The 72089-nt window shown below is 40.2% G+C and overlaps 2 protein-coding genes and 1 non-coding gene across 3 annotated transcripts; 1 reads left to right on the top strand and 2 right to left on the bottom strand.

Moving 5' to 3' along the window:
* Positions 1 to 32344: 32344 nt before the first annotated feature.
* Positions 32345 to 32904, bottom strand: LOC120090586 (uncharacterized). Its single transcript, XM_090306926.1, has 2 exons — positions 32657 to 32904; positions 32345 to 32576 (listed from the first exon to the last, which is right to left on the bottom strand). Exons 1-2 carry the CDS (start codon positions 32902 to 32904, stop codon positions 32345 to 32347), a joined length of 480 nt encoding a protein of 159 aa, XP_090163052.1.
* A 13650-nt stretch (positions 32905 to 46554) lies between these two features.
* On the bottom strand, positions 46555 to 59860 carry LOC120090587 (uncharacterized). Its single transcript, XM_090306925.1, has 2 exons — positions 59033 to 59860; positions 46555 to 46629 (listed from the first exon to the last, which is right to left on the bottom strand). Exons 1-2 carry the CDS (start codon positions 59858 to 59860, stop codon positions 46555 to 46557), a joined length of 903 nt encoding a protein of 300 aa, XP_090163051.1.
* Positions 59861 to 61143: 1283 nt separating this feature from the next.
* On the top strand, positions 61144 to 61249 carry LOC120092316 (small nucleolar RNA R71). The gene has a single exon (XR_005486022.2). It is a non-coding gene; the product is annotated as a small nucleolar RNA R71 (small nucleolar RNA).
* Positions 61250 to 72089: the final 10840 nt, after the last annotated feature.

The following is a 72089-nucleotide window of genomic DNA, read 5'->3' as shown; positions in this document are numbered from 1 at the left end:
AGCTTAGTCAGGGAGATAGCGTGAAGCCAATAGACATCGTCCTCCTCTAATGATACCTGTTGACCCTGCTGAAATGTTGAACCTGATAAACATACTAATCTTAGATATAAAATACATTACATGTAACACAACACAGCGAAACCCCTGAAAACTTTTAAACACACATGTAGTGCAATCCTGACATAACTCGGTTTGAAAAATAACCTGATAGAAATATCACAACTAAAAACATATCTAACTGGGGTTTACACAACCACGACATCTAGTGTTTACACAACCATAAACTATCCAATTCTTACAAAGACATTTACAATACAAACAGACACAATGTACAACTCCATCCACGTATGGAGCTTGATCTGGAAACTTTTAGCAGAAAACAGACATTGGCAGTTATCAGGCACTGGGAGCTCGATCTCTACCTGAAAAGTGGGAAAACATTTTGAAAGAGTGAGCTATGAAGCCCATTGAGTGACTCAATTTAAAACTGTAAATCCGCAAATCAGAACATGTGATAAACCTTTAAACGTATGAATCTGTTCAATGAAAGCATTAAACATAAATGTGTAATGGTTAAAGCTTTCTCAAATATTCCGCAAGTATGTCATTAAAATCTAGCAAGGCATATCAAGTATATAAAACATTTTAACTAACATGAAAAATCAACATTGTGTAGGGCACGCCCAGTACAACCAACATTTACTAGCTCTACGATGTAGTGGGGCCTGCCCAGCACTCCCATCGTCTTTTTCGAAGTGGGGCCTGCCCAACACTCACGACAGCACTGTTGTCACGGACTACACTCAACGTCAACAACAGAATATAACCTGTGTGCACACGGTACCATATAGCCTCGGGCTCAATAACTCAGTCATGTAGTCAATAAAAGTCTCAAAAAACCACATGAAAATACTAAAGCATGCCTGCTTATCTTTATCTTTCGTAAAACTCAAGCTTACTCAGCTTGCTCGTGAAGAACTGAAAATCTTTTAACAATACTCGCTAATACATACTTTACTTTAAATGATATCGTTTCAACTACTTTTCAGGAACTCAATAATCACGTGCTCGTATATAAACCTCATTAGAAAATCTAAGCTAAAAAATTATGCTTGAAACCATTCATAGAAATCATGTATCATTCATAAGTTCATATTCAAGCATGTAAACCATTTAAGCATCAATTACAGTTTAGAAATCATTTTCGAAATTCGTTTTGTCACTCACAGTCTTGGCTAGTTCCCTTTTCTGTAGACTCGGCCTATTTCCTCTTGGCCTGTCAAACAAACCAAAACTGAGCATCAGAATTATAAATCGTCTTTTCTTTCCATGCTCATGAATTCTAAATTCTAGCAATAAAATCATACTTCACACTTTTTTTCCAGATTTTCCAGATTCAATACCCTAAATTCCAAAACTCATAACGTCCTCAATACTTGACCAAAATTAATGTACTATATATCAAACTCTTCATTTTGGAATCCTCTACAACTTACCTGAAGGAATAAAAACGAGATTTCCAACGGATTTCTTTAGAAATCCCCCGAACACAGAAAATACAGATTCGTGCTTCTCTGCTACCCTCTACATTTCTCCTGAAATTAAACCTACTCATATTTGTTTTTGGCTCACAAACTCTTCATGTAAGTTATAGGAAATTTAATAAGCTTTCCAACCATACCAAATTGAGCTTCTAATTCAACCTGTACACCCCAGAATGTTCGAAAAACAAGAGAAAACCCTAGATCCTTCTGATTTGCATGAAAAATCTGTTCTCTGTTTTCCTTTTCAAAAACCATTAACTTATCATCAGATTTAGCTCAAGCTTCCTTCATGAAATTTGTTATAAAATGGGATAAATTTCATGGAAGTTAGGTCTCACCTCTTAGTTCTTCTTGTGTAGCTCAAACCGACTTAAAAACAAAAGATACGCAGGTTGAACCCAGATTCTTCCATGGTTGCACTTGCATGAACTTTTTCCTTCCTTCTTCAACCTCCAACCTGCAGAAAGCTTCTTCTTCCTCTTCTTTCACTCTCTCTCTCTCGAAATGCTCTGAAAACATGATGGGAAAATGATGGAGAAATGGGCTGAAATGAGTTAGGCGGTGGTGCCGAATGGGTTTACATTTCCTTTCATTTTCTTTTTTTTTTTTCCTTTTTCCTTTTTCCTTTCCTTTTCTTTTCTTTTCTTTTCTTTTCTTTTCTTTTCTTTATTAATAAATTCCAAAATTATCAAAGACAACTTCAACCAAAAGCTTTGCCATTTTTCTTCAACAATGGAACAACAATAACTTAAATCCAACATCCTACAATATGTGACAAGAGCAAATAATCCAAGGAAAGTCTCGGGTTTAAAAATTGTGATTTGTTGTTGAATGTGTTAATGAAAAATAAACAAATGTGGCAAATTTGAGAAAAGTCAGTTGTGTGATGGATACACTGAGTATGTGGATAAACGGGTTGAGGAGATCTTTAGCTAACATTATTGGGGAATGGGTCAGACTATGCGATCATGCTACAATCATGCACAGTAAGTGTTGAATGCAAAATTGTCCATAGAGCTTATCCTTAAGTCTCTACTTTTTTTCCTATGTGATGATGCAAAATGCATAAAGGCAAGGTGACCGCATACAATCATATCCTATCTCTAGGTTGCATGCGATGCGTTGATAACAAATAGTGCTTATTACTAAGCTTCTATCTCTTGATTATGCATTCTAATCTGACTCTTCCGAGCCTAGATTCTAACCTGACCTTCCCAAGCCTAGATCCTGTCCTTAGACTACCCTCCTGAGTATCTCTAATGGATGAATGAAGCATACATAATACAAGACAATCGCATAGAAGATTCCCTAGTTGAGCTAGCTAAATGCTTATCAATCTATTCAACAGATTTAGCTACTCATGTGTAAATAACAGAGAGTGAACAGATATAGTGAAGGTAATACCATTTTTGTAAATGAGTTTGAGTACAAAATAACAATGGAAGATAAAGGTAGAGAGCTTGGTAGCAATTCCTTGCTGACCGAGTCTTTTACAGTGTCAATCTCTATTCGGTTCCAAAGATATTCCTGCTTCCGCAGGCGTCGGCCCTCTCTCTGTCCTTGAAGCTTTTGGCACTCTCCCAAACTGACCGAAAAGATTTGTGTACACAACCTCCTCTCTTGTGTCCGCCTTAAAAAAAAAGGAAAACTATGAACAATGACAGGTGAACTGAAGTGAGAAATTTCGATCTACTGAACCGATTATCTGATCAACCCCTTTTCTGAAGGTCGCCCTTGGTATATATAGAACATCCAGGGTGAACGACGGCTTCTCTCTTATAATTGCACGGATGGGACGACTTTAATTCCCCTGACTGATACGCCGAATATTTGTCACTGAAAAGCTGAATGTACTTGTTATCGTTAGCAGTTGTCAACTTAATTTGGATTCGATTGTCATCAGCTTTCTGTCCCATCGCGATTAATTATCCTTTCACCCAGATGCACCCACCATGTTGCACTGAACAAGTTGCGGTGATGCTTCTCGGGCGAATATTTGCGAACACGATCACCGTAAAGCCCTGTCGTAATGCTGCGCTCGACCAATGATTTCCTATGATCGCAATTTTTGCCTTGCGTCATTGCATATTCTGCACAAAAATACAAAAATCGACTGTTCTAATGCGATGAATGCATGCAACTGCAATATTATGAAATTAATGCTTAATGGATGCAATTTAACATGTTTTCTCAATGCAACCCAGCATTTTTTAAGAACTTAGCATTATGATGATGTGCATTTCTGTCTGTTATCACACCCCCAAATTTAAACAATGCTTGTCCTCAAGCATAAGCTATAGACTTCCCTTAGCAATTTACCGCAATGTCCTTCTCCTAGATTTCTCAATGATACTTCGTTCAAATCCTATGTACCAAAGTTTCCTTAAGTCTTATTCATGTCTCTTCTTAAAATATTTCTAAGACTTAGAGACTACAAGCTTAACCTTCAAAAGGACTTCATTAATTTTCGGAACATCGCATGATTTATTTCAAAAATAAAAATTTCCACCGGGGTGTCAAATGATTTTATCCTTGCATATTTCTTGACATTAGTATTTTTTTCTAACCTTACACTGATCCAAGTGTCTTGCCTTCGTTTTCGCTTGCCCTCATGTGTGTCATGTGGACATCCAACTACGAGCAATGTATTCTTCCTCAGACTAAACTCATACCTTTTGGCAGCGGAGTTGCGGTCATTTATTTATGCATTGATCCTGGTGACTTTCTTTCATGTGGACATCCAACTACGAGTAGGTGCCTTTCACAACTTAACTCTTATCAACATGAGTTTTCCCATTGCGTTGACAGTGGAGTTGTTATTCTCAAAACTTTTTCTCTTTTTTTTTTTTTTAGAAAAATAGTAAGGTTGAAAATAAATACCTCACCCCCAAATTTAAAATGCAGCAATGTCCTCATTGCCAAAAGATTGAAATATGTCATGCGATGTTCGTAGAAAGCTTCGTAAAGAGAGTTTGAAAGAAAGCTAGCAAACCCCTAACTTCTAGAAATATTTCATGAGGTGGCTATCTTAAAGTTAAGATGACTCTAGTATATACGGAAGAAATAGAAGCATGTTTTTCATCATTGAAATCATACTTGGTAAAGAAACAACATGCGGTAACGTACTAAATTTAACCATGTCAAATGATTGCGGTAATCAAAGAGGATGCGGTGATAAAACTTTTAAAACTAACATGCGATGCGATAGTGCAAAATTTGAAATAAAGATAAGGAAGAATACACCCCCAAATTTGCGCTGTCGCCTGCATTGTGTATTGACGCATCCATCTTTGCGGCGATCTCACTACTTTGGATTGCAGTGACAGAGTGAGATAAGTTGCTCCTTCATGTAACACCTCCACAATCTTGTGCCTTAATCGTTGCAAGAAAAACAGAGTGAGGGTCAAATTATTTTAAACAAAAAAAAAATCGTTATTGCAATCTCCCCCCTCCCCCTTTTTTTTTTTAGAAGTAATAATAAGGAAAATGCGGATAGATAAATGATAATTAAAGTGACGAAGGAATGAGAGTTAAAGAATCAAACAAAGGGTATTTCAGGTTCTTTCAGCTTTACGGATGCTTTTTTTGGCTGGAAATCACCTCCACAATATGCCTTCACTCGCTGTCCATTAACCTTAAATGTACGGCTTCCATCTTCAGTGATTAGCTCCACCGCACCATGTTGGAATATTTCTTTAATGATGAAGGGTCCGGACTTGCGTAATTTTAATTTTCTCAGGAAGAGCCGTAGACGTGAGTTGAAGAGTAATACTTTTTGCCCGACTTGGAGGTTCTTACTGCATATGCGTTTGTCGTGCCAGCGCTTGGTGTGCTCTTTGTAAATCTTCGCGTTTTCATATGCGTTAATCCTCCATTCTTCTAGCTCGACCAGTTGTATTTTTCACGCTTCTCCTGCTTTCTTCAAATCAAAGTTCAGCTTCTTTACCGCCCACAGTGTCTTATATTCCAACTCCAAAGGAAAATGACACGCCTTACCAAATACCAATGCATATGGGTACATACCTATAGGTGTTTTAAATGCAGTTCAGTATGCCCATAACGCATCGTCAAGCTTTTTTGCCCAATCCGTCCGTGAAGGCCTTACTAACTTCTCAAGTATCAACTTAATTTCTCGATTGGACACCTCGGCTTGACCATTCGTTTGCAGGTGGTATGCGGTGGCCACTTTGTGAAGAATGTTGTATTTGCGCAGCAGCTCCTTAACAGTATGATTGACAAAGTGTGACCCCTCATCACTTATGATGGCACATGGAGTGCCAAAACGAGTGACAATGTTCTTCTTCAGGATTTGAGAGACTACTGCAGCATCGTTTGCGACGCACGCCACTACCTCTACCCACTTAGATACATAATTGATGGTTAATAAAATATAATGTTTACTATTTGAGGGACGAAATGACTCCATGAATTCAATCACCCACATGTCATGCGGTGAAAAGCAAAGGTCCCATATGGGCAGGTGAATGTGGTCTTGTCCTGGTCTTCTCGAGCTATCATAATCTGGTTGTACCCGGCATAACCATCCAAAAAGCAGTAAAGGTCATTTCTAGCTAGACGGTCTAGCATTTGATCAACGAATGGCAGAGGGAAATGATCTTTCTTTGTGGCTGCGTTCCACTTGCGATAATCCATGCAAATACGCCACCCAGTGACAGCCCTTTGCGGTATTCATTCAACTTGCATTCAACTTGCGGAAATGATCTTTCATTGGCACACACTGCACGGGGCTGACCCACGTGCTATCCGCTATAGGATAGATAATGCCCGCATCTAACCATTTAATGATCTCCTTTTTAATAACCTCTTTGATCGTAGGGTTGAGTCTGCGTTGATGTTCGATCGTTGCTTTGTGGTCCTCATCAAGACGAATGTGGTGCATATAGTACGCTGGGCTAATTCCTCTAATGTCGGCTAACGTCCAGCCAATTGCTCGCACATGCTTCCTTAGAATGCCCATCAACGCATTCTCTTGGTCTTCGTTGAGCTCAGAGGAAATGATAACTGGCAGCTTCTCATTCTACCCCAAAAATGTGTACTTTAAATGGGTCGGTAGGTTCTTTAATTCCAGTGTTGGTGGTTATATTAAGGATGGTTGCGTTGTTTTTCTTTCTTCTTTTTCTTTTGGCTCTTCTTCTTGGTTTGCGATCGTCTCTTCTTCCTTGCTTGTTTTTGTTATGATCGCATTACAAGTAGCAACGGATGCACTGGCATCCTCCTCTTCATTCTCTTCATCAAACTTTTCTTCTTCAATCAAATTCTGGTCATCATCTGAGTCATGCAGGTCTTCTTCATTCGGAAACTTAATGGCACGAATTATGTTAAACTTGAGCTTCTATCTATTAATGCTCAAAGTGATCTCCCCTTTATGCACATCAATCTGAGCACGGCCTGTTGATAAAAATGGTCGCCCCAGAATGATGGACACATCTTTGTCAGCCTCATAGTCTAAAATGATGAAGTCGGCTGGTAGGATAAATTTGTCAATGGTAATCAGCATGTCCTTCACTTTTCCCTCTGGATGCACTAGAGATCTATCGGCCAGTTAGAGAGTCACCGTTATGGGTACAAGTTGCCCCACATTCAGCTGCCTAAACATTGACAGAGGCATCAAATTTATGCTGCCTCCAAGGTCACATAGAGCTTGCCCAATGTACAGTCCTTCTATGGAGCAGGGAATAGTAAAGCTCCCAGGATCGCTCATCTTTGGTGGAATGATTTATTTTGAACTCTGAGTTAGCGCCACCGTGGAAAACTTACCAGCTCCCCTCTTCTTGGTTACCATATCCTTCAGAAACTTTGCGTAGGCAGGCATTTTCTCAATCACTTCACTGAAAGGAATATTAATATGTAATTGTTTTAACATAGACAGAAAACGTTGGTACTGTACCTCTTCGTTCTTTTTCTTCCTTAGTCTCAGTGGGAAATGGGGTAATTGTACTTCCACGGTTCTCGTCTCAGTTGGCTTCAAGGTCGACGCAACCTCTAGCTCTACTACTTTTTTTTCTCTTTTTTCTTCTTGCATCACCGCAATTTCAGGTTCAGCCACAATGGGAGCTGTCTGAGTAAGCTCCTTCCTTTCTCCCTCCACAGTCTTCCCATTTTTCAATGTCACAACTTGACATTACTCTTTACCTGATCCCCCCGGGATGCGTGGGAGTTCTGTTGAACTCGGCAAGGCCCCTTGCGGTCTACTCTTCAACCTAACTTTGAAGCACCGTTTCATTTTTCTCTATGTATTGCTTCCATAGGCTTTCCAACGAAAAGGATTGCGGTGGTTGTGAGCTACTTGCTTGGTTGCTTGTTTGACCGTTGTTGCATGGGAAGAATCCTGGTGGCCCTTCTTTTTGCGCCATGGGTTGGAAATTTTGTTGCTGATTCTTCTAAGCAAAATTAGGGTGGTTTCTCCACCCGGGGTTGTAGGTATTCGAAAAGGGATTATTTTTTTACAAAGTAAACGGATTGTGGATTTTGCGGGCAATCTTCCATCGCGTGCCCATTATCACAAGTCGCACACCTTACGGTGTTTTGACTGATTGCATTGATTTGCCCATTTTGCGGTGTTGGGCTGCTGATCACAATTCTCTGGATTAAGTTCATCATTACGGTCATCTGATTTTGTAGTGAAGCAATAGGACCATTACTTGCATTATTGTCTTTGAGTCTCAATCTTTGTTCACTCTCTCTCCAATCTTCATAGTTTTTGGAGATGCAATCCAATATATTCTTCGCCTTATCATACGTTTTATCAAGCAGACCACCAGCGGCTGCTGCATTGACAGTGGTCTGCAAAGCAAGATTCAAACAATGATAAAAAGTTTCCATTTGAAGGAAGTCTGGCATACCATTGTGTGGACAATCCCTTACCAACCTTTTAAAACTCGCCCAGGCATCGCTGAGCGATTCGTCCATGTCTTGTTCAAAATTTGTAATGAGTTTCCTTCGTCTGGCATTCTTAGTAGGTGGAAAGTATTTCTTCATATGCTTCTCCACGACCTATTCCTAAGAAGTGATCTCTCCCGGCTTGAGAGAATATGCCAATTTTCTAGCCTGATCACAGAGAGAAAATGGGAACAAAGTTAGTTGAACATCTTCGGAAGAGATGTTCGGAACACAAAACTATTGCAGATTTCAATAAAGCTTTGGAGGTGGGTGTGCGGGTCCTCGCCACGCCTTCCTCCGAATTGTCCTGCAGTCTGGATCATCTGCAGCATCACCGGCTTTATTTTGAATCAGCTTCCGTTAAGGGCAGGCCTTATGATTAGAGGTTTGGCGATGCATAGTTGATGGGCGGAAATTAGAAGTCAATTTTACACGACAACCAAGATCTACTGGATGCACTATGCGATGCATGTTCCTAAAATATGCGTTGATAGCCATGCGTCGATGGTCATGCATTGGAATGAAAATATGCCAACAATGTATGAGATGACCATGCATCCTGCCACAAGTTTTCTTGCGTTCATGCCAAGTATAACATGAATGCAAGTTTTTCAGGTAATTTGAGGTCGAACACAAGGAGTAGAAGATGTAAAGATACTAAGAAAGCAATGTAAAGATAGAGTAGAAGATGTCCACGGAAAAATAAGAGTGTTGTCACCACAAGGAGTCTTCCATACAGGAGATTGCTCTCAACTGCTTGGATCAAGTTACCTTGATCATTGGAACTTCCAACAATTGTTGGGCGCATGCGGTCGTCATGTGCTTAGAATAACCTTCAGCTCTTTTGAGACTGATTGCCCTCCTACCTTGAGGTCAACATTGGCTTTCAGTGCATCGCCTACACTTCAATGTTTTTTGCGACCTGGTCGCACAAGCTGCAATACACCCAAGATAAAAAGTTTGCTCACGGAGACACAAAACTTAAAAACATTTAGTTGGCAAGTCCCCGGCAACGGTGCCAAAAACTTAATGCACGAAAATTAGAAGTCAATTTTACTCGAAAACATAGATCCACTGGATGCACTATGCGATGCATGTTCCTAAAATATGCATTGATAGCCATGCGTCGATGGTCATGCATTGGAATGAAAATGTGCCAACAATGTATGCAATGACCATGCATCCTACCACAAGTTTTCTTGCGTTCACGGCAAGTATAACATGAACGCAAGTTTCTCGAGTAATCTAAGGTCGAACACAGGGACTTGTACTATATGTTTGCGGTGATTGTGCATGCGGCAGTATAAATAAAAGAATGGAGGGGTTGTTGCTATGTTAATCCTACTCCTACTCCTATCTATTAGACAACGCAATGAGAGCATGCATGAGATGTAGAGATGCGACAAACCTTGACATGAAGTAAATGAATGGGAAAATTGATAAAATGCAGAGATGTTTTCATTGCAACCCTTAAGACTGACCACAAGGGAACCTTAGTTAGCATCAGACTATGCGATCATGTTACAACCATACACGGCAAGTCATTTTCCAATGGAAATGCGGAGCTCCTAATTCTAGGACGCATGCGTTGAACGCAAAAGTGTGCATAGAGCTTATTCCTAAGTCTCTACTCTTGTACTATGCGTTGATGCAAAATGCATGAAAGCAAGGTGACCGCATACAATCATATCCTATCTCTAGGATGCATGCGATGCGTTATTAACAAATAGTGCTCATTCCTAAGCGCCTATCTCTCATATTATGTGATCTAATCTAACTCTCCCAAGTCTAGATTCTGTCCTGACCTTCCTAAGCCTAGATTCTGTCCTTAGACTACCCTCTTGAGTATCCCTTATGGACGAATGAAGTATACATAATACAAGAAAATCGCATGAACTTTGCTGACCTACGGTTGCTACTATCCCTAGTGAACAATGCATGCTTTGCTTAATGCGTCCAACCACTTACCCTCCCGGGTAGTTGATTGTTGCTGACTTTACTCATAGACAAGCAATGCGTTAGCCCATAGATAGGCGTTGTAGCAGCTTCACACTATGCAAATAAGATTACTCACATACTCGCGCAACGCACACCTCTCAGTGGTTTGCTCATGCTTCATATCCCTAATCCACATGACTAAGCATGCAATACCCAAGCACTCCCACTAAGTGTTGCAATGAAAGTAAAGATGCTAAGTAAGAAGATGGAAATGAAGTCAAAGAAATAGAGAAATGCATTGAAAACACATTGTATTAATTTCTTAATTCAAAATGTCATACAATATAATTTAGGAAAAGAAAGGAAAAAGGAATGATCGATTGGAAGCAAAACTTTGCTTCCAGCGGATGCGCGTCAAGGCTACCTGTGGTGCCATTATGGGTGGAGGAGCTAACTCTATCGAGATCTAGCTCAAGTCGAAGGCTCCGGTCGTCATTTGAAATGGATAAAGGAGGTGAAGAACTCTCAACGTCTTCTCACGCATTTTGTCTGGATCGCGGGGAAAGTCCCCGGTTCACAAGGATCCTCCCCTGGATGATTGGAATTATGCTCATCGACTTCTATTTATAGAGTTTGGATCACCGACAACATTAATTGGACTACTCTGGGTTTGATGTTCGGCGCGTTTGTTGTAACGCAGAAATTGATAGGAATGATTGATGATGTTCTATGCTCGAAATGATGCAATACTACTGCTAGGTATGCATTAATTATGGATGTTCATGTAGTATGCCATGCATTGTCACAAGTTTCCTTATGATGGAATCAAGTGTAATTCCACCGCAAGTTTCTCGATGTGATCCGAGGTCGAACTCAGGGACTGCTTTAGGTTATTGTGATATGTTCATGATATATGCGACCAGGTTGTCAATCTTTAAAAATGTGTTTATACAGGTATATAAATTACGATAAAATGAAGTAAAATAGTAAAGATGTGATAATAAAATGAAATACAATAACCTAAGCTAGATGATACAAGATACAGGCTTCATGTTACAAGATGCTGGGGTCAAGGCTGGCTGTGAAAGTTGTGCAAAGACGTGGAATGCGGTGGCAAGTCTTATGAATAGAATAGAAAGAGAAAGATAAATAATATAAACAACACAAGTTCTCAATTGCGTTGAAGCTAGAAATACTGTTATGCTCTTCTCTCGGCTTACACCTTTCAATGATCGGCGACGCTCCCACATGTCTGTGATGAAACAGAGAATAACGTAATGAACGCAAGGTTGCTTCCATGTCTGGAAGTACTGCTCGCTTTAGTTAACGCATTCTTCTAACCCTCTCTCGATAGATCAGAATGGCATCTTCACTTTTGCTCTCACAGGTGAAGATGCCGTCTAGCATGCTTTAGCTAAACGCATTTTATACCTTTAACACAGATTAAGTACTTGTTTGATTCATATTAACTATCAAGGGATTAAGAAGACATCATGGAGAAAATGATTAATGGAGAAACGGAAATAGACAGAGACTGGTATATGAAAGCTATCGAAACATTTAATATATCTATTAAGCGTTTGATACATGATGTGTGAATAAAAAGATAATGAGAAAATGAAATATAACAATGAAATAGATAGAACAAATACAAACAAGTTCCAATGTCTTGGCACTGGTTCGATGGAGATCTACTTGCCGGATAGGATGGATTGGATGGTAGGAAGAGCTTCCCTCTCAGGCTTGCTCCACCGGTAGTAGAGATCTATGCACAGAGCTTCTGATCGGGTATTTAGCAGGTTAGATCTGAGATTCACCTCTCGGCCTTATCTCATCTCCTTCCCGGATTTCTTCACTTAAGCACTCAGCTCAGCCTTTTCTCTCAACAGTTTAGCAGCACTTAGCCCTGGTATCTAGTAGCATATGTTTTCTCTAAAATCTATGGGGTATTTATAGGTGCAGGTCTTTGACACCGGCCTTATGGTCCCCACTGATGGTTATGGTAATTCTGAAGATTGAGGGATATTATTCCTTCTGTTATGCAATTAGACCGTAAATTCTGCACAACCGTTAGTTGTACACGTGTCTCAATCCTCCGCTTTTGCGTTGCCCAGTTGCATCTTTTGATCATGAATTCACATGCGGTGTTGTTTTTATTACCGCATGCGGTTGAAAGTTAGCTCTGGATCGACTATCACATTGCGATGCCATTGCGGTAATCGTCTCTTCATTGTTGATTAACGGGTGCAATGTGACAGAGATGCGTTGATCAGTTTCTCGTGAGCCTTGAGCGCAAGCGGTGACTTGGTTTCCTGCAAAACAGAGTAAAATTCGGCTTGTCTTCCATCTTTGTGGTATTAGTCGGTGTAATTACGATCATTTATAATTATTGTAATTCTAAGCTAATTTTCATACAATCGGTGCATATTCACTAACTTTTGGCTGCAATATCTAGATAAGGTGGCATAAATAACTTATATTTCTACAAGTTATCACACCTCAAAATTTAGATATATGCTTGTCCTCAAGCATATCTTCTACTAAGACAATCATGCTCAATTCCTATCTTCTATTTTTGCGATGATTGGTTGCTCCGAATGTTACACTTAGGCACATTTCTTGACATCGCACTTTCCTTCTATCCTTGCTAATTCTTTGCAAGCCTTACTTTATTCTTCTATATGACAAAATTCTGCTCAAAGATGCTTTTCTAGTTTTTCAAAATAGAATGTTTTTCTTTTCTTGTCAAAACAACTCGATGTATCTATATGCGGTGGTCAAAACTTTGCAGCATTTATTTTTTTAGAGACTGCTGATCATGGTTACACCCTTCATTTTGGCTTATCCCCACAGGTGTCATGCGAACATCCAACTACGGTTGTGTGCCAATTTTAACTTTAACTCATGAATTTCAGAGGAGATGTCTCTTTCATTCTTCTTTTCTTTTTTTTTTATTTCATATTGCGTTGTTCTTGAAAACCCACATTCGTTTTGACTTGCTCCTACGGGTGTCATACGAACATCCAACTATGAACAGGCTCCTTTCACAATTAAACTCTTATCACGTTGGGAATATTTTTAAGGTTTTCCCTTGCACTGACATTGGAGCTTTGTATGAATTTTTTTTTTTTTGGAACTAGACGCATTTTCTTAATCATCTGCTCAGTCTTTCCCCACCCCCAAATTTAAAGAAGAGCAATGTCCTCATTGCGTTGTTTGGAGAGATCAGACAAACACTTAGAAGAAAATTTCAAAAAGAAGGGTTGAGCAGAACTTTGAATGATAAAAGGTAAAGTACTGCTAAACTAAGAATTAACTAAGTGTTAGTCAGAAATTACTAAGTTTGGGAAATGTTTCTAAGTATAAACATGTAATACATCATAGCAACGCAATGAGGATCATAAAAACAAAAGATTAAGAACATTACAAAAACTGACAAAGGAAGATAAAGAAAAAGGCACAGGCAAAAAGTAGAGTGAATCATGTACTCTAATTGTATTGAATATTAACAACGTATACAAATAACTATAAATGAATGCATTAAAAAATTTTCTATTGCCTGTACAAGAGTAAAAGAATTTGATTATCTTACAAATTTGATTCAGAAGGGTGCATGATTTAAAATTCACACCATGCTTCCAATAAACGCAGATACATTTTTGGCGAGGACGGGCAACATGCATACATCCTCGCAACACATGAGAGCCCTCATCGTTGATTAAGGCATGTGGCATCCCATATCGAGCAAAAATGTTCGTCCTCAGAAACTTCACCACAGTGGCCGCGTCATCCTTGGCACATGCGATGGCCTCAACCCATTTCGATACATAATCAACCACAACCAGAATATATTGATGACCTTCGGATGGTGGAAACGAGCCCATGAAGTCAAGTCCCCAAACATTAAATAATTCAACCTCTAAGATTGACGTCAATGGCATTTCATTTCTTTTAGACATATTCCACATCCTTTGACACATGTCGCATTGCACAACATGGGCATAGGCATCCTTAAACAGTATTGGCTAAAAGTAGCCGCTCTGTATGCTGCGGTCCTTTGCCCCCCAAAATGTCCTCTATATGTGGACTCATGACAGAGCTATCAAATGTGCTTGGCTTCATGCTCAGGAACACACCGATGTATTTATGATCAGGTCCTTGTCGATATAGGAATTGATCATCCCAGAAATAAAATTTGGCATCATGTCTTAGCTTCTTCTTCTGTTGGTAAGTATAGTCATCCGGTAATTGACCGCAAACTATGAAGTTTACTATGTCCGCATACCAGGGAACATTAATATCTACTACCATCAGCAGCTCATCAGGGAATCTTTCGTCAATATCCTTTTCTGTCCTTTGAACCTCGCAATTTTCCAATCTTGACAAATGATCCACGACTTAGTTCTCGGTGCCCTTCCGGTCTTTAATTTCTAGGTCAAACTCTTGCAGGAGCAACACCCACCATATAAGCCTCGGCTTTGCATCCTTTTTCGTCATTAAGTACTTTATCGTAGAGTGATCCGTATACACCACCACGTTGTTCCGATTAAGTACTGTTGGAACTTCTCTAGTGCAAATACCATTGCGAGAATTTTCTTTTCTATGGTCGTATAGTTCTCCTGCGCGTCGTTCAGGGTTTTGCTCGCATAATAAATAGAATGCAATACCTTATCCCTGCGCTGACTCAAAACTGAACCCATAGCATATCGCTGGCATCGCACATCAACGCAAATGGTTGCGTCCAATCTGGTGCAATCAAAATGGGTGTGGAGATGAGCACATCTTTCAATGTATTAAATGTTTGGGTGTAGGCGTTATCAAAATTATACTCACGGTCAGATTCGAGAAGTGCACTTAGGGGTCTTGTGATCTGGGAGAAGTTGCGAATAAATCTTCTATAAAACCCCGCGTGTCCCAGAAAGTTCCTAAGTGTTTTTACATTCACAAGTGGGGGTAATTTGGAAATTGCGTCGATTTTTGCTTGATCAACTTCCAATCCTGCCTTGGAGATTTTGTGACCCAGGGGTTTTGCGATCTGGGAGAAGTTGTGAATAAATCTTCTATAAAACCCCACGTGTCCCAGAAAGCTCCTAAGTGTTTTTATATTCACAGGTGGGGGTAATTTGGAAATTGCGTCGATTTTTGCTTGATCAACTTCCAATCCTGCCTTGGAGATTTTGTGACCCAGAACTATTCCTTCTTCCACTATAAAGTGGCATTTTTCCCAGTTTAAAACAAGATGTGTTGCCACACATCTCTTCAAGACTTTTTCAAGGTTAGATAAACAAAAGTCATAATTACTGCCGAAGACTGAGAAATCATTCATGAATACCTCAACTGACTCCTCCAAGTAATCTGAGAATATTGCCATCATGCATCGTTGAAAAGTGCCTGGTGCATTACCCAGTCCAAATGGCATGCGTCGGAATGCGAACGTACAAAATGGGCCCGTGAAGGTTGTCTTGTCTTGGTCCTCTGGTGGAATTGCTATTTGGTTATACCCTGAATAGCCATCAAGAAAGCAGAAAAATTCATTCCCCACAAGTTTGTCTAACATCTGGTCAATGAACGGGAGTGGAAAGTGGTCCTTTTTAGTGGCTAAATTCAGCTTGCGATAATCCATGCAGATTCTCCACCCCGTAGTTGTCCTTGTAGGAACCAATTCATTCCTGTCATTAGTGATGACTGTCATCCCTCTTTTCATCGGAACATATTACACTGGGCTCACCCAACTGCTATCAGATATCGTGTAGATGACACCTGCGTCCAGCCATTTTACTATTTCCTTCTTTATAACCTCCTTCATGGCAGGGTTCAAGCGGCGTTGCTTTTCTACTAATCCATTCTTTCCTTCTTTCAGACGAATCTTGTGCATACAATACGAGGGACTGATTCCTCAAATGTCTACCAAGGTCCATCCTAAGGCTTTTGCGTTATTTCTTAGGATCCGTATGAGAGCATCTTCTTTCTTCTTACTCAGTGATGCAGAAATGATAACCGGTAATTTGTCGTTACTTCCTAAGTAAGCATACTTTATGTGCACTGGCAACGGCTTTAACTCTAACATAGGTGGCTCTTCTAAAGATGGCTTAATGTGCTGCGATGTCCGTTCAGATAACTTTAGTGGTTCTAAATTAGATTCAGCATGAATTGCGGCGCAGTCCTCCTTCAACATTGCGCCGACTTCGAAATCCTCCTCCTCCATTTCCTTCAGGGGTTCGTGCCACTATTATCCCTGTAGCTCCTCAATATATTGGCAGTTCTCTATATCTTCTGGGTACTTCAATGCATTGAGTACGTTGAATTTTACTTCTTGATCATCGACCCAGATGGACAACTTTCCTTTCTGCACATCGATTAACGCTCGCCCTGTAGCTAGAAATGGGCGTCTCAGGATAATAGGGATTTCTCTATCAGCCTGATAATCTAATATGACAAAGTCTGTTGGGAAGATAAACTTGTCCATTTGCACGAGAACATCTTCTATCTTGCCCTCAGGAAGCTTTATCAATCTATCGGCTAGCTGTAATGTGATTGTGGTTGGCCTTGCTTCGCCGATGTCCAGCTTCTTAAAAATTGACAAGGGCAACAAATTTATGCTTGCCCCTAAATCACACAGCGCATTTCTGACCATCTTCCCTCCTATGGTGCAGGGCAATGTAAAAGTCCCCAGGTCCTTCATTTTAGTAGGGAGATTGTTTTGAAACAGAGCGCTACACTCATATGTTAGTGCAACTGTTTCATTTTCCCCAAACTTTCTCTTGTTAGCGAGAATATCCTTGAGAAATTTCACATAACTCGACATCTGCTCTAATGCTTCTATCAAGGGAATATTAATGTGTAGCTATCGAAGAACATTCAGAAACCTCTGAAATTTCTTACTATCGTCTTTCTTTTTCAGCCTCGACGGGAAAAATGGAGGATCTCGCCGTGTTTCTTGTTTACTTTGCTGTTTGGTGAGGTCCTGTGCTGGCTGTGTGTCATTGGCTGGAGGTTGCGTTGTATGAGAATTCATGTCTTGAGGAGCTTCATCTTTTGTAGATGATCTTACTTCTGAACTGGTGCTGCTTCCGTTATCAAGTAACTAGTCATCATCAACAGTCAAATCTGTTGGTGTTGTTACCGCATCTGGTACTTTCAGCATAATAGGGGCTGTCCTTCTACCACTCCTCAATGTCACTGCATGACATTGTTCTTTACCTTTTGGCCCCGATACTCCTGAGTTTCCGTGCTGCGTACCAGACACTTTCTTCTTTAATTCCCTTGTAAGCTGATCTATCTGATCCTCTAATTCTTTAAGAGAGTCAGCTTGCGATTGCCTCATTGCCTCGCTCTTTTCAATATAATGTTTTATTGATGTCTCTAGAGATGAGGTACTACAAGAGGTATCATATGCAAACAGTTGGACACACAGTGGCATACCTTGAGAATTACTTGAGTTGCAGTCCGGATTAGTGAAGATCGGAGGGTTGCATCGATCCTCTTGATAACTGAATCGATAGAAACTATGGCTCTTCTGATTGAGATTCTCATCCAAACCAAAAATTGAGTGACCCCACCACCCAGAGTTGTGGCTGTTGCCCAATGATTCATCATAAATAGCATATACGGATTGTTGATTCCATGGGCAGATGTCTATCGAATGTATCTCTCCCTACTGAGTGCAATCCATTGCGGTCACATGAGTCACCGCATTAACTTGCATTGTTCCTTGATAGAGAGTTCTCTACTGATTAGCCACCATCTAGAGGAGTGAGGTCATTGTGGTCATTTGCTTGACCAATGCGCTCATTGTGTCCGTTGGCACATCGGCTCTTTCTATTCTTTCTTAATCTTGACCTCTTACCTCAAGCCTGGTATCAATCCACTCATCAGAATGTCGCGAGATGCGATCCAATATTCTCTTCGCTTCCATATATGACTTATTCATCAATCCTTCTTCTGCGGAGGCATTGACAACTGCTTGCGTTGATTAGTCTAGGCCATTATGAAAAATTTCCATCAAAATACTATCAGGAATTCCGATATGCGGACAGTTCTTCACTAACTGTCGAAATCGCACCCAGGCGGTCCTCAAGGTTTCATAACCCTTTTGTTCGAAATTCAAAACCTCCCTCCGCCTCTTTGCGTTGACAGACGGAGGGAAGAATCTGTTCATGAACCTATCAACCAACTGCTCCCATCCATTAATTTCGTCTGGCTTTAATGCTCGAGCCCACCTCTTTGCTTCATCCCGCAATGTGTACGGGAATAGGTATGGTTTAAGACTTTCTTTAGTTACACCAGGCATGGAGAATGCGCTACACATGTCTACAAAATTTGTCAAATGAGCGTGTGGGTCTTCTCCCTGTAATCCTCCGAATTGTCCCACATTCTGAATCATTTGTAGCATAATGGGTTTTATTTCAAAGCTTGCATTACCCTCAACTACTAGTCTTGAAATTCTAGGTGAAAAATTATAGAAATTTGGCGCCGCATATTCCCTTATAGGGATGTTCTGGTCAGCAGCAAGAAAAACGGGATCTTGCACTGGCAAATCTCCCATTTGGTTTCCAGCAGGTGCCACATTCTCATCAGCCATACTTCTTCACCACTTAATTTAGCCCTGATGAACTCTACGTGAAGAATACACTTGATCTCTAGGTCCACTCAGAATTACCAGATCACTCCAGCACTCATAAGCCATCAGACTGCTCTCTACGTTGAACAGTCAGTACAAAGAGATCTGTCCTACACATAACATAAAAATATTCAACACTAACAGTTAACTAATCCCTGACAACGATGCCATAAACTTGTAACGGAGAAATTGATAGGATTGATGATGTTCTATGCTTGAAATGATGCAATACTACTGCTAGATATGCATTAATTATGGATGTTCACGAAGTATGCCATGCGTTGTCATAAGTTTCCTTACGATGGAACCAAGTGTAATTCCACCGCAAGTTTCTCGATGTGATCCGAGGTCGAACTCAGGGACTATTTTAGGTTATTGTGATATGTTCATGATATATGCGACCAAGTTTTCAATCTTTAAAAATTTGTTTGTACAGGTATATAAATTGCGATAAAATAAAGTAAAGCAGTAAAGATGTGATAATAAAATGAAATACAATAAACCTAAGCTAGATGATACAAGATACAGGCTTCATGTTACAAGATATGATAATAAAATGAAATACAATAAACCTAAGCTAGATGATACAAGATACAGGCTTCATGTTACAAGATACTGAGGTCAAGGCGGGCTGTGATAATTTTTTTTTTTTATGCCTAAAAGTAGCAAGTTTGAAAATAAATACCGCACCCCCAAATTTAAACACAACAATGTCCTCATTGCTGATAGACTGAAAGAATTCATGCGATGCTCATAGGAGGTTTCGTAAAAGTTAGTTTGAAAGAAAGCTGGTAGACCACTAACTTCTAGAAATTTTTCATGAATTGACTGTCTTAAAATTAAGTTGATTCTAGTACATGCGATTAGAAAAGAGACATGCGTTTTCATCATTGAAATCATAATTGGCATAGAAAAACAATGTGGTGACTTACTAAAGTAATCAATATTTAATGAATGGGGCGACTAAAGAGGATGCAATGATAAAATTATCAAAGTTAAAGACGAGAAGTGAGAGTGCAAAATTTGGAATAAACAAAGTCAATGATGATGGAACACGAGACATACGCAACGGAGTTAGGATCTAATTACACTCTAATTGCTTATAATTTAAAGGAAATAAGCATGCAAATGGAGGAAAAAAACAATAAATAAAAGTGGATAGGAAACAATATTTGTAGCTTCCGAACACCGCTTTTCCTCGCTAAATCTCGACCCGAACTCTTTCGGACCACCACTAGAGTTGACCTACTAACCTCTGGACTCAGAACCGAGATATGGGACCCAGTGGATGAAGAACCCGAGAGAGAGAAAAGAGATGGAAAATAAAAATGAATTTGGGTTTGGGATTTTATTTCACTAAAAAAAAAAGACAATTTTCTAGCCCAAGTTTAGAAAACTCTTTTGGCAAAAATGACAAAAGTTTTTCAACTAAGTTGAAAAGCCCAATTTATAGAAAAAAACCATGCAACAATTGCATGAACCAAATCCATAAAAACCCAACACCTATAATCCACTATCTTAGTGGGCTTAATGTCTCCACTATAAGCCAACACCTAGCCCACTATTTTGTTAGTGGAATTATCCAACAAAAGTTTGGATTTTCCCACTAACTTTAGTCAAAGGGCAAAATAGTCATTTGGTCAAAGTCAAACTTTGACCAAAAAGTCAACATTTTGTCTTTTTATGATTTTTTCCGTGTGACTAATTTTGACCTCCCGAGCATGAATCCACATTCATTTTCTCGAAATTCAAATCACATTTGAATATAAGGTTGGTCAAAGTTTGACTTTTCAAAGTCAAAAGTCAACTCTTTGACTTTTTACATCTTTGACCATTTCCATAATTTCCGAGCTTCCGAATATGAACGTATTTATATTCTTGATATTTAAATCACATTTAAATATTAAAACTGTATCTCTAAACTGAAAAACCCGACCACTATATCACATATACTTGTTGGTTTCTCTTTCTTCACCTAATTCGAACAATTCGAATCATTCTATCATACTGTTCTAAGATTATTCCATATGAGCTAGTAGGAGAACCTAATGAACCCACAGATCATGGGCTCCAAGATCCAAGATTAGATGGCTAAACTCTTTAGACGGAGTTAATGAACATTCGTTAACTAACGAGTCATTCCATTATAGTCCCGTATTTGCACTTCTCTCACTATAGATATATTTGGGCCAGCGATATTGAACTGCCCTCACCTATGCAGATCTAAGGATAATTCAGAGTGAACAGGAGTTCATAGTTAGCTCGGGATTAAGATTAAGTTACCTAAGTCATCAATTAACGAAATAGTTAGCTTTATACATAAAATGACATTTAGAACGTAAAAAATGACTATTTCATGGTTCAGTCTTATGTAAACTCTTTACATAGGATGCCCCCACTCACATATCTCTATATGAACGATTCAGGATCACATCGTTTATACTAACTACAAAGTGGGCCGCATCCATAGTGTCCCCAGAATAAGGCGCCCAACCTTATTCATATACTATAAACCATTTTGGCTATATATTTGAACTTGATCCACAGTTATGTCACTACATAAAGTTCAAACTACATTAAATAGCCTCCGGACCTTAGTTTATTGGATTCAAGATTACAATTTCAATAACAACTTTATCGAAAAACAAAACAAAAATATGTTTATTAATTTACAAACTATGAGTTTTAGGACATAAAATCCAACAAAGGAAAGATACAACCCCCAAATTTGCTCTGTCGCCCGCATCATCTGTGATCGCATCCTTCTTTGCGGTGAACCGATTTCTTCGATTTCAATGGTTGACCAAACTAGTCGCATTTTTTAGTTCTCATGTAGCTCCCCCGCAATTGTTCACCACGATCGTTGCAAAACACATCGAAAGGGTCAACAATATAAATAATAGAGTTTGATTTTTTTTTTTTTTTAAGTTGGTGGTGTAAAAAGGATATAATAAGGATAAAGAATATAAAAAGGTAGAGTGAGTTCATGAATCAGAGATAGGAAAAGGATCCTCCAAAAGAATTGCATCCCTAATGAGTTTTTGTCGCATAAGAATGCAGGGACCGCTCTATTTTTTCTTCATTTAGGATTCCTCAAGTTCACGGAGGTATTTTCTTGATGAAAGTCACCTCCGTTACATCTTGACTCTTTGCCCGTTGACCTTGAATGAGCGGGTCCCTTCTTCATTAGTCAATTTGACCGCACCATGCGTGAATACTTCTTTGATTATAAAGGGTCCGGACCAGCGTGACTTTCATTTACCGGGAAAAAGTCGTAGTCGCGAATTGTCTAACTAAACCTTCTGTCCAACTTGGAGATTCTTCTCGCATAGTTGTTTGTCATGCCAACGTTTTGCTCGCTCCTTGTAAAGTTTGGCATTCTCATATGATTGTGTTCTCCATTCATCAAGCTCGACTAACTGAAGTTTCCTTGCCTCCCTTGCGGCCTTTAAGTCAAAATTGAGCTTTTTCATTGCCTACATTGCTTTATACTCCAACTCAAGCGATAAGTGGCATGCCTTTCCAAACACCAGCGCATACGGGGACATGCCTATAAGTGTCTTATAGGCGGTCCTGTATGCCCACAAGGCATCGTCCAGCTTCATTGCCCAATCTTTGCGTGAAGGCTTCACCACCTTCTCTAATATTCGCTTGATTTCCCTATTGGACACTTCAGCTTGACCATTTGTTTGTGGATGGTATGCGGTGGCTACCTTATAGAGGATATTATACTTGAGCAGCAATTTGTTGATGATGTTATTAACAAAGTGAGAGCCTTCATCACTTATTATGGCACGTGGAGTGCCAAAACGAGTAAAAATATTTTTCCTCAAGAACTTGGAGACTATCGCCGCATCGCTTGCAACGCACGATACTGCTTCTACCCATTTGGAAACGTAGTCGACGGGCAATAAAATGTTGTGTGACCATTTGATGGTGAAAATGGTCCCATGAAGTCTATGCCCCAAACGTCGAATAGTTCCAATTCTAAGATGATATTCATGGCATCGCATTCTTCCATAAAATGTTTCCCATGCATTGGCACCGGTCGCATTTCATTGCATAGTCTCTTGCATCTGCAAAATATCCACTTTGTAACACCGTTGCTGTTGTACATTGGCCTCTAAACTGTCCACCATATGGCGAGTCATGGCATTGCGATAGTATGCACTGGTGAGTAGCATCTGGTATGCATAGGCGCAAAATCTGGTCTAATCCCCTCTTATAAAGATTTGGCTTGTCCCAATAATATGATTTACATTCATGTCTAAGCTGCTTCTTTTGGTGGTATGTGTAGTTCTCAGGAAATTGTTTGCAAACCAGAAAATTGACCACGTCGGCATACCATGGTAACTCTTCAATTTTAAACAGCTGATCATCTGGGAAAGTTCCGTACACCTTTGACTGGTTGCGGTCGACTTCTGGATTTTCTAATCTTGATAAATGGTCCGCAAACAGGTTCTTCATCCCCTTGCGATCAATGATTTCCATGTTGAATTCTTGAAGGAGGAGAACCCATCGAATCAACCTCGACTTCACATCTTTCTTTGTCATTAAATACTTGATTGTCGAGTGGTCAGTGTGAATAATCACTTTGGCTCCCAGCAGGTAAGCTCTAAATTTCTCTAAGCTCTTAATTTCTCCAGCACAAAGATCACCGCAAGCAATTCTTTTTCTGTGGTAATGTAATTTGTTTGGGCAAGGTTCAAAGTTCTACTTTTATATGCGGTAGGGTGTAGCATTGTTTTCTTCTTTTGTGCCAGCACCGCCCTAATCACATAACCGCTTGCGTCGCACATTAATTCAAAGGGTTGTATCCAGTCCGGTGTGATCAACACAGGTGTGGTTATTAATGCGTTCTTCAATATCTTGAACGCATTGAGCGTTTGTTCATCAAAATCAAACATTCTTTCTGCCTCTAGCAACGCACTCAATGGTCGCACAATCTTTGAAAAGTCCTTCCTAAAATGTTGATAAAAGCTTGCATGCCTCAAGAAGTTCCTGATAGCCTTCACATTTGTTGGAGGTGGGAGCTTTTCAATCGCCTCAATCTTTGCCTTATCCACTTCCAGCCCCTCATTGGAGACTTTGTGCCCTAGCACAATACCTTCCTTCACCATGAAGTGGCACTTCTCCCAGTTCAGCGTAAGGTTCGTCTCTTCACATCTCCTCAGTATCTTCTCTAGATTATTGAGACAGACTTCGTATGTTTGCCCGTACACCGAGAAGTCGTCCATGAAAATTTCTACCGAATCTTTAAGATACTCAGAAAATATGGCCATCATACACCTCTGCAATGTACTCGGCGCATTGCATAAGCCGAATGGCATGCGTCAAAACGAAAATGTTCCATAGGGGCAGGTGAATGTTGTTTTCTCTTGATCTTCAAGAGCAATCATGATTTGGTTGTAGCCTGCATATCCATCCAAAAAGCAAAAGTAATCATTTCCTGCTAGGCGGTCTAGCATTTGATCAATGAAAGGTAGAGGGAAAATGATCTTTCTTCGTCGCCGCATTCAGTTTACAGTAGTCCATGCATATCCGCCACCCAATGACGGTCTTTTTTGGTATTAGTTCATTATTTGCATTTGGGACTATCGCCATCCCTCCTTTCTTTGGCACAGATTGCACAAGGCTGACCCACGTGCTATCGGTTATTCGATAGATAATCCCTACGTCCAACCATTTGATTATCTCCTTCTTCACGACCTCCTTCATCGCAAGGTTTAGTCTGTGTTGATGTTTGATCGATCCTTTTTTATTTTCCTCGAGACATATCCTATGCATGCAATATGGGGGGCTAATTCCTTTAATGTCTGCTAGCGTCCAGCCTATTGCTTTTATGTAATTTTTCAGGATGCTCAGCAGCGCATGCTCTTGATCTTCTTGAAGTGCAGAGGAAATTATCACTGGTAGGGTTTCATTTTGCCCCAAATAAGCATACTTCAGGTGGTTTGGCAAGGTTTTTAGTTCTACTGTCGATGGTTGTTCCAAGGATGGTTTTTGTGTTTTTCTCTCATCATTCATCGTCAGTTTTCTTTCTTTGGTTGTTGTTTCTACGATCGCATTGCAGGTTACTACGGATGCAGTCGCATCCTCTCTTTCATCTTCCTCTTCAGACTTTTCTTCTTCATACAAAATAGGTTTATTTTTCGAATCTGTAAGGTCTTCTTCTTCCGAATGTTTCATGGCTCTGATAATATCAAACCTAATCTTCTTTCTGTTCACGCTCAGTGTGATTTCTCCCTTGTACACATCAATTTGAGCACGACTAGTGGATAAAAATGGTCATCCCAGAATGATGGGTACATCCTTGTTCGCTTCATAATGAAGGATGATGAAGTTTGTCGGTAAGATAAATTTTTCAATCGAGAGAAGGACATCTTTCACCTTCCCTTCTTGATGAACAAGAGACCTGTTAGCTAGCTGGAGAGTCACCATCGTGGGCGCCAGCTACCCCACATTCAGCTGTTTAAAAATCAAAAGGGGCATTAAGTTGATACTGGCCCCAAGATCGCAAAGCGTTTGACCAATGTATAACCCGTCGATTGAGCAAGGTATTGTGAAATTTTCAGGGTCTCGCATTTTTAGTGGAATTATGGTTTTTGAACTTTGTATCAATGCAACCGTTGCGAACTTACCTGTGCTCCTTTTCTTCGTTACCATGTCCTTCAGAAACTTCACATACTTTGGCATTTGTTCGATTGCTTCAGTGAAAGGGATGTTGATATGTAATTGTTTCAGCATGTTCATGAAGCGATGATATTGCACTTCATCATTTTTCTTCTTCTTAAGTATCTGGGGGAATGGTGGCAGCTGTATTTTCACGAATCATTGCTCTATCGGCTTAGAAGTGGACACAATATCCGATTCCATTGTCTCTTGTTCTTCTGGTTCCTCTTGAGTAAACAGGGTCTATGGTTCCATCGCAACTGAAGCAGTCCGGCTTGGCTCATTTTTCTCTCCCGCCACTGCCTTTCAACTTCGCAAAGTCACAACTTGACATTGCTACTTTCCTGTACTCCCTGGGTTGTGTGGGAGCTCTGTTGAACTCAGCAATGCCTCTTGCGGTCTACTTTTGAGTTCGCCCGCAATCTATCCTATCTGAATTTCAAGATTGCGGATAGACGTCGCTTGATTATGGAGTACTGTTTCATTCTTCCCAATATATTGCTTTAGTAAGCTCTCCAAAGATGAAGATTGCAGTGCCTGCGAACTACTAGCTTGATTTTGTTGCCGACCGTTTGTTCACGAGAAAAATCCCGATGGCCCTTCCTTTTGCGCCATTGGTTGAAAATTTTGTTGTTGATTTTTCCATGTGAAGTTGGGGTAGTTTCTCCACCCACGGTTGTAAGTATTGGAAAAAGGATTATTCGTCACAAAATAAACAGACTGTGGGTTCCTCGGACACTCTTCCATTGGATGGCCTTCTCCACAAGTGGCACAACATACGCTCATTTGATCGATTATGTTGACCTGCCTCCTATGCGTTCTTGGGCTGCTAATTGTGATTCCTTGTATTAAATTTATCATCGCATTCATTTGGTTTTGTAGGGATGCGATGGTCCCATTATTTGCGTCACTATCTTTAATTCTTAGTCGTTGATCGCTTACTCTGCAGTTTTCATGATTCTAAATGCGATCAAGTATATTCTTAGCCTTGTCGTAAGTTTTGTCGAGAAGACCTCCGGCTGTTGCCATATTGGCAGTCGTCTGCGATGCAGGGTTCAAACCGAGGTAAAAAATTTCCATTTGGAGGCAATCGGGTAAGCCATTGTGCAGACAATCTCGCACTAGTCTTTTAAACCTTGCCATGGTGTCACTGAGCGATTCGTCGATATCTTGTTCAAAATTAGTGATAAGCTTCCAACGTCTTACGTTCTTTGTCGAGGGGAAGTACTTCTTCATGAACTTTTCAACTACTTATTCCCACGATGTGATCTCCCCTGGTTCGAGAGAATAAGCCCATTTTCATGCTTGGTCACAGAGCGAAAATGGGAACAACGTTAATCGAACCTCCTCAGCGGAGATGTTTGGGAACACAAACATATTGTAGATTTCAAAAACACTCTGGAGGTGGGCGTGCGAATCCTCGCCACACCTACAGCCAAACTGTCCGGTAGTCTGAATCATCTATAGCATAACCGGTTTCATCTTGAACCTTGATCCGTCCAGGGCTGGCCTCATGATTCCTTGTGAGAAATCGTAAAGGTTGGGCGACACATAGTCTCGGATGGGCCTATTGCGGTCATTTTCCAAGGGAATGGGGTTCGCCATGATATTATTTGCATTTCCTGCTCTATCTTCTGGTTGCTCTGCCATGTTGGGATTTCTCTCTTGTTGTTGATGTAGGCGGTTGTCTCTTCTTCTTCTTCGGAAAATTCTCTGAATCTCTTAGTCGTAATCAGGCTCAGGAACTTTTCCTTCGCTCATACGATGCCCGCTTCTTCCCTTACCAAATGAGAGGCGATGCACAATGATGGAAAGCTACAAAGAAAATCAAAAAGTTACCGTTAGTACAATATGTACTGCCATAGTCCCCGGAAACAACGCCAAAAACATGATGCGTTGTGAATATGATGAAGTAATGATGTATATTTCGATGGTGGTGTATGCGTTGCACATGAAAGTTTTCCTAGTAAAATCCAAGTATAAATCCTACTAGGTTGTCTGGTAAGCCTAGGGTCGAACACAGGGACTATGGAGACAGTATACGATGGTAAATTCTGATTCCCTTGTGGTAACAATCAAAACAATAAGTTGGTTGGTATGTATGTTTAAAATATAAATACTATAAGGTGGAATTGAGGAAAGAGTTGATAACAGAGAAAGTTACAATGAGTATGGGGGGAACGTGTTGAGTAGGGATTTAGCCAACACTTCCTAAGATTTTGTTTAAGCTATACGATCATGCTACACACACACAATAGCAAATCATCTTCCAATGCAAATGCCATAGTTCATATTTTTACGACGCATGCGATGTATACAATGATGTCGATATGACTTATTCCCAAGTCTCTATTCTTGTCTATGTGATGATGAATGATGCACACATACATAAGATGACCGCATACTATCATATCCTATCTCTAGGGTGTATGCGATGCGTTAATAGCAAACAGAACTTATTCCTAAGTTTCTATCTCTTGCTTATGCGATTCTAATCTAACTCTCCCGAGCCTAGATTCTAATCTGACTTTCCCAAGCCTAGATTCTATCCTTAGACCACCCTCCCAAGCATCTCTAAAGAACGAATGACGCATACATAATACAAGATGATCGCATAAAGTGAAGATTTCAGGTTATGCTAGCTAAGTGCTTCTCAACCCATTCGTAAGTTTAGTTACTCATGCGTAATGTAAAGAGAGTGAATAGATATAGAGATGCAAATTCCATTTTATAAATAAAATTAGAATACAGAATGACAATGGAAAGTAAGGATAGTGAGCCTGGTAGCAATGTCTTGCTTCCCAAGGCTTTTACATTGTGTTTTTCTCTACTCTTCCCAAAAGAATGTTCTTGCTTTCGCAAGAGTCAACCCTCTTTCCGTTCTCAATGCTTTCGGCACTCTCTCGAGCAAACCAGGAACGTTCTTCCAGTGTCTTCTCTCTTCATTCACCTCCGCCTTCTAAGTATAAAAATTACAGACTACGACTATCTATTATCTCATTGTATATGGCGAAAGAGAACTCCAAAAATTCTGAACTGCTCAACTCCAACTAACTCCTTCGAATGAAGGTGACCTTCGGTATTTATAGAGCTTCAGGGTGAAGGGCTTTTCTCTCGAATGATTGCAATGATGGGAAGTCATTAATTCTTCTTCTGATGCACCGATTAAAATTCACTGAAAAGTTGAGTGTACTTGCTACAGTGTGTCATTAACGGCTTCTCAACTTAATTCAGATTTGACCGTCATCAGCTTTCCGTCCCATTGTGATTTATTAAGCCTTCACCTTGATGCGCCATCTCTATGCGACCACTTTTTTTAGCAGATCTTCGCGAGCGCATATGATCGCATAACTTTGCGGTCACAATCTTCTAATGCACTCGGACGTTGAATTCCTTGAATCGCAATTCTACCTTGCGCCAACCCATTTTTCTGCACAAAATACGTAAATTAGCTGCTTTAATGCGATAGGCGCATGCAATCGCAATGTTCTCAACTTAATGCTTTTAGACACGATTTTTCATATTTTTACCGTCGCAGTCCTACATTGTTTTATATCTTTGCATTGTAATAGCGTGCATATCTGCTCGTTATCAGCCATTATGAGAAGTCTAGGCAAGATAAAGGCAATTGAAAATTTTAGAAATCATTAGTTTATGCTTGAGAACAAGCATTGTTTTAAATTTGGGGGTGTGATAGCTTATAGAAATACAAGTTATTAAAGCTCAAATTATCAAAACAATGATAGAAGGCGATAGTAAATAGGCAATATTATGATTGAACGCACCAAATTAAAAGCAAAATCGCAATCGTTAACACTCATCGCATAAAAGCAATTAAACTGAGTTAATCTTGTATTTCTGTGCAGGAACAAGGCAATAGCGTGATGTCCTGAGTTGGCGATCCAATGGTATTTCAAAGACGTACACGTGATGACCTTACATAAAGGCGGTGACCTAATGTGATAAAACGTGATGGGACGTGAAGCTGATAGCAGTCAAATCAGAAATTCAGTTGGTAGCCATTGAAGACCATACCATTTTAAATCCATTGAACCTCCGGTGACCATCAGAAGGCGCGACAGGGTATAGAAATTAATGCTGCCCATCCACGCAATCATTAGTGAGATGAAGAACTGTTTTTTTTTTTTTTTTTTTTTAAGTCTATAAGTACTATTCAATGCTACCAAACTAGGCACGAATTAATTTCAGGAGGTCGAGAGACTATTGAAACAACACAGAAGAAAAATACCATCCCACACCTAAACGATTTGAGAGCAAGAGTTTACAAATTAGAGAAGAATTGGAGTGCTAAAAGCCGTGTAAACGCCAGAGGAAGCAAGACACTGCTTACCTGGCTTAACATTTACATCATCTATTGTTTTGTACTTGAGCATTTTATTTGCAATAATGGAGATTACATTTCAATCTATGTTCATTCTTTTCACGTCATACATGAATAGTTCAATTTTTAAATTAGTTGAGAAGTACTTAGGTGAAAGGACTAGGCTTTTATCAACCCTCTGCTTCTTTTGCTGAGGGCCTTCAGTAGCTGCAGACTTGGAAGGCTACCGCTTTTGAGGAGTCATAAATGGGCCTTCTTCCTGCAGTGGCAATCTCATCGATCTACGCAAGGACTTGTCTGTGAGCACGACCTTGACTGCCACGTCCTCTTCTTCTTCAAACCATCCTTGCACCACACGTAGCTCTGTAATGAGCGATGGGAAGAACAACTGCCCCTTTAGTCTGAGAACAGTGTCAAAATTTGGTCGGCGATCATCTTTCCAACATTGATTGGGATGCGACGCATAATGCAATAGATCGTCATGACTATTTCCCATGAAGTGGTGTGGTTGTGAGTTTTTGGCATCAATTTCCGCTTGATGAAGTAAAGCCACACATTGGCTTTAGGTTTCAAGTCGTGAGGTGATAGCATCTTAACTCCATTGACAGAAATGCTCAATTTCTTTCCGGGTAATGCTACCAACTTCAAGGCCTTTTTTTGCTCCTCAGCGGTGGGGTTTTCAATGATTTGGTTTCCTTCAGTGTCACCAGTGTCTTTTAAATTGAAAATTCTATTAATCTTTGAGATGCCAAACCCGATTGAGGCATCCCCAATGTCAACCTTATAGCGCCCCGAGTGGGGTTTCCCTTCATAAAATGCAGTAACTGTGGTTGACTTGACCGTCTTCGCTCCCATGTAAAAATTATGCCATCCCAACGCCTCGATCGTCTGTGCGATGAAGTCAGGGAGAGGCGATGCGGATGGCAGAAAACCCATCTCCATCAGGATCGAGGGTCTCTTCGTTGGCACCATTTCTTCCCCTAGGGGTGCCTTACCCTTGTTCTCTCTTCGCTGTTTGTTTCTCTGGTGCCTTATCTTCTTCTGCTGCGCTATTTCAAGCACCTTTTTCCTTAGCCTTTTTTGCTTACGTTCTTTATGGCTAATGCTTAGTGCGCTTTCTTTTCTTTTGGCCAGCTCACCTTTCCCTGTCACTTTCTTCCTACATTTCTCGCTCAAATTCTTTCGCGGCCCGTTCTATACTGTCCAAGGATTTTTTAGGTTGGGGTAGCGGACATTCTAACTCCTCATCGCGTAGTTCATAATGAAATTCAGTTGCGACGATGAGTGCTGACGCATCCTTCCGAAGGTTTTCGAGACCTTCACGTACTTTCTTTTCTTTTTTCTGAAACTCCTTGGCCAATGCCTCAGGAGATGAGGCTACACCACCAGAACGACTACTTTTCTTAGGTTTCTGATTTCTTGAGTTCGCTTAGTTAATGACTTCCTCAATAAGTTGCACGAGTGGTTTGAGGGTTTGAAGGATATCACCATAAACCTCGCGTTCATTTCTTCGTCTAACCTCGCTTGCAGTGGAAAGGTCTTGAGGGTTTTGGCCATGTGATGAGGAGGACTGCTAAAAGGCAGTGGCTAAGACGATTAGGGTAGGAGCGAATGGATGGGCAGAAGACACCGTAGCTGGTGGCGCGTATGTGGGTGGTAGGGCGGTTGGGAAGGCAATGGGCTGCTACAAAGCCATTGATGAGACAACTTCGTATGTGGAACCTGGGTTAGATGGATGGGTTGAGGTCCCTACTCTTGTTGCTTGCCATTTGGAAAGGATATTGCCAGAATCTGAATGGAATGATGGTTGGAAAGGGTATGCTAATTTGTCGGAGGTTAGAGGGCTCGAAAGTTTTGAGAACAGTGAAGGTGAAACGTTTGAATAATGGGGGAGGGAGGGTTAAATAGACCAGGAAGGAGAAGGGATGGGGGTTTGTGCAAACCCTAATCATCACCTGACACGACATTAAATGAGGTGACACTTTTTGACGTCTTTTCAGTCTCCAGAGGAGACGTACGATTTCCTTACCTGCGATGGGCTGATATTGTAATTGCGAAGAATTGGGCTTTTCCAAATGCTCAATTGATCGCGTGTTTTTTTAAGCCCATCACATCACTCCATCGTACCAGTCCATTGTGATTAAAATGATGCAATCAAAAGGATAGAATGAGGTACGAAGTTGAAAAAGAGTTGATAGTCATATAAAGTAGTAAATATGCAGAAAGTAAAATAGATTAAGAAAGAAAACAAAAGGATACACAAAAGGATATACTTCGTCCCTAATGAATGTATATCGCTTATCATCGCAGGGACTGAGTGTTTCTTCACTATTCTGGCTTACTCAAGTCAATGGAGGTTTTCTCACACTGGAAATCCCTTCCATGATACAGCTTTATTCTCTGTCCATTCACTTTAAATGTGGTGGTCCCATCTTCATTGGTCAATTCAACTGCTCCACGTTGGAATAATACATCCTTGATTTTTAACTCTCGGACCAATGTAACTTCAATTTTCCAGGAAAGAGACGGAACCTGGAGTTGAACGGTAATACCCTTTGACCTGCCTTGAGGTTTTTCTCACAAAGATGCTTATCATGCCATCGCTTGGTGCGTTCTTTGTAAATTTTGGAATTCTCATACGCTTGTAATCTCCACTCGTCCAGCTCATGTAGTTGAAGTTTTCTCTCTTCTCCTGCAACCTTTGGATCAAAGTTGAGTTTCTTAATTGCCCACATTGCCTTATATTCTAGTTCCAATGGTAGATGACAGTGCTTTCCACACACCAATGCATATGGTGACATGCCGATGGGTGTCTTATAAGCAGTCCGATATGCCCACAAGGCATCATCTAGTTTCATGGCCCAATCCTTCCGCGATGGGTTCACCATCTTCTCTAAGATTGACTTGACTTCTCTGTCAGAAACCTCTGCTTGCCCATTTGTTTGATGGTGATATGTTGTGGCGATCTTATGGTGGACATTATATTTGATCAACAGTTTACTAACAATGTGATTCACAAAATGGGTCCCTTTGTCGCTTATTATGGCACGTGGAGTGTCAAAACGAGTAAAAATGTTTTTCTGTAAGAACTTAGAGACTATTGTCGCATCGTTTGCAACGCATGAAACAACTTCAATCCATTTGGATACATAGTTGACAACCAAGAAAATGTATTTATGACCATTTGACGATGGAGATGGTCTTATGAAATCTATTACTCAAACATCGAATAGCTCCACCTCCAGAATGATGTTCATTGGCATTGCATCTTTTTCTGAAATGCTTCCAGTGCGTTGGCACTTGTCGCATTTCATGGAGTAACTTATATGTCTTTAAACAGAGTGGGCTAGTAAAACTCACATTTCAAAACTTTCATTGTCATGCATTGTCCGCGAAAATGCCCTCCATATGGTGATTCATGACATTGAAACAATATGCAATGGAAAGCAGTTTCTGAAACCCAAAGTCTTAATATCTTGTCTGGTCCCTTTTTGTAGATATTTAGATTTTCCCAGTAGTAAAATTTGCATTCATGTATGAGCCTTTTCTTTTGATGGGATGTGTAGTTTTCAGGAAATTGTTTGCAGACCAAGAAGTTGACAATATCCGGATACCAGGGTAGAAATTCTTCAATCTTAAGAAGCTGCTCATTAGGAAATGAGGCGTTCACCACTGATTGGATGCGATCCACTTCTAGATTTTCTAATCATGATAGATGGTCAGTGACCTTATTCTATGTTCCCTTTCGGTCGATTATTTCCATATCAAATTCTTGGAGTAAGAGAACCCATCGAATTAGTCTAGGCTTCACAGTTTTTTTGTCATCAAATATCTTATCGCGGAGTGGTCTGTGTGGACTATCACTTTTGACCCCAACAAATAGGGTCTGAATTTTTCAATAGCAAAAATCACCGCTAAAATTTCCTTCTCGGTAGTGGTGTAATTTTCCTACGTGGAGTTTAGCGTCCTGCTACCATATGCGATGGGGTGTAAAATTGTCTTTACTTTTTGTGCCATGACTTCCCCCATCGCATACCCACTGGCGTCGCACATCAGTTCAAATAGCCTTGCCCAATTAGGTGCGATCAGAATTGGTGCTTTAGTCAAAGCGTCTTTTAGTGTTTTGAATGCAATGAGGCAGTGATTCAAAATCAAAGGGTCTATCAGCTTCCAACAACGTATTCAAAGGTCGAGCGATTTTGGAAATGTCCTTCACAAACCTTTTGTAAAACCTTGCGTGCCCTAGGAAACTCCTCAAAGCTTTCACATTCGTTGGAGTTGGATGTTTTTCTACAGCTTCAATCTTTGCTTTGTCCACCTCTAACCTATTCCTTGAAACCTTATGCCCTAGTACAATTCCTTCCTCGACCATAAAGTGACACTTTTCCCAATTCAACACTAGATTTGTTTCTTCACATCTTTTCATTATTTTCTCCAAGTTTTGCAAATAGATTTCATATGTTTGTCCATAGACTAAGAAGTCATCCATAAAGATTTCAACCGAGTCTTCAAGGTACTCGGAGAAGATCGCCATCATACACCTTTGAAATGTACTGGGTGCATTGCACAATCCAAAAGGCATGCGACAAAAGACGAATGTTCCATATGGACATGTGAACGTGGTCTTTTCTTGTTCCTCTGGTGCAATCATAATTTGGTTATAGCTTATGTTGAAGGATCTCAAAATGAGAATTCCATGAGTGGGTTTAAATCACTTCGATTTTCATAGTGACCGGAATATAAACGAAATACATTCTAAATTAACAGTTATGCATAATAAAACTCAACAACAGCATGCTTAGTATACAATAAAGTATAGAGAAGGGGTTCATTACAAGAGGAAGACGATCTTCGAATATATGAACCCACAGTAGCGGAAGAACTCCATCGATCTACCAGCACCCCGGCGAGTCTCTCGTCTGATACTGCACGATCCAAACGTATACGAATAAGGAGTTGGGGACAACACCACCAATAGGGAGACCCAGGTATCCTCGGTGTCAAAAACCCAGAGAGTGGGCTCTGGTGAGTTTGGTAGAAGACGAAGGAGAAGAAATCATGTAGACGACAAGCGTGCACTAGAAGAACTTCGCTATCACATAGCGGGGACGCTTATCGTATAGTAAAACTACACAATCGTTTCGGAAAAAATGGACGATCGTTTAGGAAACTGGTACACAGATCGTTTAGGAAACGCGCGAGTTAGACGATCGTTTAGACAACTGAGAATGTATCGTATAGGCTCTCGGCGATCAGTCTTTCGCGATTTCTTTAGGGCGCAGGCTAACTTTTGCACGACTTAATTGTTCCAAAAATTGAAAACGATTTTCAACTTCTTTCCCGCCGGTTACCTTAACCCTCGTGGCCCACGTTCCCACTTACAAACGTGAAAATTGGTTAATTATTAAATAATTAATTAATTTATTTAATAAATATAATCATATTATATTTATATCCTATAGTTTGATATCATATATCTACTATAGTATTTTTCCTATATTTGATATAAATCATATTTATATCTAATTTCCTCCAAAATAATGTATCTCACACATTTAGCCAATTATATCATATATAATTAGCCATTCTAATTATATCATATATAATTGTACTTCCTCTTGTAAATTTGAACATTTCAAATTAACCCAAACATTGGTTCTCGACTTTATCCAAGCTACCTCGGTGACCTAGTGGACCTGTGGCTCGAAGCTCCAACGGTACGTGAATAGCTGACTAAACTCTTTAACCACGAGATTCACCATCCGTTAACTGTCAGTGATTCCACTAAAGACCAACAGCTGAACTATTTATACCATAGATATATTTATGTGTCCATTGGATATAACCAATCATGAGTATGATGACCATTCACAGATGCTCATAAGTACAGCTGGGCTAATTTACCATTTTTCCCCTGTAGTTACATCTCACTCCTTAACTACCACTGATTCCTCTAATGAACAATACAACATAGTCCAACTATGTGTGAACACCTCTCGGGCCAGGAGAAGGTGTGTGGCGCCACATAGTTCAAGCCCCAGAATCAGCCCTTAAGGGAGCCATCTATCTACTTACCTCTGCCTCGGGGAAGGAGTGAATTCCATCTTGTGTAGCTGAGTTCCCAGCTCCAAAATCAGACGAATCCCTAAAATGGTAGGTTTGAATCGGCAAACTGGCCACTCGCACCCATACAAATCGAAGGACCGTCCTCAATGCAGGAGTTCCCAACTCACTCAGGATTGAGGTCATGTTACCTATGGTCATCCTAGTGAAATGAAGTCTATGTCATGAACAATGTTATATAAGGAGACATTAACACTTCATGGTCAGGTCTTATACAAACTCTTTGTACAGGACGCCCCCGCTCGCATGTCCCCAACACGAATGATCAGGATCAAACCATCTATGACAAGTCACAACACTTATGACCATTCCACAAAGCGGGCCACGTTCGTAGCTTTACCAGGATAAAGTTTCCCTCCTTTATCCATATACTACAGACCATTTTGGTTATCACTCAAGACATGATCCACTTGTATGTCACCACATATGCTTGAGTCACATACAGATAACTATGGATTTTATGTTTATGGTTTGTGGTAAAGCAACTAAAACAAGTAAATGAGCAAAAAAGACAAGATGTGAAGTAAATATCATATATTAACAATCACAAGTGTTCGTGTGTACTGTTTACAAACTACAGAACACGAGACTTTAGGGCATCAATCCCAACAATTTCCCACTTGTCCTAAAGTGAAGTAGGGTGTACAATAAAAAAAATAGTACAAAACAATAAACTAGGGCACATTAAAGACCAGTATAATAAAATCTCCCACTTGCCCTAGTTCACCCGCAGGCAATCCTGTAGACCCATGCTCCATAGGTGACCCTCAAACACTGTAGTCATGAGAGCCTTCGTAAACGGGTCAGCAACATTGTGCTCCGAAGCGATCTGCGTGACAATCACGTCCCCTCGATGCACTATCTCGTAGATCAGATGATACAATAGAGGGTAATGGGTCTAGACATATCTGGAACAACTTCCAGGTCTATCAAGAACTTCCTGAGCCAGACGACCTTCTTAGTAGCTTTGTAAGCCGCTACGTACTCTGCCTCCATAGTGGAGTAGGCAATGCACCCCTGCTTAGTGCTTTGCCACACTACAGCTCCCCCGTTAAGAGTGAAGACTAACATTGATGTGGACTTGCGAGAGTCCTTATCAGTCTGAAAGTAAGAATCTGTGTATCCTGTAAGGATCAAATCCCTAGAACCATACACAAGTATGTAGTCCCTCGTTCTCCAAAGATACTCGAAGATGTTCTTCACTATGGTCCAGTGACCCTGGCCTAGGTTAGACTGATACCTACTGACTATACTCACAGCGTAGCAGATGTCTGAATGAGTACAGAGCATTGCGTACATCAAACTGCCAACGGCAGACGCATATGGGACCCGTCTCATCTCCTCAACCTCTTGAGGTGTCTTAGAACATATTTCCATAGACAAAGTGACTCCATGCCTGAACGACAATAGGCCGCTTTTGGAGTCCTGCATCGAATGCTTGAGCAACATCTTGTCAATGTATGATGCCTGAGATAGTGCTAGTACTTTGTTCTTACGATCTCGAAAAATCTGGATCCCTAGAACAAACTGAGCCTCTCCCAAATCTTTCATTTGGAATTGGGTTGCTAGCCAGTTCTTAACTGTAGTCAGTAGATCTACATCATTTCTAATGAGTAGGATATCGTCTACATACAACACTAAGAGGACTACTGAAGCGTTGATGATCTTCTTGTAGAAACAAGGTTCATCAACATTTTGGTCAAAGCCATACGACATAATCGCAGCATCAAATCATATATTCCAAGATCGAGACACCTGTTTCAATCCATAAATGGACCGATTCATTTGGCAAACCTTTTTCTCTTGACCTTGGGCTATTAATCTGCTCCATCTAAATGATCTCCTCAAGATTGCCATTCAGAAAGGCCGTCTTGATGTCCATTTGCCAAATCTCATAATTATAATAAGCTGCAATGGATAGAAGGATGCATATCAATTTAACATGGCAACAGGTGAGAAAGTCTCCTCATAGTCGACTCCCTCTACCTGGGTATAACCCTTTGCCACAAGTCGAGCCTTAAAGGTCTGTACCTTCCCATCAGCACCCCGTTTGCGCTTGTAGATCCATTTACAACCTATAGGGCGAACCCCATCAGACTGACCTACAAGATCCCATATTGAGTTGAAGTACATTGACTCCATCTCGAGATCCATGGCCTTGACCCATTCATCTCAGTCTATATCCTCCATTGCCTTCTTATAAGACAACGGATCCTCAACTTCGCCATCTGCTACCATAGTAAGGATTTCCGTCAAACCTAGATAGCAAACAGGTGAGTTCGCAACCCTCCCACTACGTCGAGGTTCCCTCAACTCTTGAGGTGGAACCGACCTATTGAATGAACTCCCATCAACAACTGTTTATAATGTAGCTGACACTTCAAAAAATCTTGTTGAAGTTTCAGAAGTTTCATTGGAAAGCTCACATAACACGACATTGCTTCGTGGACTGTGCTCCCTCATATGATCCTCCTCTAGGAAAGTCGCATTTGTTAAAACAAACACCCTATTTTCCGTTGGATCATAAAAATAACCTCCTCGTGTACCTTTGGGGTAGCCTACAAAGAGGCATAACCTTGACCGTGGTTCCAAGTTCTTGGGATTAGCCTCAACCACATGTGCAGAGCAACCCTAAATGCGAAAATGACGTAAACTAGCTTTATGCTCATTCCACAACTCCAGAGGTGTTCTTGCAACACTCCTGGAGGGAACATAATTGAGTATGTACACCGTAGTCTCCACTACGAAACCCCAAAACGAGTCCGGTAAGGAAGCGTAAGTCATCATTGAATGGACCATGTATAACAAGGTCCTATTTCTCCTCTCCGCTACACCATTCTGATGAGGTGTACTAGACGCTCGAAGTTGGGAAACGATTCCATGTTCTGTCAAATAGTCCTAGAATGCGGAGTCCAAAAACTCTCCACCTCGATCTGATCGAAGTGTTTTAATCCGTCTATTTAATGTGTTTTCAACTTCAGCCTTGAACTTTTTGAACTTTTCAAAGGATTCAGACTTCTGTTGCATAAGATAAACATACCCGTACCTGGAATAATGATGACATGCAGAAATGCATGTCATCTTATGCCTTTTACTTAGAATTATGAGGGATGTTAAGCGGAATATGCGGTAATTATGTTAGGAATTCACGAGAAATTGAGCTTGAGGTATTCAGCATTAAGAATCTCAGCTAACTCATTATTATGCGTTATTATGCGTTCAATGTTCTATGTTGTAGCTAACGCAAGAAGTGGACGCAAATGCAGAAACCGGACTACCACATAGGCCACCACATGTGTAGAAATCTCCATCGCAAAGGCGAACGTGTTCGATTAATGCATGGATATTATGGTAATCAGCCGTATGTGTCCATTGCATAGGAGTTGGGATCGTCAAGTGATTACGGTCATCATGTAGAAGTTGCAGTATTAAGCGAATGCGGTCACTGAATGATTGCGGTTACACGGTAACGCATACTAATGGGATCAACGCAAGGTTGGTGGAATGAATGCATCAACGCATCTACCTCGAGAAAATAAAAAGATGATGTTGACATTTCACCTACCATGCCGTTGGCAGCAGAGGCTCAGAAAGGACTAAACGCGCCGAATGTCAGAATCATAACAGTCCATTAATGTTGTCGGCGATCCAAGCTCTATATAAAGAAGCCGATGAGCAGAATTCCAACTTGTCCGGGGATTACCTCTGCAACCCATGGTTTCCCCTATGATCCAAACAATGCATGAGAAGAAGCTTGAGAGTTCTTCACCTCCTTCCTCCATTCCGAGTGATGACCGGAGCCTTCGACTGGAGCTAGATCTCAGTAGAGTCAACTCCACTGCACATCCATGGAACCACCGGCAACCTTGATGCACATCTACTGGAAGCAAGTCTTTGCTTCCAATTGGTCATTTCATTTTCCTTTTTTTCTTATATTGTATTGTATATAATTTGTGATTAAGGAATTAATACATTTTGTGTTCAATGCATTTATGTATTTCCTTCAACTCCATCTCCACCTCCTTTACTCAGCATCTTTAACTTCATTGCATCACTTAGTGAGATTGCTAGAGTATCGCATACTTAGTCATGTAGATTAGGGATATGAAGCATGTAGCAAACCACCGGAAGGTGTGAGTTGTGTGAGTATGTGAAAAAACCTTATTTGCTTAGTGTGAAGCTGAAGCACGCTTGTCCATGAGTAGAGTCAGCAACAACTAACTGCCCGGGAAGGTAAGTGGTTGGTCACATTAAGCAATGTAAGCAAATATTCACTAGGAATAGGAATAATCTTACGTTAGCCAAGTGCATGTGGTTACCTTGTCTTGTGTATGCATCCATTGCACCTTTAGAACTACTCGAGAGAGAGTCTAAAGAAAGAACATAACTCGAGAGAGCTAGGTTAGAATCGATGATCGGAAGGGCTAGGTTAGGTTTGCATAGGCAAGAATGGGGAACTTAGGAATAAGCTCCGTTTGCTATCACACAGCGTATGCACCCTATGGATAGGATATTTCATGCGTCCAGGAAGTAGGATATGGTGGTGATATGCAGCCATCACGCTCATGCGGCGAAAGCACTTGAGCGGGTTATAGGGGTTTAAGCTGGCATAGGCTTTTCAACACTTTCGCATATCCACCGCATACGTTAGAGTTAGGCTCAAGTGTGTTTGCATGATCGCATGGCTTGTGTTGACTAGGGTTGCCCTTGCGGTCACTCTTAAGTATTGCAATGAAGACATCTCTGCATTTTATCTATCCTTCCATTCACTTGTTTCATGTCAAGAATTGTCGTGTCTCTACCTCTCATTCATACTCTCATTGCGTTGTTTGTTACTTAGAAGTAGGAGTAGTGTTAGCATAGCAACTGATAACTTGTAGAAATACAAGTTATTTATTCCACCTTATCTAGATATTGCGGCCAAAAGTTAGTAAATATGCGCCGATTGTATGAAGATTATCTTAGAATTACAATAATTATAAATGATCGCAATTACACCCACTAACACCATAAAAATGGAGGACAAGCCGAATTTTACTCTGTTTTGCAGGAAACCAAGTCACCGCTTGTGCTCAAGGCTCACGAGAAACTGATCAATGCATCTCTATCACATTGTGCCCGTCAATCAATAATGAAGGGACGATCATCGCAATGACGGCGTAATGTGACAGTCGATCCAGAGCTGACTTTCAACCGCATGCGGTAATAAAAACAACACCGTATGTAAATCCACGATCAAAAGATGCAACTGAGCAATGCAAAAGCGGAGGATTGAAACACGTGTACAACAAACGGTTATGTAGAATTGATGATTTGATTGCATAATAGAAGGAATAATATCCCTCCATCTTCAGAATTACCATAACCATCAGTAGGGACCACAAGGCCAAAGTCAAAGACCTGTACCTATAAATACCCCATAGATTTCAGAGAAAACTCATGCTACTTGATACGGGGCTAAGTGCTGCTAAACTGTTGAGAGAAAAGGCTGAGCTAAGTGCTTAAGTGAAGAAATCCGAGAAGAAGACGAGATAAGGCCGAGTGGTGAATCTCAGACCTATTTTGCCAAATACCCGATTGGAAGCTCTGTGCATAGATCTCTACTACCGGTGGAGCAAGCCTAAGAAGGAAGCTCTCCCTACCATTAAATCCATCCTATCCAGTAAACATATCTCCATCAAATCAGTGCCAAGACATTGGCACTTGTTTGTATCTGTTCTATCTCTTTCATCATTGTATTTCACTTTCTCTTTATCTTTTCATTCACACACCATGTATCAAACGCTTAATAGACATATTAAATGTTTTGATAGCTTTCATATACCATTCTCTATCTATTTTCGTTCCTCCTTTAATCATTTTCTCCATGATGTCTTTTTAATCCCCTGATAGTTAATACGAATCAAACAAGTACTTAATCTGTGTTAAAGGGTATAAAATGTGTTTAGCTAAGGCATGCTAGACGACATCTTCGCCTGTGAGAGCATAAGTGAAGATGCCATCCTGATCTATCGAGAGAGGGTTAGAAGAATGCGTTAACTAAACCGAGTAGTACTTCCAGTCATGGAAGCAACCTTGCATTCATTACGTTATTCTCTGTTTCACCACAGACATGTGGGAGCGTGGCCGATCACTGAAAGGTGTACGCCAAGAGAAGAGCGGAACAGTATTTCTAGCTTCAATGCAATTGAGAACTTGTGCTGTTTATATTATTTATCTTTCTCTTTCTATTATGTTCATAAGACTTGTAACCACATTCCACATTTTTGCATAACTTTCACAGCCAGCCTTGACCCCAGCATCTTGTAACATGAAGCCTGTATCTTGTATCATCTAGCTTAGGTTTATTGTATTTTATTTTATTAACGCATCTTTGCTGCTTTACTTTATTTTAGCGCAATTTATATACCTGACAAGCACATTTTTAAAGATTGAAAACCTGGTCGCATATATCATGAACATATCACAATAACCTAAAACAGTCCCTGAGTTCGACCTCGGATCACACCGAGAAACTTGGGGTGGAATTACACTTGGTTCCATCGTAAGGAAACTTGTGACAACGCATGGCATACTACGTGAACATCCATAATTAACGCATATCTAGCAATAGTATCGCATCATTTCGAGCATAGAACATCATCAATCATACCTATCAGCGATTCGTCAACAAGTTTATGGTGCCATTGCCAGGGACTGGTTAACGGTTAGTGTTGAATATTTTTATGTTATGTGCAGGATAGATCTCTTTGTACTAACTGTTCAACACGAAGAGCAGTCTGATGGCTTACGAGTGCTGGAGTGATCTGGTAATTCTAAGTGGACCCAGATATCAAGTGTATTCTTTGTGCAAAGTTTATCTGGGCGAAATTAATTGGTGAAGAAGTATGGCTGATGAGAATGTGGCACCTGCTGGAAACCAAAGGGGAGATTTGCCAGTGCAAGATCCCATTTTTCTTACTGCTGACCAGAACATCCCTATGAGGGAATATGCGGCGCCAAATTTCTATAATTTTTCACCAGGAATTTCAAGACCAGTAGTTGAGGGGAATGCAAGCTTTGAAATAAAACCTATTATGATACGAATGATTCATAATGTGGGACAATTCGGAGGATTACAGGGAGAAGACCCACATGCTCATTTGACAAATTTTGTAGACATGTGTAGCACATTCTCCATGTCTGGTGTAACTCAAGAAAGTATTAAACTATACCTATTCCCGTACACATTGTGGGATGAAGCAAAGAGGTGGGCTCAAGCATTAGAGCCAGACGAAATTAATGGATGGGAGCAGTTGGTTGATAGGTTCATGAATAGATTCTTCCCTCCATCTGTCAACGCAAAGAGGCGGAGGGAGGTTTTGAATTTCGAACAAAAGGGTTATGAAACCTTGAGCACCGCCTGGGTGCGATTCCTGAAGATAGTGAAGAACCGTCTACATATCGAGATTCATGATAGTATTTTGATGGAAACCTTTTACAATGGCCTAGACCAATCAACCAAGTAGTTGTCGATGCCTCCGCAGAAGGAGGATTAATGAATACGTCATATACGGAAGCGAAGAACATATTGGATCGCATCTCGCGACATTCTGATGAGTGGATTGATACCGGGCTTGAGGTAAGAGGTCGGGAGCAAGAAAGAGTAGAAAGGGTCGATGTGCCAACGGACACAATGAGCGCATTGGTCGAGCAAATGTCCACAATGACCTCACTCCTTCAGATGGTGGCTAATCAGCAAAGAACTCTCTCTCAAGGAACAACGCAAGTTAATGCGGTGACACATGTGATCGCAATGGATTGCACTCAATGGGGAGAGGTACATCCCGTAGACGTCTGCCCATGGAATGAACATCCCATATATGCTATTTATGATGAATCATTGGGCAACAACCACAACCCTGGTTGGTGGGGTCACTCAATTTTTGGTTTGGATGTGAATCTCAATCAGGAGGGCCATAGTTTCTATCAATTCAGTTATCAAGAGGATCGAGGCAACCCTCCAGTCTTCACTAATCCGGACTGCGGCCTAAGTAATTATCAAGGTACGCCACCCTGTGACCAACTGTTCGCATATGATACCTCTTGTAGTACCTCGTCTTTGGAAACATCATTAAAACATTATATTGAAAAGAGCGAGGCAATGAGACAATCGCAAGCTGATTCTTTTAAAGAATTAGAAGATCAGATAGATCAGCTTACAAAGGAATTAAAGAAGAAAGCGCCTGGTACGCAGTACGGAAACTCAGTAGTGTCGGTGCCAAGAGGTAAAGAACAATGTCATGCAGTGACATTGAGGAGTTGCAGAACGAAAGCCCCTATTATGTCGAATGTACCAGATGTGGTAACAACACCAGCAGATTTGACTGTTGATGATGACCAGTTACTTAATAACGGAAGCAGCACCAGTTCAGAAGTAAGATCATCTACAAAAGATAAAGCTCCTCAAGACATGAATTCTCAGTCAACCAACCTCCAGCTAATGACACACAGCAAGCACAGGACCTCGCCAAATAGCAAAGTGAATAAGAAACATGGCGGGATCCTCCACCTTTCCCGTCCAGGCTGAAAAAGAAAGACGATAGCAAGCAATTTCAGAGGTTTTTGGACGTTCTCCGACAGCTACACATTAATATTCCCTTGATAGAAGCATTAGAGCAGATGTCGAGTTATGTGAAATTTCTCAAGGATATTCTCGCCAACAAGAGAAACATTGGGGAAAATGAAACAGTTGCACAAACATATGAGTGTAACGCTCTGTTTCAAAACAATCTCCCTACTAAAGGGAAGGACCCTGGGACTTTTACATTTCCCTGCACCATATGAGGGAAGATGGTCGGAAACGCGCTATATGATTTAGGGGCAAGCATAAATTTGATGCCCTTGTCAATTTTTAAGAAGCTGGACATCGGCGAAGCAAGGCCAACCACGATCACATTACAGCTAGCCGATAGATCAATGAAGCTTCCTAAGGGCAAGATAGAAGATGTTCTCATGCAAGTGGACAAGTTTATCTTCCCAGCAGACTTTGTCATATTGAATTATGAGGCCGATAGAGAAATCCCTATCATCCTGGGATGCCCATTTCTTGCCACAGGGTGAGTGTTAATTGATGTGCAGAAAGGAGAGTTGACCATCCGGGTCGATGATCAAGAAGTAAAATTCGACATACTCAATGCGTTGAAGTTCCCAGGAGATATAGAGAACTGCCAATACATCGAAGAGCTACGGGAAGGACATTGGCACGAAACCCTGAAGGAGTTAGAGGAAGAAAATTGTGAAATCGGCGTAATAGTGGAAGAGGATTGCACCGCAATTCATGCAGAATCTAATTTTGAACCGCTCAAGTTATCTGAACGGACATTGCAGCGCATTAAGCAATCTTTAGAAGAGCCACCTGTGTTAGAGTTAAAGTCGTTGCCAGTGCACCTAAAGTATGCTTACTTAGGAAGTAACGACACATTACCAGTCATCATTTCTGCATCACTAAGTAAGGAGAAAGAAGATGCTCTCATACGGATCCTAAGAAATAATGAAAAAGCCTTAGGATGGACCTTGGCAGACATTCGAGGAATCAGTCCCTCGTATTGTATGCACAAGATTTGTCTGAAAGAAGGAAAGAATGAATCAGTAGAAAGGCAATGCCGCTTGAACCCTGCCATGAAGAAGGATGTAAAGAAGGAAATAATAAAGTGGCTGGACGCAGGTGTCATCTACCCGATATCTGATAGTAGTTGGGTAAGCCCAGTGCAATGTGTTCCGAAGAAAGGAGCGATGACAGTCATCACTAATGACAAGAATGAATTGGTTCCCACAAGGACAGCTACGGGGTTGAGAATCTGCACGGATTATAGCAAGATGAATTTGGCCTCTAAAAAGGACCACTTTCCACTCCCGTTCATTGATCAGATGTTAGACAGACTTGCGGGGAATGAGTTTTTCTGCTTTCTTGATGGCAATTCAGGGTATAACCAAATAGCAATTGCGCTGGAGGACCAAGACAAGACAACCTTTACGTGCCCATTTGGTACGTTCGCATTTTGACGCGTGCCATTTGGACTCTGTAATGCACCAGGCACTTTTCAACGATGCATGATGGCAATATTCTCAGATTACTTGGAGGTGTCAGTCGAGGTATTCATGGATGATTTCTCAGAGTTTGGCAGTAATTATGACTTCTGTTTATCTAACCTTGAAAAAGTCTTGAAGAGATGCGTGGCAACAAATCTTGTTTTGAACTGGGAAAAATGTCACTTTATGGTGGAAGAAGGAATAGTTCTGGGTCACAAAATCTCCAAGGCAGGATTGGAAGTTGATCAGGCAAAAATCGATGCAATTTCCAAATTATCCCCACATGTGAACATAAAAACACTTAGAAGCTTTCTGGGACACGTGAGGTTTTATAGAAGATTTATTCACAACTTCTCCCAGATCGCAAGACCCCTAAGTGCACTTCTCGAAGCTAACCGCGAGTATAATTTTGATGACACCTGCACCCAAGCATTTAACACATTGAAAGATGTGCTCATCTCCGCACCCATTTTGATTGCGCCAGATTGGACGCAATCATTTACGTTGATGTGCAATACTAGCAGATATGCTGTGGGTGCAGTTTTGAGTTAGCGCAAGGATAAGGTATTGCATCCTATTTATTATGCAAGCAAAACACTGAACGATGCGCAGGAGAACTATACGACCACAGAAAAGGAAATGCTCACAGTGGTATTTGCACTGGAGAAGTTCTGACAGTACTTAATCGGAACAAACGTGGTGGTGTATATGGATCACTCTGCGATTAAGTATTTAATGATGAAGAAGGATGAAAAACCGAGGCTAATATGGTGGGTGTTGCTCTTGCAAGAGTTTGACCTAGAAATTAAAGACCAGAAGGGCACCGAGAACCAAGTCACGTATCATTTGTCAAGATTGGAAAATTACGAGGTTCAAGGGTAAGAAAAGGATATCGAGGAAAGATTCCTCGATGAGCTGCTGATGGCAGTAGACATTAATGTTCCCTGGTATGCAGACATAATAAACTTCATAGTTTGCGGTCAACTGCCAGATGATTATACATACTAGCAGAAGAAGAAGCTAAGATATGACGCCAAATTTTATTTCTTGGACGATCCATCCCATATTAACAAGGACCTGATCATATAATACGTCGGTGTGTTCCTGAGCATGAAGCCAAGCACATTTTAGAGCTCTGTCATGAGTCCCCATATGGAGGATATTTTGGGGGGCAATGGACCGTAGCAAAAGTCTTACACAACGGCTACTTTTGGCCAACACTGTTTATGGATGCCCATGCTCATGTTGTGCAATGCGACAGGTGTCAAAGGATGGGGAATATGTCTAAAAGAAATGAAATGCCATTGACGTCAATCTTAGAGGTTGAATTATTTGATGTTTGGGGAATTGACTTCATGGGCTCATTTCCACAATCCGAAGGTCATCAATATATTCTGGTTGCAGTTGATTATGTATTGAAATGGGTTGAGGCCATCACATGTGCCAAGAATGACGCGGCCACTGTGGCGAAGTTTCTGAAGAAGAATATTTTTGCTCGTTGTGGGACGCCACGGGCCTTAATCAACGATGAGGGCTCTCACTTTATCAATCGCATAATTGCCAACCTGTTGACTAAATTCAACGTCAGCCATCGAGTTACAACTGGTTATCACCCATAGACTAATGGGCAGGTAGAGATTTCTAACCGAGAGATCAAAAATATCTTGGAGAAGGTAGTTAATAATGCCAGGAGGGATTGGTCACCTAAGCTTGATGAAGCACTATGGGCTTATAGAACTACCTACAAAACACCAATTGGCATGTCTTCGTACGCCCTGGTCTTCGGAAAAGCTTGTCATCTGCCACTTGAGTTGGAACATAAGGCGATATGGGCATGCAAGAAGCTTATGTTTGATTTAGCTAGTGCGGGGAAAGTCCAGAAGCTGCAATTGAATCAGTTGGTCGAATGGCGAAGGGATGCCTATGAAAATGCTAAGATATATAAGGAGAAAACAAAGAAATGGCATGATGACCACATAAACGACCGGACATTCATCGATGGTCAACAGGTATTACTATTCAACGCGCGTTTGCGATTGTTCCCAGGAAAGTTGAAGTCTCGCTGGTCTGGGCGATTCCGAATCAAGACAATCTTTCCTCACGGTGCAGTAGAACTAATAACTTTAAATGGGAGCAGCGCATTCAAAGTCAATGGTCAGCGGATCAAGCCGTACTATGGAGGCTACTTCGATCGGCCATGGACACCATTGACTTGGGCAAGCAGGATTAAACCGCTTGTAGGGAAAGCGATTGCGGTAACTCTAAGAAGTTCTTACAATTGACCTTCCTACCTATGTTACTTGCTTTCTTTATAGCTTTCTTTTACCGTTTTCTAAATTTCGTCAATTACTGTCTAGTAGAATCAGTCTTTAATGTTTTTGTATTTCCTTCCAATTTAATTTCGCATGTCTCTCCATATCATAAATTTAGTAGCAATGGTCATATAATTGTTGTGAATGATTGGAAAAATCACCGCAAGGTCTTTTCGACTGACATTTTTGATGAATTAAGAAGAAAGGAAAGTAAACAAGGAGAGGATGGGTGTAGTAAGTGGTACCAAGCGACACTGTGCATCCAGTACACCCAAATGCATTACGGTGAGGGGTGTGTTGCGCACGTCTATGTCTTTTGCCCATCCTTAGTTAAATGCACCATGTTGAGGTATCCTCGAGAAATGTATTTAGTTAAGGGGTGTGTTGTGGGGATGTATGCGTGTTGCCCGTCCTCGAAAAAAATGTATCTGCGTTTATTGGAAGCATGGTGTGAATTTTAAATCATGCACCATTCTTAATCAAATTTGTAAGTTAATCAAATTCTTTGACTCTTGTACAGGCAACAGAAAATTTTTGTAATGCGTTCAATTATACTTATTTGTACACTTTGTTAATATTCAATAAAATTAGAATACATGATTCACTCTACTTTTTGCCTGTGCCTTTTTTTTTTTTTTATCTTCCGTTGTCAATTTTTGTAATGTTCTTAATCTTTTGTTTTTATGATCTTCATTGCGTTGCTATGATGTATTATATGTTTATACTTAGAAACATTTCCCATACTTAGTAATTTCTGACTAAAACTTAGTTAATACTTAGTTTGGTAGTACTTCACCTTTTATCTTTCAAAGTTCTGCTCAAACCTTCTTTTTGCAATTTTCTTCTAAATGTTTGTCTAATCTCTCAAAACAATGCAATGAGGACCTTGCTCATCTTTAAATTTGGGGGTGGGGAAGGTATGAGCAGATGAGATCAAGAATATGCAGTATATAAGAAAATTCGTCTGTTTTTTTTTTAAAAAAAAAATTATGCAAAACTCGAATGTCAGCGCAAGGGAAAACCTCAAAACTGGCCTAACCTGATAAGAGTTTAGTTGTGAAAGGAGCCTGCTCGTAGTTGGATGTTCGTATGACACTCGTAAGAGCAAGCCAAAACGAAGGTGGGTTTCCAAGAACAATGCAGCATGAAAAAAGACAAAAAAATAATAGAATGCAAGAGGCAACTCCTCTGAATGTCATGAGTTAAAGTTGAAATTGGCACACAACCGTAGTTGGATGTCCGCATGACACCCAGGGGATAAGCCAAAACGAAGAGTGTAACCGTGATCAATAGTCTCTAAGTGAATAAATGGCGCAAATTTTTTCTCACCACATTTAAATACATCAAGTTGTTTTGACAAAGAAGAGATAAACATTCTATTTTGAAAATGAGAAAAGCATCTTTGAGCAGAATTTTGTCATATAGAAGAATAAAGTAAGGCTTGCTAAGAATTAGCAAGGATAAAAGGAAAGTACGATGTCAAGAAATGTGCCTAAGTGTAACATTCGGAGCAACAAATCATCGCAAAAATTGAGGATAGGAATTAAGCATGATTGCCTTCGTAGAAGATATGCTTCAGGACAAGCATATATCTAAATTTGGGGGTGTAATAACTTGTAGAAATACAAGTTATTTATGCCACCTTATCTAGATATTGCGGTTAAAAGTTAGTAAATATGCGCCAATTGTATGAAGATTAGCTTAGAATTACAATAATTATAAATGATCGCAATTACACCCACTAACACCATAAAGATCGAGGACAAGCCGAATTTTACTCTGTTTTGCAGAAAACCAAGTCACCGCTTGCGCTCAAGGCTCACGAGAAACTGATCAACGCATCTCTGTCACATTGCGCATGTCAATCAACAATGAAGAGAAGAACACCGCATTGATGGCGCAATGCGACAATCAATCCAAAATTGACTTTCAACCGCATGCGGCAATAAAAACAACATCAAATGCAAATCCACGATCAAAAGATGCAACTGAGCAACGTAAAAGCGGATGATTGAAACACGTGTACAACCAACGGTTGTGCAGAATTGACGGTCTGATTGCATAACAAAAGGAATAATATCCCTCCATCTTCGAAATTACCATAACCATCAGTGGGGACCACAAGGTCGGAGTCAAAGACCTGCACATATAAATACCCCATAAATTTCAGAGAAAACTCATGCTACTTGATACGGGGCTAAGTGCTGCTAAACTGTTGAGAGAAAAGGCTGAGCTGAATGCTTAAATGAAGAAATCCGGGAAGAAGACGAGATAAGGTCGAGAGGTGAATCTTAGATCTATTCTGCCAAATACCCGATCGGAAGCTCTGTGCATAGATCTCTGCTACCGGTGGAGGAAACCTGAGAGGGAAGCTCTCCCTACCATCAAATCCACCATATCCGACAAGCAGATCTCTATCGAATCAGTGGCAAGACATTGGCACTTATTTGTATCTATTCTATCTCTTTCATTGTTGTATTTCACTTTCTCTTTATCTTTTCATTCACACAACATGTATCAAACGCTTAATAGATATATTAAATATTTTGATAGCTTTTATATACCATTCTCTGTCTATTTCCGTTCCTCCATTAATCATTTTCTCCATGATGTCTTTTTAATCCCCTGATAGTTAATATGAATCAAACAAGTACTTAATCTGTGTTAAAGGTATAAAATGCATTTAGCTAAGGCATGCTAGACGACATCTTCACCTGTGAGAGTAGAAGTGAAGATGCCATTCTGATCTATCAAGAGAGGGTTGGTAGAATGCGTTAACTAAAGTGAGTTGTACTTCCAGACATGGAAGCAACCTTGCGTTCATTACGTTATTCTCTGTTTCACCACAAACATGTGGGAGCGTGGCCAATCACTAAAAGGTGTACGCCAAGAGAAGAGCGGAACAGTATTTCTAGCTTCAATGCAATTGAGAACTTGCGCTGTTTATATTATTTATCTTTCTCTTTCTATTATGTTCATAAGACTTGTCGCCGCATTCCACATCTTTGCATAACTTTCATAGCTAGCCTTGACCCCAGCATCTTGTAACATGAAGCTTATATCTTGTATCATCCAGCTTAGGTTTATTTTATTTTATTTTATTAACGCATCTTTACTGCTTTACTTTATTTTATCGCACTTTATATACCTGTACAAATACATTTTTAAAGATTGAAAACCTTGTCGCATATATCATGAACATATCACAATAACCTAAAACAATCCCTGAGTTCGACCTCAGATCACACTGAGAAACTTGCGGTGGAATTACACTTGGTTCCATCATAAGGAAACTTGTGACAACACATGGCATACTACGTGAACATCCACAATTAACGCATATCTAGCAGTAGTATCGTATCATTTCGAGCATAAAACATCATCAATCATACCTATCAGCAATTCATCAATAGCAACCTCCCATCCATTCTTTTATTTAACCGCCGCATGCACATTACCACATTCATCCAACTACAAGTCCTTAAGTTTGACCTCGGATCACCCGAGAAACTGGCATTCGCGTTATACTTGGCATGAGCGGAAGAAAACTTGTGACAGGATGCATGGTCATCGCATACATTTGATGATGCATATTCATTCTAACGCATGACCATCGACGCATGACTATCAACGCATACCTTAAGAACTTTCATCGCATATTGCGTCCAAGGGATTTTAGTTGTCGAGTAATTGACATCTAATTTCCCGTCATCAGGTAATCATCAGTAAAACTGATAAAATACTCATAGCCACCCCGGGCTCGCACATTCATAGGACCACAAAGGTTAGAATGTATTAACTGAAGAGGCTCCTTGGCTTTAAAACCTTTTCCAGTAAAAGGTCGTTTAGTCATCTTACCTTCAAGGCAAGATTCACACACAAGTGAAGAATTTTCTTCTAGCTCACTTAGAGGTCCATTCTTCACCAATCTCTCAATCCGATTGAGATTGATGTGCCCTAAACGTAGATGCCAAAGTTGAACATTTTCTTTTGAAGAAATTCGTTGACGTTTTGATTGAGTTACGAAAGTTCTGAACATTTCAATATTATGAAGGGAATTAATGGCTAACGGCCTTAGCACATATAAATTTGATTCCAGATTGGCTGTGCAAATAAAGACACCATCTTTATGAATAAACGATTTACTCAATTCGAAAGAAATAGTGTATTTACTTTGCAATAAGTACTTTACAAAAATAAGGTTCCTTTTTAGTTCAAGAACAATATATACATCATTTAAATTGAGAAACCTATTCTGTAAAGTCAACTGGATCCCTCCCTCTGCCACAGCTGAGATGACGTGCCCGGTGCCTACTCGCATTGTCATCTCACCAGCCTCCAGCTGTTGCCAGAATCTAATCCTCTGAAAAGAAGAACAAACATGGTTAGTTGCGTCTGAATCAATTATCTAGGCAAAATCATCATTTTCTACTAAACAAGTTTCAAGTACAAGTAAATCATATTTACCTTTATCCGCCTTGGCTGCTTTATTCTCCTTCAGACACCGAGGATAGTTCCTCTTCCAATTTTCATCTTTATTGCAATGGAAACACTTTCTTTTAGCAACGGTGGACGTCTCCTCGGGGCGACAGGCGGTGGGTTAGCAGGTGCCTTCCCTTTTCCCTTACCACCCTTCTTCTTCTTCCCCTTTGCAGAGTTAGAAGTAGAAGGTGCAAACTTCATTCCTGAGGTCGAACCTCTATGGAACGTCCTTGAGGATGTAGCAACATTTGCCTCACCCTTCTGCCTCTCCTTACTTTTCAGTAAAGATTAGTATGTTTGCAACTCGTTGAGGAGATTTGTAAGGTTATATTTCACTTTGTTAAGAATCACATTGCTAACAAAGTGCAGGAAGCTCTCCGGCAAAGAATGCAAGATTATGCTAACCTGGCTGCCCTCATTGATGGTAGACCCATTCACCTCCGCCACATTGAAATGGACCATCATCTTTAGCACATGTTCACGAATATAGGTGCCTTCTTGCATTTTATAGTTGAATATATATTTAAGAGCCTTATGCATAAGCTGTTCAGACGGTTGTCCAAACATCCACAGCAGGGACTCCATGATCTCACGAGCTCATATCATAGGCTCATGCTTCTTGTCCAAGACGTCAGAAAGACTTGCCAAGATATAGGCTCGGGCCTTCTCATTCGCCCTTGTCCATCGCTCGTATGCCTCCCAAAAATTTCGAGCGGCATTTGGAGCTGGAATAGGAGGACAAGCCTCCATGAGAGCGAACATGAGATCCTCGATGATTAGGATCATTGGGATCATATGTTTTCATGTTGAAAAATTATCGCCAGTCAATTTTTCGGCACTTAACAAAGATGATGTGCTTGTTGCCATTTGAAAAAGTTGCTGAAAATATGAACAAATCTTGATTAGTTTTGCTAAACCACGTTTAACCCAATTTGTTTTGCAAAACAGTTTCAAGTACCTTAAGCTATAGACTTCTATTTTGCAACGATGCACCAGTGAGTCAGGACAAACGCCACCGGTGGGGTGATCAGTTGCCCCTTCACTGGGATGAGACATTCTCAACCATTAGGCAAAACCAACTCATGGAACTGAACCTAACAGCCACCATTTTTTGGTCCAGAATTGTTAACATTTAACTATTCCGTGTATGTGTAACCCCTCGTTTTCGGTGCCAGAGTCCCACTCTAATGCGCTTACCATAGGGAAAAGACAGATTAGGACAAGAGACTAAGTTACACTATCCTTTATAGGAGATCAAATAAAGAAACGCGCAAAACTGCCATCCTTTAGGGAGACACTCCCAGGGTGCCTCGAGGCGATGCGCAGTAACGTTATTCAACCTAACGAGGGAGATCCAGGGATATGTTGTCGCACTTCCCGCTCCCACTTATTATGAACATTCTCTCCATCCACCTCGATATTGACCTACCCAAACACCATCCGTTGGGGGGACATGCCATAGGTGCCACGAGGCCAAGGATAGATCTCACGGTGTGGACTATTTAGGAGAAAGGTTAAAGATGTAAGTGTAGCATCTTATGCCCCAAGTACCTCCCACTGAATGTTCTACCTAGGGATTCATTAACCTAGACAATCCGACTATTGATTTTAGTCTAAGTCATCTTGTTAAACTCTACTCATAAACAACGTTTTTTTATGAAATATAAACAAGTTCAAGTAGTCACATTTAAACACTTTAATGGACTATCCTTAACTTGCATGCATGCATCAAATCTATCTAATTCACCTTTCCAGGTAAGTTCCCAGGTAGAGGTGTTACGTTTCCGTCAACTTAAATACCCCAGCCTAGCCAGAACCCGCCTTAGACAAAAGGTCCCTTATAGATAGATTTGCTACACTTTAACCTTTTATTAGCCAATTCAATCCTATTAAATTGATTAAAAGATTAAAGCCTTAGGGTTGCTAATCATATTAGAACCGTGATCTTAGGTCTATGTGATCCAAAATTTAAACATTTTAAAACCATGAATTAAACCTAAGTGAGCATGCATGTCTTTCTTATTTCTTTTTGTTCTAATTTCTCTTTAACTTTAAAAAGAAACAACTAAAATCATTGCGCACAACTAGGCATTTATAACATTTATAAAATAACCTATGTGTCATGCGTCATGTAATGTCCAGTCATTACTATATAACTTTTATATAACGCGTAATAACCAAGCAAACATGCTTATATAATGTATAAATATAACTCTTATATTATATGATGCATGAGCATGCTCTTTCATAATTAAAATCATGCTTCTCTAAATTATAACAATTACAATAAAGAGATGATGCATGACCATTTCATAACCTAAGGTGGGATTTACTATATGTGCATACCATATGACATAGAAGACATATATCGCATGTATTAAACAAATAGGTTAATGGACCGGGATGAGCCTTTAAACCTAAAAGAACGGGAATGAAAAACCCTATCTATTACATTTTTCATCGAGCAAACTGGTTCACAGGCGAACCGGGTCTTGAACCGCCAGGAAGTCTCCATCGTGTAGTAATCTTTAGTAGGTAGACAATTGTTCAGCGCACACTATATGATAGGTTCATATGTAAATGATCGCATAGACGACGACGAGGCTGTGAAGCCTGATCGTCTATGTGATTGTGTAACGCGTGATGGCACGTAAACTATTTACCTTGAATTACTAAGCGATAGTTTAGTCAGTTACTAAGTAATGAAGCTTGCTAACCTAAATGATCGTCTAGCGCACTTTAAACAATATGCGAGCATCTGATCGTTTAACCTAGCGTGCAACTTGGTTAACGATTTACCGTGTGATGCTAAGCGATCGTTTAGTCAGTTACTAAGCAATGAAGTTTGCTGACCTAAACGATGGTCTAGCATGTGCACACGTTAAGCGATCTGCCAGCATCTCAATGTTTACACGATGGCGCAATTAAACGATTTACCTTGCGATGCTAAACGATCATTTAGTCATTTACTAAGCGATGAAGCTTGCTGACCTAAACAATCGTCTAGCATGCACGTGCGTTAAACGATACTCAGCGATCACATGCTCGATCGTCTTCCCGATACGACCAACGCTTGATCTATACGCCATCGTTCAACAGATGCATTCAACCATGATCACGTACTCCTTCATCTTTACGATGCGATGGACAGCGATCGTATAGATCTTCTTCTGTACGATGCGATCAACCCTTGATCGTCTCATTCCTTAAAGAGCTGCAACCTTTATCCAGAACTTCGACAAACGATGCAAGACTTCAAACACTTTGAATACAGACTCGATTACGATTATATATGCCCAAAAACGTAGGAGCCTTTACATACAACCGCAAATGTAAAAGGAATTTAAACAAACCGAGGTAATTCATCCCGAAAACATCCATTAATCCAGCACATCCACAGCAGAGTTAACATTTAAAACAACATAGAAATGCACCCACCACGAATGTTAACGTTATTTCGTTGCAACAAATGAAATCAAAGTATCAGAAACCTGGCTCTGATACCAATTGAAGGATCTCAAAATGAGAATTCCATGAGTGGGTTTAGATTACTCCGATTTTCACAGTGATCGGAATATAAACAATATACATTCTAAATTAGCAGTTATGCATAATAAATCTCAACAACAGCATGCTCAGTATACAATAAAGCATAGAGAAGGGGTTCATTACCAGAGGAAGATGATCTTCGAATATATAAACCCACTGCAGTAGAAGAACTCCACCGATCTACCAGCACCCCAGCGAGTCTCTCGTCTGATACTGCATGATCCGAACGTACACGAACAAGGAGTTGGGGACAACACCACCTATAGGGAGACCCAGGTATCCTCGGCGTTAAAAACCCAGAGAGTGGGCTCTAGTGAGTTTGGTAGAAGATGGAGGAGAAGAAATCGTGTAGATGACAAGCGCGCATGAGAAGAACTTCACTATCCCATAGTGGGGACGCTTATCGTATAGTAAAACTACATGATTGTTTAGGAAAAATGGACGATCGTTTAGGAAACTTGTACACGATCGTTTAAAGAACGCGCGAGTTAGATGATCGTTTAGACGACTGAGAATCTATCGTATAGGCTCTCGGCGATCAGTCTTTCACGATCTCTTTAGGGCGCAGGCTATATTTTGCACAACTTAATTGTTCCAAAAATTGAAAACGATTTTCAACTTGTTTCCCGCCGGTTACCTTAACCCTCACAGCCCATGTTCTCACTTACAAACGTGAAATTTGGTTAATTATTAAATAATTAATAAATTTATTTATTTAATAAATATAATCATATTATATTTATATCTTATAGTTTGATATCATATATCTACTATAGTATTTTTCCTATATTTGATATAAATCACATTTATATCTAATTTCCTCCAAAATAATGTATCTCATACATTTAGCCAATTATATCATATATAATTAGCCATTCCAATTATATCATATATAATTGTACTTTCTCTTGTCAATTTGAGCATTTCAAATTAACCCAAACACTGGTTCTCGACTTTATCCAAGCTAGCCAAGTGACCTAATGGACCTGTGGCTCAAAGCTCCAATGGTACGTGATTAGTTGACTAAACTCTTTAGCCACGAGATTCACCATCCGTTAACTATCAATGATTCCACTAAAAACCAATAGTTGAACTCTTCTTACCACAGAAATATTTCTGTATCCATTGGATATAATCAATCATGAGTACGATGAACCTTCACAGATGCTTGTAAGTATAGTTGGGCCAATTTACTGTTTTGCCCCTGTAGTTATGTCTCACTCCTTAAGTACAACTGATTCCTCTAATGAACAATACAACATAGTCCAACTATGTGTGATCACCTCTCAGGCCAGGAGAAGGTGTGTGGTGCCACATCATTCAAGCCCCAGAATCAGCCCTTAAAGGAGCCATCTATCTACTTACCCCTGCCTCGGGAAGGAGTGAATTCCATCTTGTGTAGCTGAGTTCCCAGCTCCCAAATCAGACGAATCCCCAAAATGGTAGGTTTGAATCGACGAATTGGCCACTCGCACCCATACAAATCAAAGGACCGCCCTCAATGCAGGAGTTCCCAACTCACTCAGGATTGAGGTCATGTTACCTATGGTCATCCTAGTGAAGTGAAGTCCCTGTCATGAACGGTGTTATATAACGAGACGTTAACACTTCATGGTCAGGTCTTATACAAACTCTTTGTATAGGATGCCCCCGCTCGCATGTCTCCAACACGAATGATCAGGATCAGACCATCTATGACAAGTCATAACACTTATGACCATTCAACAAAGCGGGCCACGTCCGTAGCATTTCCAGGATAAGGTTTCCCTCCTTTATCCATATACTACAGACCATTTTGGTTATCACTCAAGACATGATCCACTTGTATGTCACCATATACATGCTTGAGTCACAAATAGATAACCAGGGATTTTATGTTTATTGGTTTATGGTAAAGCAACTAAAACAAGTAAATGAGCAAAACAAAAAGTTGTAAAGTAAATATCATATATTAACAATCATAGATGTTCGTATGTATTGTTTACAAACTATAGGACATGAGACTTTAGGGCATCAACCCCAACATGCGTACCCATCAAGGAAGCAAAAATAATCAATCCCCGCTAAGTTGTCGAGCATTTATCAATAAAGGGTAGGGGGAATGATCTTTCTTTCTCGTCGCATTGAGTTTCCTGTAATCCATACAAATCTGCCAACCCGTGACGGTCCTCATGGGGATCAATTTGTTGTTTGCGTTAGGAACCACTATCATCCCACCCTTTTTGGGAATGCATTACACGGGGCTGACCCAAGTGCTATCTACAATGGGATAGATAATGTCGACATCTAACCATTTGATGATTTATTTTTTAACAACCTATTTCATCAAAGGGTTCAGTCTGTGTTGAGGTTCTATTGAGCCCTTTTGATTTTCTTCAAGCTGAATTTGATGCATGCAATACGTTGGGCTAATACCTCTGATGTCTGCTAGCGTCCATCTGATCGCTCTAATATATTTTTCTAAAATATTATTCAAAACAGTTTCTTTTTCTTCAGGTAACGTAGAGGATATGATGACTGGTAAGGTTTCATTCTGGCCGAGAAATACGTACTTCAAGTGGGTTGGTAGAGTTTTTAGTTTTTGTGTAGGTGGTTGCTCTAAAGAGGGCTTATATGCTTTTCTTTCTTCATCCAAATTTAGCATTTCATCATTCTTCAACATCTTTGTTATCACATGGAAAGTCTCAATGGATGCTATAGCATCCTCTCCTTCTTCATTCTCTTCCTCGGATTCCCAATTTCCAACGCAAGTTTGTTCATCATCAGAATCAGATAAGCCTTCCTCATTTGGGAACTTCATTTCCTTGATAATATTGAACATGAGCTTCTTTCCATTGACGCTCATTGTCATTTCTCCTTTATGCACATCTATTTGAGCACGACCAGTAGACAAGAATGGTCGTCCCAATATGATTGGAACAACTTTATCTGCCTTATAATATAAGATAATTAAGTCTACAGGTAGGATGAATTTATCTATTGTTACCAAGACATCCTTTAATTTCCCTTGAAGGTGCACCAAGGATCTATCGGCAAGTTCAAGAGTCAGCATTGTCGGTGTTAGCTGTCCAACATATAATCTTTTGAAAATTGAAAGGGGCATTAAGTTTATGCTTACCCCAAGATCGTATAATGCTTGGCCAATATATATTTCTCCTATTGAGCAAGGTACTGTGAAACTGCTTGGGTCACGCATCCTTGGTGGAATTATAGTGTTGTATTCTTGTGTCAATGCCACTGTGGCAAATCTTCTCGTGCTTCTCTTCTTCGAGACGATGTCCTTCAAAATTTTCACATACACAGGCATCTGCTTTATCGCTTCTATGAACGGAATATTGATGTGCAATTGTTTCAATATTTCCAAGAAGTGCTGATACTGGCCTCATTGTTATGTTTCTTTTTCAATCTTTGAGGAAATGGAGGTAGTTTTACTTCCAGTGTTTCATGGTTTGGAGGCTTAGAGGTGATCGTATCTTTTGGTTTCTTGGTTGTCTTGGACTTCTTTGATTCAGTATGCGATAGAGCCTTCTTTGATTCAATCACAGGTTGCTCATTTGATCCAGTCTTGTGAGGCTCCTTTATGGCTTCTATCGCCTTCTTTCCACCTTTAAGGTGACTGCTTGACAATGTACTTTCCCGACATTCCCTGGATTACGTGGAAGCTCAGTTGAGCTAGGCAATGTCCCTTAGGGTCTGTTGTTTAGCTCTCCCGAAATTTGTCCCATTTGAATTTCCAAATTGCAGATGGATGTAGCTTGGTTTTGAAGGACGGGTTCATTCTTTTCGATGTATGGGAGGACGATCCTCCATCGAGACAAAGAAAAGATCATCGATGATCAGTATAGTATTGATTGTGTTTTTTTGACTAGCATAATTTTCTCCAATTAACTTATCTGCGGCTAGTAAACTTAAAGTAGCGGTAGCCCTTTAAAGAATTTGCTAAAAAGAACAAACTATTTTAGTTTACTTGTATTAAACCACTAAAGAAAATATTCCTTCAATAAGTTCTCCAGGGATGATGAGGATGGTGGTTGAGAAATGCTAGCTTGCTGTTGTCCATTAAATCTCTGGAAGAACCTTGGCGGTCCCTCTCTTTGAGCCACAGGCTGACTACTTTGCTGTTGGTTGTTCTTCCAAGAAAAATTGGGGTGATTTCGCCACCCTTGGTTGTAAGTGTTTGAATAATGATTGTTCTTGACAAAGTAAACTGATTGAGGATTTCGTGGGCATTCCTCAAAAGAATGTGGTTCTTCACATAAGACACAACTGGTGCTTGTTTGCTCTATCGCATTCACTTGCCCATTTCGAGCTCTTGAATTGTTTTTTTCGATGGCTTGGAGCAAGTTTATCATCGCATTCATCTGATTTTGTAATGATGAGATGGCACCATTACTTGAATTACCTTCTCTGGGCTTCGTTATTTGATCACTTTCTTGCCAATCTACAGGGTTTTTTGAGATACAATCAAGAATATTCTTTGCTTCATCATATGTTTTGTCCAGAAGACCTTCTGCTGCTCCCACATTGACAACTGTCTGCGATGCAGAGTTAAGTCCATGATAGAAAATCGTCATTTAGAGGCAATCAGGTAATCCATTGTGTGGGCAATCACGTACTAGCCTCTTGAATCTCGCCCATGCGTCACTGATGATTCATCTTCTTCTTGTTCAAAATTGGTGATTAATTTCCTCCTTTTAGCATTTTCTGTGGGAGGGAAATACTTTGTAACATTACTAGCTTCATTTTGACCTTGATCCATCCAATGCTAGTCTCATGATTCATGGGGAGAAATCATACAAATTTGGTGACGCATAGTCCTAGATGGGTCTATTGCGATCATTTGCTAGTAGGATGGGATTTTCCAGCATGTTGTTTTCATTTGTTACTCGTTCTTCAGGTTGTTCAGCCATTCTACGAGCTCTTCCCTGTCGTCTACGTCTGTTTCTCTACCTTATGCGAAGGGTTCTTTCAATCTCTTGGTCGTACTCGAGCTCAGAAGTATTTCCTTCGCTCATATGACACTTGCTTCTTCGTTCACAAGTGGAATGGCAATACTCCAAAGGTCGAAAGCTGCAAAGATCAAAGAGGTTTGATGTTAGCGCAATCTATACCGTAATCCCCAACAACGGCACCAAAAACTTGATGCGGTGATTTATCATGCGATAAGAGGGTGTGTGGATGTGATGATTATGCAAGTTTTCCTAACAAAGCCCAAGTATAAGCCTTGTTAGGTCCTGGTAAGTCTAGGGTTGAACGCATGGATTACTCAGACAGATATGTGATGCGCTATTTTATTAAGTGGAATATGGATGATATGCGTTGATGGAATTGCATTGTGCACTCAGCGGAATTCAAGTGTAAATTCTGCAGAGTTTTCTGCTAAGTCTAGGGTCGATCACAGGGACTTGTGAAAATAGTTTGCGTTGATAATTTTCTTATGAAAACTTTGCAGTAACCGGTAAAAATAAAGAAGGTGTTGGTTGGTTTGATTGGGTTGATTGAAAATAAATAAAATGTGGTGGAGTTTGAAAAGAGTTAGTAAACGGGAAATGCGATGAATATGCAGTGAATAGGCTAAGAAAGGTTTCGGCCAACACTCCCTAGAATGCGTTCATACTTGCGATCATGCAACATGCATACAACAGTACACAACCTCTCGGCACGAATACCGCAGCTTCTAAGGCTATAAAGCATGGGATAATTATGTGATAAGTCTACAGGGTTTACACATAAACCTCTATTCCTATTTATGCGATGACAAGATGACATCCACACAAATATGCGACCACATAATATCATTCCTATTCCTAGGATGCATGCGATGCAAGTTGATAAACAGAGCTTATCTCTAAGTCCCTATCTCTTACTTATGCCAATATAATCTTGCTCTCTCGAGTCTAGATTCTAACCTAGCTCTCTCGAGTCATTAGGTTCTTTCTTTAGACTCTCTCTCGAGTAGCTCTAAAGGGGTGTTGGGCACAACATAAAACAAGACAATCGCAAGCAGTGAACTTCCTAGGTCATGTTAGCCTAGTTCTTCTAAACCCATTCAACTAACTTAGCTACTCATGCGTATTATGAGAGTGAGCAGATGAATAAATAGAACTTCTATTGGATAAATATGAAGATGAAGTACAAATATCAATGCAAGTAAAGTAAAGTGCCTAGTAGAAATTTCTTTCTGCCAGGCGATTACACTGTTCTACTCGTGCTCTAAAGATATTTCTCGCTCTCGCGAGAGTCGGCACACTCTCTGCCCTTACGCCCCAAGTTTATCTCTCGAGTTTCCCTGGGCTATCTCCGGTGTCACCGCTCTTCTCTTACTCTCCCTTAAAAATGAAAAGAAAACTATGAACTGAATGTAAGGCGATCTACTGGTTAACTTGTTCAACCCCTTTCTGAAGAATGCACTTGGTATTTATAGAGCATCCATGGTGAAAGGCGGCTTCTCTCTCCTGGTTGTACAGATGGGACAACTTTAATTCCTTACTGATGCGTCGGATGATTGTGACCGATAAAGCTCTTTGTACTTTGAGACCGTTATCGGCTGTCAACTTAATTTGGATCCGACTGTCATCAGCTTTCTATCCCATCGCTCTTAATTGGCCTTTCACCAGATGCGCCACCATGTTGTGCTAACCAAGTTGCGGTGATTCTTCTTGGGCGAATTTTTGCGAGCGCGATCAACACAAAGTCTTGCAGTGAAGTTGCACTCGACCGATGAATTCCTATGATTGGAATCTTTGCACTGCGTTAACGCATATTCTATTCAAAAAAAAACACAAAAATCAATAGTTTCAAAGATAGATTTATGCTTAATGGACGAAATTTATCATTTTTCATCAACGCAATCCAACATTGTTTAATAACTTAGCACTATGATAACGTGCATTTCCGCCCCTTATCACAACCCCAAATTTAAACAATGCTTGTCCTCAAGCATAATTTAAAGATTCCTTTAACAAGTCCACCGCAAAGTTCTTTTCCTAAATTTCTCAAGGATACTTTATTCAAATCCTATATACTAAAATTTTCTTAAGTCTTATTCAAGTCTACTCTTAAAATATTTCTAAGACCTAGGGACTGCAAGTTTAACTTTCAAAAGGACATTACTAAATTCCGGAATATCGCATGATTTATTTCAAAAAGAAAATTTTCTACCGGGGTGACAAAAGATTTATCCTTGCACAAAAATTTTCTTTATTGCTATTTTTTTTCTGACCTTGCACTGATCCGAGTGCCTTGCCTTCATTTTGGCTTTCCCCCATAGGTGTCATGCGGACATCCAACTACGACCAATGCACTCTTTCTCAGACTAAACCCATGCCGATTTGGCATTGGAGTTGCGGTCATCGATTTATGCGTTGATCCTGGTAACTTACTGTCGTTTTGGCTTGGCCCCACATGTGTCATGCAGACATCCAATTAGGGGTAAGTGCCTTTAACAACTTAACTCTTATCAATATGGGTTTCCCCTTTGCATTGATAGTGGAGATATTATTCTCAAAAATGTTTTTTTTTTTGTGAACATAGCAAGGTCAAAAATAAATACCTCACCCCCGAATTTAAAATGCGGCAATATCCCCATTGCCAAAAGATTAACATAAGTTATGCGATGTTCCAGAATGCGTTGTAAAGAGAGTTTGAAAGAAAGCTAGCGAACACCTAACTTCTAGAAATATTTTATGAGGTGACTATCTTAAGATTAAGTTGACTCTAATATATACGAAAGAAAAAGAAGCATATTTTTCAGCATTGAAATCATACTTGGCAAGGAACAAAATGCGGTAAACTACTAAATTTATCTACTTGTTAAATGATTGTGGTAATAAAAAAGGATGCGGTGATAAAACTTTGAAAAACAAAATGCAATGTGATAGCGCAAAATTTGAAATAAAGATAACGAAGAGTACACCCCCAAATTTTGCGCTGTTGCCTGCATTGTATTGACGCATCCATCCTTGCGGCAATCTTTCTTCTTTGGTTTGCAGTGATGGAATAAGATGAGTGCTTCTTTATGTAACATCTCCGCAATCTAGCGCCTCGATAGTTGTATGAAAAATAAAGAGAGGGTCAAATTATTTTAAACAAAAGAAAATCGTTAACGCAATTTTTTTATTATTATTATTTTTAATAAAAATAGTCATAGTAAACTAAGGGTAAACCAAAATTGAGAAGATATTGAAAATTCCAAATAGTCGAGAAAGGAGTTGAAGAATTGAAGTTTCCAAAACTTGTGTCCTTGATAAGTTGCGATCATTTGATAACGTAGGGTCCACTTATTTTTCGGTTGGATTTCTTACGTCCAGGGTGGCTTTTCTCTCTTTTCTTTGTCTTCATGGGTCTTTATTGCCTTAATTCGAAGCTTTTCCCCATGAATCCTCATTACAATTTCCCCCTTGTGCACATCAATTTGAGCACGATCGGTTGAATGGAATGGTCGTCCCAATATGATGGCCGCATCTTCGCCTGCTTTATAATCCAAAATAAGGAAGTCTGCCGGCAAGATGAATATATCAATTGAGATTGCGGCATTTTTCAACTCTTATTCAGGATGTATTCGAGATCTATCCACGAGCAGGAGAGTTTCCTTTGTGGGCATAAGTGGGGCGACATTCAATTATTTGAAGATTAATAGCGGCATTATGTTTATACTTGCCCCAAGATTGTATAGCGCTTGGCCACTGAAGGTCCCTCCTATAGAGCATGGGATCGTGAAGATTCCCGGTTCACTCATTTTAGGTGGGATCATAGCATTTTGCGTTGCAGTCACTATTGCGATATTTTCCTCCTCACCTTGTTCCTCTTTCAGTCTTTACGGAGTCACTGGTGGTTGAGCTTCTTCGGGTTCAAAATCCAGAGGCATAAGGTGAACGCAACTTCAAGGTCTATTTTCTTGGACTTCTCTAAACTGCAGGTCAGCGGGTCTTCGGTTATTACCGGATTCAAGTTGGTCGCAATGCGCTTCTCCTCCATTTTCGCAGTCGTGCTATCACTTAGCGAGGAAACTGCTAAGTACTGTTCCTTTCCATTACCCCTAGCATTGCGAGGGAGCTCAGTTGAGCTCGGCAATGCCCCTTGCGGTCGACTTTTTAGTTCACTCGCAATCTGGCCCATTTGCAATTCAAGATTGCAGATGGACGCGGCCTGAACTTGAAGCTCCATCTCGTTTTTCTCTATATATTGCTTCAGTAGGCTCTCCAAAGAAGAGGATTGCGGTGGTTGTTGTGAGCTGCTTGCTTGATTTTGTGCTGGACCGTTGTTGCATTGAAAGAATCCTGGTGGCCCTTCTTTTTGCGCCATAGGTTTAAAATTTTGTTGTTGATTCTTCCAAGAAAAATTGGAGTGGTTTCTCCACCCGGGGTTGTATATATTGGAAAAGGAATTATCTCTCATGAAGCATACTGACTGTGGGTTTGTTGGGCATTCCTCCATCGGGTGAGCATCACCGCAAAGGACCCAACTTGCGTTCGTCTGCGTAATTGCACTGACCTGCCCCTTCTTCGCTCCCGTATTATTAATTGCCATGCCTTGTATTAAACTCATCATCACAGTCATTTGATTTTGTAGGGATGCGATTGCCCCATTGTTTGCGTTATTTTCTTTGATCCTTGATCTCTGATCGCTTTCTCGCCAATCTTCATGATTTTTGGAAATGCGATCAAGTATGCTCTTAACCTCCTCATAAGTTCTGTCTAGCAGACCACCAATGGCTGCCGCATTGGCAGCGGTCTGTGAAGTGTGATTCAATCCTTGGTAGAAAATCTCCATTTGCAGGCAATTTGATAAGCCATTGTGTGGATAGTCTCTTACCAACCACTTAAACCTTGCCCAAGCATTGCTAGCAATTCGTCATCTTTTTTTTTCAAAATTAGTTAACAATTTTGTTCTCCTAGCATTCTCAGTTGGTGGAAAGTACTTCTTCATAAAAAATTTCACCACCTGTTCCCACGAAGTTATCTCTTCTGATTCGAGAGAGTATGCCCAATTCCTCGCCTGATCACACAAAGAAAAAAGAAACAGAGTTAGTCGAACTTCCTCGGTTGAGATATTTAGGAACATAAAAGTGTTGCAGATTTCTATGAAGCTCCGGAGGTGGGCGTGTGGGTCTTCGCCACGCCTTCCTCTAAACTGCCCAGCAGCTTGGATCATCTAACACATTACCGGCTTCATTTCAAACCTCGATCCATCTAACACCAGCCTCATGATTCCTGGAGAGAAATCATAGAGGTTTGGTGACGTAGTCCCGAATGGGTCTATTGCGATCATTCACCAAAAGGATGGGGTTGGCCATTATATTGTTCGCATTAGCGGCCCTTTCTGCCGGTTGCTCTGCCATTCTTGGTGTTTCTTCTTGTTATTGTTGGCAGTCTCTCAATCTTCTCCTAAAACTCCTCTCAATCTCCGGGTCATAATTCACCAAAGATTGAGAATCCTACATAGAAATCAACAAAAACTACTGTTAACAAACTATTTTGCCGAAGTCCCAGGCAATAGCATAAAAAACTAGATGCGTTATTTTATTAAATTGAATATGGATTATATGCGTTGATGGAATTATGTTGTCCACTCAACTTTCCCCAGTAGAATTCAAGTGTAAATTCCCTAGAGTTTCCTGCTAAGTCTAGGGTCAATCACAGCGACTTGTGAAAATAGTTTGCGTTGATAAATTTCTTATGAAAACTTTGTGGTAACCAGTAAAAATAAAAAAGGTGTTGGTTGGTTTGATTATGTTGATTGAAAATAAATAAAATGCCGCAGAGTTTGAAAAGAGTTGGTAAATGGAAAATGCGATGAATATGCGGTGAACGGCATGAGAAAGGTTTCGGCTAACACTCCCTAGAATGCGTTCATACTTGCGATCATGCAACATGCTAACAGTAAACCACCTCTCAGCGCAAATACCACGGCTTCTAAGGCGAGAATGCATGCGATAATTATGCGATAAGTCTACAGGGTTTACACATAAACCTCTATTCCTACTTATGCGATGACAAGATGACATCCACACAAATATGCGACCACATATTATCATTCCTATTCCTAGGATGCATGCGATGCAAGTTGACAAACAGAGCTTATCTTTAAGTCCCTATCTCTTGCTTATGTCGATCTAATCTTGCTCTCTCATGTCTAGATTCTAACCTAGCTCTCTCGAGTCATTAGGTTCTTTCTTTAGACTCTCTCTCGAGTAGTTCTAAAGGGGTGTTGGGCACAACATAAAACAAGACAATCACAAGCAGTGAACTTCCTAGTTCATGTTAGCCTAGTTCTTCTCAACCCATTCAACTAACTTAGCTACTCATGTGTATTATAAGAGTGAGCAGATGTAGAAATAGAACTTCCATTGAATAAATATGAAGATGAAGTACAAATATCAATGCAAGTAAAGTAAAGAGCCTGGTAGCAATTTCTTGCTACCAGGCGATTACACTATTCTACTCGTGCTCTAAAGATATTTCTCGCTCTCGCAAGAGTCGTCCTGTTCTCTGCCCTTATGCCTCAAGGTTCTCTCTCTAGTTGCCCTGGGCGATCTCCAGCGTCACCACTCTTCTCTTGCTCCACCTTAAAAATGAAAAGAAAACTATGAACTGAATGTATGGCGATCTACCGGTTAACTTGTTCAACCCCTTTCTGAAGAATGCACTTGGTATTTATAGAGCATCCATGGTGAAAGGCGGCTTCTCTCTCCTGGTTGTACATATGAGACAGCTTTAATTCCTGACTGATGCGCCAAATGATTGTGACCGATAAAGCTGATTGTACTTTGAGACCGTTATCGGCTATCAACTTAATTTGGATCCAACTGTCATCAGCTTTCTGTCCCATCGCTCTTAATTTACCTTTCACCAGATGCGCCCACCATGTTGCGCTAACCAAGTTGCGGTGATTCTTCTTAGGCAAATGTTTGCGAGCGCAATCAATGCAAAGTCTTGCGGGGAAGTTGCGCTCGACTGATGGATTCCTATGATCGCAATCTTTGCACTGCGTTAACGCATATTCCGCACAAAAAATACAAAAATCAATAGTTCCAATGCGCTGACGCATGCGACTACAATATTATAGATTTTATGCTTAATGGATGCAATTTATCATTTTTCATCAACACAATCCAACATTGTTTAATAACTTAGCACTATGATAACGTGCATTTCTGCCCATTATCAATACGCGACAGACTCTATCTTTGATCTTATTGCTATTTTAAGTTTAAAAAGTTGGATGGTGATTGACTTTGATTTCTTAAGGCGGTGGAATTAAATGCAAAGCGATAGAACAGTGGTGTTGTAACGAATATGCGATAAAGGCTTAAGAAGAGGTTTTGCTAACATTTCTTAAGATATTCTACAAGTCATGCAATCATGTTATACACAAATATTAAGCACTACGTTTCTCAATGCATATGGTCACATTTCCTATGTCTAAGATGCATGCGATGTGTCAAGAATGTAGCAGATAGAACTTATTTCTAAGTCTCCTCTACTATTGCTTATGAGATCTAATATGACTCTTTCAAGCCTAGATTCTATGTCTTTAGACTACTCTTTCAAGTACTCAAAGTGATGAATGAAGCATACATAAGATAAGATGATCGCATGAAGTGCATAACTTAAGTCATGCTAGCTAAGTACTTCTCAACCCATTTACAAATTTAGCTACTCATATATGGTGTGAAAAGAATGAACATAGATTGAAATGTAATTTCTATTCTTGCAAATAAAATGCTCGAGTACAAAACAATAAATGATGTAAGTGTTAAGCCAGGTAAGTAGTGTCTTGCTTCTTCTGGCGTTTACACGGCTTTTAGCACTCCAATTCTTTTCTAATTTGTAAACCCTTGCCCTCACTAGGGTTAGGCGTGAGTTGGTGTCTCTCTTCCATGTTTTTTCTATAGTCTCTCGACCTCTCGAAATTAATTCGCACCTAGTTTCATAGCATTGGTATTTATAGACTTCCAAAAAAAAAAAAAAAGGTATTCATCTCACTAATGATTGTGTAGATGGGCAACATTAATTTCCATACCCTGTCACGTCATCTAATGGTCACTGAAGGTTCGATGGATTTGCAACGATATGGTCTTCAACGGCCACAAATTGAATTTCTAATTTGATCGCAATCGGCTTCATGTCCCATCATGTTTTATCACATTAGGTCATTGCCTTTATGTAAGGTCATCGCGCGTTCGTCTTTGAAGTACCATTGGATCGCCAACTCATGAGATTGTGCTATTTCCTTGTTCCTACACAAAAATACAAGATTAACTCAGTTTAATTGCTTTTATGCGATGAGAGTTAGCGATCGCGATTTTACTTTTAGTCTTTTACGTTCAATCGTAATATTGCCTATTTACTATTGCCTTTTCTCATTGTTTTAATAATTTGAGCTTTAATAACTTGTATTTCAACAAGTTATCACAAATAATTGTAGTTTCCTCGCTTCTCCCGCAACCTTCATGTCGAAACTGAGCTTTTTTGTAGCTCATAATGCTTTGTGTTCAAGCTTCAATAGTAAGTGGCATGCTTTGCCAAAGACGAGAGCGTATGGGGACATCTTTATGTGAGTTTTATATGCAGAGTGATATGCCCATCACGAATCACGAGTCTTTGAGCCCAATCTTTTCTTGTCAGATTAACCACTTTCTCTGAAACTATCTTGATTTCCCTATTTGATACCTCTGCCTGGCGATTGGTCTGGGGGTGGTATGCTATTTCCATTTTATGATGCACGTTATATTTGACTAGAATATTATTAAAGATGCGATTGATAAAATTTGTACCTTTTCGCTTATAATGGCACGTGGAGTGCCAAAGCGAGTGAAGATATTTTTCTGCAAGAATGTTGATACTGTGATCGAATCGTTCGAGGCATAGGAAATCACCTCCACCCATTTTGATACATAGTCATTAACTAGTGGGATGTAGTTGTGGCCATTACACGATGGAAATGGCCCATGAAATCAATTCCTTAGACGTCAAATAGTTCCTCTAAGATGATATTCATTGGCATTTCGTTTTTTTTAGAAATGTTCCTGGTGCGTTTGCACCTATCACATTTTATGACATAGTCGCATGCATCCTTGAATAAGGTAGGCGAGTAGTATCAACTTTTGAAGACCTTTGCAGTAGTGCGCTGACTTCCAAGGTGTCCACTATAAGGCGATTCGTGGCATTGATAGAGAATGCGATGAAATGCCATCTCAGGAACACATTGTTCTAGGATATGGTCAGATCTTTTGTTATACAGGTTGGGCTAATCCCAATAATAGGATTTACAATCATGCATAAGCCTTTTCTTTTGTTGAAAGGTATAATCTTCTGGGAATTTCTTGCAAACAAGAAAGTTAACAATGTCTGCATTCCAAGGAAAGTATTCATCAATTTTCAACAACAGTTCATCAAGGACTAGTTCTTTCTTCAACTTTTCAAATGCATTCAAACAATTATTGTCAAAATCAAAACGTTGATCCACCTGCAGTAGAATACTTAGTGGCCTAGCAATTTTTTAGAAGACCTTGACAAATCTGCGATAAAAACTGGCATGTCCTAAAAAGTTTCTCAAAGTCTTCACATTCGTTGAGGGAGGCAGCTTCTCAATGGCCTCAATCTTAGCTTGATCAACATTTAGGCCAGTTTTAGAAACCTTGTGGCCAAGAACAATTCCTTCAGTCACCATGAAATGACAATTTTTCCAATTCAAAACCAAATTTGTGTCTCCACACCTTTTTAAGATTTTCTCTAGATTCTCCAAGCATACTTCATATGTCTTTCCGCAGACTGAAAAATCGTCCATAAATATCTCTACAGAATCTTCATGATAATTCGAGAAAATGGCCATCATGCACCTTTGAAATGTGCTAGGTGCATTGTGATGCATTATTTTATGCGATGAAATAATAGTAGGGATTGCATTGATGGAAAATGCGTTGTGCAAATAGGTTTTCTCAATAAGATCCAAGTATAAATCTTGTTGAGTTTCCTGGTAAGCCCAGGGTCGAACTCAGGGACTAAGGGAAACATTATGCGGTAGTAATTTTTAGATCACTTTGCGGTAATAATAAATCAAGAGTTGGTTGGTTTGTTGTTTACAGTATAAAAAGTATGCGACAAATTTGAGAAAAAATTACATTGTGACGATCTCTTAGTGTAATCTCCTCTCTCTCACTTCCACCGTCTAAGTATAAAAACTAAGAACAAGGCTAACTAACTAAACGAACTGGCTGCCTTGGCTGAACTCCTGAACTGAAGGTGGTCTTCGGTATTTATAAAGCTTTGGGGGGAAAGGCTTCTTCTCTCTTATGATTGCACTGATGGGATGATATTACTTCTTTATCTGATGCATCGAATATTTGTCAACGAAAAGTTGATTGTACTTGCTACAGTAGGTCGTTAACGACTTGTCAACTTAATTCGGAATCGACCGTCATCAGCTTTCTATCCCATCGTGATTTATTATGCTTTTCACCCAGATGCGCCCAACATGATGCGACGACTCTATGTGGCAACCTTCTTGAGCAGATAATCGTGGGTGCAAATGAT

The sequence above is a fragment of the Benincasa hispida genome, chromosome 11, assembly GCF_027475165.1.
Source record: "Benincasa hispida cultivar pf3 chromosome 11, pf3_genome.v1.1, whole genome shotgun sequence".
Classification (NCBI taxonomy): domain Eukaryota; kingdom Viridiplantae; phylum Streptophyta; class Magnoliopsida; order Cucurbitales; family Cucurbitaceae; genus Benincasa; species Benincasa hispida.
This window is presented reverse-complemented; position numbering and strand designations above follow the sequence as displayed.

What these genes read in the sequence shown, in the direction of transcription:
- LOC120090587 (XM_090306925.1), bottom strand. Translation starts at nt 59,860, where the DNA reads ATGCCTGTGTATGTGAAAATTTTGAAGGACATCGTCTCGAAGAAGAGA. An exon ending in TACCTGAAGAAAAAGAAACT is followed by an intron (nt 46,630 to 59,032) that starts GTTTTGAATAAT and finishes GCTTGGGTGCAG; the next exon opens with GTGTCATCAAAATTATACTC.
- LOC120090586 (XM_090306926.1), bottom strand. Translation starts at nt 32,904, where the DNA reads ATGGTGAACCCATCGCGGAAGGATTGGGCCATGAAACTAGATGATGCC. An exon ending in GACGAGTGGAGATTACAAGC is followed by an intron (nt 32,577 to 32,656) that starts GTATGAGAATTC and finishes ACCTCAAGGCAG; the next exon opens with GTCAAAGGGTATTACCGTTC.